At 51.5% G+C, this 57,728-nt stretch overlaps 4 protein-coding genes and 1 long non-coding RNA gene across 5 annotated transcripts; 2 read left to right on the top strand and 3 right to left on the bottom strand.

Moving 5' to 3' along the window:
• Nucleotides 1-15,140: 15,140 nt before the first annotated feature.
• On the top strand, nt 15,141-16,062 carry LOC135311131 (olfactory receptor 14C36-like). Its single transcript, XM_064440271.1, has one exon. The coding sequence runs from the start codon at nt 15,148-15,150 to the stop codon at nt 16,060-16,062; it is 915 nt and encodes a 304-aa protein (XP_064296341.1). The 5' UTR covers nt 15,141-15,147.
• Nucleotides 16,063-25,510: 9,448 nt separating this feature from the next.
• On the bottom strand, nt 25,511-26,440 carry LOC135311139 (olfactory receptor 14C36-like). The gene has a single exon (XM_064440280.1). It carries the CDS (start codon nt 26,438-26,440, stop codon nt 25,511-25,513), a length of 930 nt encoding a protein of 309 aa, XP_064296350.1.
• A 12,902-nt stretch (nt 26,441-39,342) lies between these two features.
• On the top strand, nt 39,343-40,711 carry LOC135311163 (olfactory receptor 14C36-like). Its single transcript, XM_064440303.1, has one exon. It carries the CDS (start codon nt 39,732-39,734, stop codon nt 40,686-40,688), a length of 957 nt encoding a protein of 318 aa, XP_064296373.1. The 5' UTR covers nt 39,343-39,731; the 3' UTR covers nt 40,689-40,711.
• A 5,223-nt stretch (nt 40,712-45,934) lies between these two features.
• Nucleotides 45,935-48,716, bottom strand: LOC135311172 (protein ELYS-like). The gene is made up of 5 exons (XM_064440309.1): nt 48,597-48,716; nt 48,413-48,469; nt 47,173-47,319; nt 46,233-46,420; nt 45,935-46,060 (listed from the first exon to the last, which is right to left on the bottom strand). The coding sequence occupies exons 1-5, from the start codon at nt 48,693-48,695 to the stop codon at nt 45,994-45,996; spliced, it is 558 nt and encodes a 185-aa protein (XP_064296379.1). The 5' UTR covers nt 48,696-48,716; the 3' UTR covers nt 45,935-45,993.
• Nucleotides 48,717-51,293: 2,577 nt separating this feature from the next.
• On the bottom strand, nt 51,294-52,218 carry LOC135311176 (uncharacterized). The gene is made up of 3 exons (XR_010370988.1): nt 52,119-52,218; nt 51,850-52,031; nt 51,294-51,375 (listed from the first exon to the last, which is right to left on the bottom strand). It is a non-coding gene; the product is annotated as an uncharacterized LOC135311176 (long non-coding RNA).
• Between the last annotated feature and the right edge of the window lie 5,510 nt (nt 52,219-57,728).

Below are 57,728 nucleotides of genomic sequence, written 5' to 3'. Positions count from 1 at the left end.
AATGAGCAAATAAGAGCAGGCGTCAGAGAATGAAAGGGCATTTCAAAAAGGAATGTATCCTATATTTGCCCTGCTGACGCTTCCAGGTGCCCAGAGCTCCTCCTTGCCCGGGGGAAGCCTTGCCTGCAGCCAGGCAGGCCGTACTGCAGACAGGCAGCCGGGCACACTACAGTCAGGGCTCTGGCTGACCTACCAGGGTGGCTTTGAACCTGTAGCGACCAAAGCATGGCCACCCCTCCAGGTGCGTCACAACAACCAGCACAGGCCTCTGTGTGGGGTCACCGCAACACCCCGTGTTGCACGGGGGGCTGATCTGGCAGAGATGCGCGTGTGCTGAAAAGTGCACAGTTCAGCCTCTGGGTCTCCATTTCTTTATTTCTGTGAGTCTGTCCACCACCCCTGGGAGACCCAGCACGGAGGGGATACAGGGAGCAGAAATGGGGATAAACCTGATTGCCCAAGTGACCCTGGGTGGCCCAAAGGCAGCCTCCGTGGGCTGAAGGAAAGAGGGGGGAAGGCCGCACCGAAGGCGCAGGCTGCAATAGCTGAAATAAATGAACACCTCTGGGCAGCAAAGACGGGCAGCCCCAAAGACTGAGCATGAAAGCGGAAATCCCTCTTTCTTCACTTTATCTACCAGCTGCGGCAGTTTGTTCCACGAGTGACGACAGGGAACCCTGCCACGGGCTGGAGGATTTTGTTTTCCCATAGGCTAATGATGCAAAGAAAGGTTCAAGCTCACAAGTCTCCCCATGGAGGGACGTGGGGCATGTTGGAAGTGTCGTTCTTGGGCCTGATGGCCTTCAGGCTCACTTTAGTGACATAAACTCACTCCTGACATAGGATGGTTTATTCATCCTTTAGACCCATTTCCTAAAGAAGAATTAGCCCTCGACACCTGCCCTCAGCCCAGCTGGATCAGCAGCCATAAGCCTGCTTATGCCCCTAAGGCAGAACCATCCTCTTGGTTGGTGCAAGATGGATCACGGAGGATCCCATTCCATGACCAAGGTACTTTGATGCCAAGGTTACATAATTAGCAAGCAAAAAGTCATTCAAAGCAGATTGGTCTGACCCTAATCCTATGATCCAAACCTAGGCGGGCTGAGCTCATCCCTGACAGCAATCAGATACGGAAAGGTGATCCTAATTTTTCAGCTTCAACATATTCATAGATTGAAATTTCACTGTGAAACAAACACAGTTACAGCAGCTCTGAATACCTGAGCACGTGGCTTTGGCTTCAAGCTGCTCTTTGGCCATTAAGTAAAACAGTTGGAGAAAGTTAGGACAGAAAAATGTATTGCTTCTGTCTTCTCCTCATGCCAATTTTTATTCTCATGGAAATGTAGAAATCAAAAATAGAAAAATGTTTCAGTCAATAGCCTTGCAGGGTAGCAATAAAGAATTCTGGGGACCTGAAAATGTGGTATTTCATGGGAGGTATCGCCTTGCAGAAGGAGTCACATTTTAACTACTAAGTTTACCAAAGGTTTTACTCAGCTGAATCTCACAGGGCTTTTTTTGCTTTTATTATTGGAGAAACTTCCTGGTCCTTCAAGCCAAGGGGCAGATACTTTTGGGGTAAGCACACCAGGAATACCCCATTCACCACGGGAATAAACGTCCTTCTTCACACATCCAGGGATCTAAATCATACCCACGGCACTTGGCAGCCTGAGCTGTGAGCATGCTGGAAAGGGGCACCTGGACACTCAGCTCGGCTGCAGAGAAAAAGTACTCAGTTTTTTTTTTTTAAACAGGATCACCAGGTAAACAGCCCAAAGAGGGGCAAGCAGTAAACTGATAAGCGCTGTAGGAGGCCAAGGAAAAGAAGTCAGAGCATCACAAGGTATTTTATGGCACTTTTGGCATCGTAGCTGCCTTCACACATGGTTTCAGCCCAGCGTTTGCGTAGCGGGTGCTGTTGGATTTACTCCTCCCAGCAGCCCCCACTCCCTGCTTTCACACACCACGAGTGGCTTTGCTGAACCGCAGTCCCGTTTGCTGCAAAAACGGGAGGGATGGTGAATTTGTACCAAGCCACCGTCCCCTCTGCCATCCAGCCTGGCATGTGGAGAAGAATCCACTTCATTAACTAACCAGGATTAAAGGAGATGAAACGACAAACACTGGAACAGCTCCAGCAAACCACGCTATCGAACGGCTTGGAGGGGGCTGAGCCAGCAGGCAATTTCACGCTGCTCCTTTGGTTCTTTCTCTTTTTTTGTTTGGGTTTTTTTTTTTTTTTGAAGGGTCAGAAAAAAGAAGAAGAAACAGGAATGCAGAGCCAGACAAACACCCAGGGCATCACAAAAGTTACAAACGTGCAGCACACTATGGAGAAAAGTCTATTCAAACAGGGGAACAGAATCAAAATGAAGCGCTTTAATTGAGCACCTGTGTGTCTGGTCCAGGCAGCTGGGAAACAGTTGCCCAGTGGGGAGGAAATTTCACCCCTGTTTTTAGGAGAAATACATGAACTTGAAACATTCCTGCTCGTTCTGTTCCACGTCTACTAAAAATTGCCAGAAGCTAAACTACGAGGAGGGCACAGCCACTTCTCCACCTACTCTGAAGCCTCAGGGCTCACGCCCAGGCTCCTGCACTGGATCCAACACACTCCAGTGACTGGCCAGAAAAACCTGCCAGCAGGCCATGCCCTAACCTCAGCTGAAATTAAGGTTAGGCTAATGCTGTCAGTCACAGCTCTGTGCGCCAGCTGACAGATCCCCGTCAGAAATGGCTTGGGCAAAGGCTTTTCTAAAGTGGAAGTTTTACTCTCTGCTCAGAAGCTGGGCTCATTCCCCGTCTTCCAGGGTCTCTAACTGAAATAGCAGACGTATGCAGAAAGTCATTAGTTAATACTTAATGCAATAGATAATGTGTTTCTGTCAGAACCCCTCCTTACAGGGTCAAAGCCTAATTTTTAGGTCCCAAACCCTCACTTTTAGTGCTTATGGTACGAATTCTATTTTAAAGATTAAATTAAAGCCTCACTTTTTGGTAGCAATGATTCAGGGAATAAACGGTTGGGAGTTACTAATACAATCTAGAGTAGATCAACTAACGCTGGCACCCGGAGCCAAAACTTAGCCAAGATAATGAGGTAGCCGAAACAAGAACAGCCTGCACGGTGACAAAACCTTGTTGCTTTAGGGAGTCAGAGAGGCCTCAAGATGCGAAGGACCTAAACAAAGTCACGATGACATTTGGCCTGAAGAAAAGCAGGCGTACAGAGCCATAAAGATAAGGAACTGCAGAGCAGACACAAAACCAGAACAGAGCAGCCCTCACGGGCAGCACGTGCGTAATCTCAGAACTGAGTTTGCGCAAACACAAGGGTTAACACGCGGACACAGGGAGGAAGAGTATGTCCTTCATCCAGAGACCCCTGACGACCACCCGGAGACACCAACAGGCATGCGCTAATGATAGGCCTGCGCAAATGATGTCTGCATATAATGAATATGTGTATCTTTTATCAGAAAGTGAATGAATATGGATATGAAGCATGTACTTAACTGGCACAATTAAACCTGGCGCCGCAAATAAAGAATGCCTGCCTTTTAACACCACATTGGTGTTAGGAGGCTCATTCCCGATTTCGGTGACAGTACCTCGAGTTCCCATTTATCACAGAGCCTGGCCGCGATGCCTCCACACGGCTCCACCCTCCGGACAACTCCTCTTAGAGTCAGGGCACCAAGGTCTCCTGGCATTGCCGACATCTATGGCTACTGGGGACCTTCCGTGGAATGGGTTCCTCACATAGCAGCTGCACTTCACCCTGACAGCTTCTTCCATGCTGTACCTTTTCTAAAAACATAAGTCTCATTTATAAATCACCTCCAGCGATTACTCCACAGGGACACTTCCCTCAGCGCCACCTCCGCGTACGCCACCTGTTAGGATGCAAACAGCATCCCCAAGCCTTCACGTGCAAAGGTGTCTCAGAGCACGGGAAGGGTTTAGCACCACTCGAACACAGCATCAACCCCAAGCTCTGGGCTGAAGCGGCAGGTGAAACCCAGGGGACTGCCGAGGCAGGCGCCAAGGGTGCTCCCCACCCGCCGGGGGTTCAACTGTGCCCCAAGTGACAGCGTCAGTACGTACTTCAGCCTAAAACGGGGAGAACTGGGGACACTTTGGTTCTGCCGCTTCCCAACCCCGGGGCCAGCACAGGCTGCTCGCTCCCTCCTGCTCACCGACCGCATCTGCTCCGACCAACTTGCTGAGATGGTGACCCAGAAATCAGGGCTTTTGGCTGTGGAAAATGAGCCAAACGAGTTACACTAAGAATGTGGTGTTTTACTGGGACTTCCTGGCAAACAAAAACAACACCCGCTGTGATTCACAGGTTTACCCTAAAGGGCTATGGAAGTAATGCCCTCACCCCCAGCCCCCACCACGACCATTCATTCCCCTGGCACGTTTGTGCAAACAGGCTTCAAACCCTTCCCTGAGCAGTGGGAACTTTCTGCCGGGTACACGCAGTCCCGAAGATGGGGGGGCTGGGAGGGGGCTCCCTGCCACTAAAGAGCTTTGGAAAATAAACAGCGACTCTGGTACCAGCTGAGGCGCATCAGAGAGACACGGCAGTTAAAAAATAAAATAATAATCCCCAAACCAACGCGCTTTTGCCCGACGTTTTGCCGCACGGCAAACGGGATGATTCCTCCGAGCGTGCACACCTGCCATAGTTCCTTTCTGACATTCACACATGGAAGTTAACACACCGCGCCTCTCTAATACATAATCACTGACCTGCCCGGGCACCCCCTTCTTCCATGGGTCTCGATCTCCGCGGCTTAAGTTTAAAGGTACAGTGTGATTTTAATTCACTGCGCGTGCTCAAGAGGAGTGGGGTGGGGGTCAGCCCTTTCATCCCTCAGTTGAGTCGGGGGTCGCAATCTCCCGCTGCCGGAATTACCTCTCCCCCAGTGACTCTGTGTGGGCAAATGTCCAGTTGTTCAGGGCCTTCTGGGGCCAGAAGTTCCCTTTGATCACTGCTGACTGAGTTGGGGCCTTCCCTTCACACCCTTCTTTGTAGCAGGATGTTCCCACTCTCAGTCCTTGAAGTTCTACTGATTTGTGTTCTTTTAGGAGGTTCCTGTCAATGGGGCAGTCACTGCTAATAGCCTCCTCTCTGGCCCAAGCATTGTTTATTATCTTGTTCAGATTCTCAGGTGTTACCTTCTACTCCTGACTATGATTCTTCCTTAACTACAAATAACTCCTGCGCTGTTCTATTTCATCCAAGAATAATATACATATACGGACACGTCTGAGGTGACAATAGCCTCTTCTCTGGCCTAAGCATTAGGTACTACCTTGTTAAAATTCTCAGGTGTTAGTTTCCACTCCTAACTGTGATCCTTTCTTAACTTCTACTCTTATCCCAATGAGCGGGTTCCCTCACCCAGTGTGCAAAATGCCAAACTACACACAGTTCGGAGGTATTTTATTTAATTCATTCTGGCAAAAAGCATGGCAGAAGCAAACAAACAAACCCACTTTTCAGGATAACACTACTAACTCCTGCCTTATTCCATTTCACCCAAGCAGAATATACACCTTTGAGGTAAAATTACAATGGTATATTCAGGCTTTACCTGTTGCTCCTCTGATCTGGAAGACTGACTCAGCAACCAACACAACCATCCAGGACATCAGTATATGCAGCGCCTGGTCCCTCCTGCCTCTCTTTCTGCAAAAAACAGTCACAGGAGAAAGTGCTGGAAAGCAGGCTCACATTCAACCTGTGCAGCAGCAAATCCCCCACGGGCTAGAGGGGAACTTCTTCCTCGACGTACCCGTTTTCTTTTGGCTAAGTCTGAAAAGCAAGTCTCTTGTGACTGGCCAGACTAAGCCTTTCCTGCTGCCTTAGCACGCCCTCATCTCCAAACACAGTAACAACGGATAATAAAAGCTTGCCTTTTCTCCTTACTGCCGGTTGGGAACATCCACTGCCTGCTTGGAAATCAGGGGTGCACGTGTGCTGCTGCTTCCATTATAGGGTAGGAGGATGCTTGTTTGTATTTCAGAGCCTGGCAAGTATTCGTTTAGGGAGTTACCACCATGATCATGGCTAAGCTGGCTGCTTGGCTTACAGCTGTACGGGGCACAGACAAAAACTGCTCTCAGGCTCGTCCTCTTGCTCAGGCATCTAACGAGGCAAAGTCACCGCAGCATGACTGCTTCTAGGGCAGCAGTCTTCTGCCTTGCTTTTGCCTCAGAAACTGGCTGCAGATAGGGGTGGGGTTGTTTTGCCACAGGGTTTGTGAGCCCAGCTTTGCCTCATCCCCCTCCTTCTTCAGCTTGCCTGGCTGTGGCTCCTCCTCCCCCTGCCAGGCTGGAGAGCAAAGAGGGTGGTAACATCTGAAATGCGGGCACTTGTTCTCAATTGTACCTGTCTCCTACGGGAGAGCTGAGAGACCTTGCTCACAGAAGAAGGGCTAGGGAGAACACCAGGCAATCTGAGACCAAAATTTCCACCGCAGACCACCTCCTTCTGGGTGAAATGCTATTGCCAGTGGTGAAAAGCCTCGGGTTTCTTTAGAAGCAAAACCAACAAGCAAACCAGCAAAAACCAGCTGGGTGATTTTTCTTCCCCTCAGCTGGGCTTGTTTTCCCCAGCCCTGGCCCCTCTGCAAGGCGATGCTTGTCACCAATATGAGGGTGCAGGAGAGGGCCCAGGGCAGGGATGTTGCAGGCAGCACATTTCTTGAGCCTCCCAGTAATGCAGTCGCTGGGGACTGATCAAGAAATTGGGCAGTCACCCAGAATTTCTATTTTTGCTCTCTCCCCAATTCCCATGACTCTTTTTTCCCTTTCTCTTTCTTCTCTGTCTGACTCCCCGCCTGTATTTCCTGACTCCTCCCTGTCTGTCCTGCAGCCTGTTGCTATGTTTTCCTTTCCCCACACCTCTCTCCCCCGCTCCCTGGCCTTCTCCTTTCTCTGTCGCCGTGTCCTGGCCGCCTGTTTCCCCTCTGTGCTGCCGCCTGTCCCCTCTCTCCCGCCTGTATCCCCCGCTCAGCCGGCCCTGCTTCCCTCGGGGCCTGCGGGGGGGCGGCTGGCTCGGGCTGGGGGCGCGGTGCCCGCGCAGGGTCAGGGGGCGGGAAGGCGCGCCCCGGGGCATGCTGGGAGCTGGAGCCCTGGGGCAGGGGCTGCCGGGCGGCCATGTTGCCCCGGCCCCAGCCCCTGCCCCGAGGCCTGTCCCGCAGCCCCAGGCCGCCCCCGGGCCTGTCCTGGCAGCAGCCAGCTGGGCCTGGGCCCCGCTCCGGCCTCCCTGGGCTGTGCCTCGGGGCGGCCTCGTGGGGTGCGAGCTGTGAGGCACCCGTGGGTGCCCTGAGGTGGAAGGCAGTCGGGTGAGCGGGGCTGCAGCACAGGGAGGGAGGGAGAGATGGACAGACAGACAGAGAGAGACAGAAGTGCCTGAGCTGTGCCATGTGCGTGGCAGTGCAGAGAGCAGGAACTGCGGTGAGTCCTGGGCCCTGGGGTCATGTCACCCCTCTTCCGCATCCCAGTCCCTCCCTGACACCCCCTTCCATTTCCCTCTGTGGATTCTGTGGTGGGATATGTAGGTACATATGTATTTATGTATGAATATATATGTAATTTATCTTATAGATAGACATCTACATAATACAAATATTTTTATATAAATCTAATACTGAAATAGTATTATTTTATACAAAAAAATTACATTTTTCTGTATATAAGCCACCCCCAGCCCAGCTCAGCCACCCGTGGTGTGGGCAGGGGTCATTAATTCCCCCGCACTGCCTCCCGCTGAGCAAATGCCCGTAGGCAGAGAGAGGTGCTGCAAAGCCAACACCCAACTCCTTTACTGAATTCAGCAAGAAACGTAGATGTGGCAGAGGGCTGGGGTCGGAGCAGCTGGGTGCAGCCTCTGCCTCCGCACCTCCTCTCGGCACAGAATACAAAAGGAAAAGTCTTTTTCTGTTCCCGGCCCTTGCTGGATTACGTGAGGTCTTCTGAGCTTATTCTTGAGGTAGGAGCACTAAGAAACTGAGAAACAAAGGTTTTTGGGAGGAGGAACCAAGCACACTGCTGAGCGTTGCCTTTACCCTTCCCTTTGCTCCTTGAAGCTTTCATTTCCTGCCTTCTTGCATGGACCTGCTCGCCTCCTGTGTCTCCCTGCTGAGTATTTCCTCCCCCGGAGTGCCCCAGGTCCTCTGCACAAGCTTCTAACAGGGTCACTTGGTCCTGCAGTCTGTGTCTTCCCAGTCAGTGTGAAAACTGTCAGCGTGGCACGGAAGGAGAATGGAAAAGGTGCCTGCAGAGGTCTAGGGCGTGAGGTCGCGGGGGCCCTTAGGGAGCACAAGCGGGCGCTGCGAGCCTGCCCTGCTGGAGGGCCCCACGCTGTGTTTGCAAGCTGTCCTGCACTGCCCCTGAGCTGCCTGCACAAGTTGAAGAGTTGGCTGGTGCCAGTGGGAGGAGGTGGGACTGGATGAGGGGGAGCAATGGCTTCCCCTTACAGGAAAGGCTCGTCCAGGTGGTCCCTTAGTTGCCACCTGCTCTGGGAAGGTGCCTTTCAGCCACACCATCCCTTTCTTGTTCTTGACGAGTTGCTCCGCACTGGGAGAGGCCAGAGAGCTTCTACAAGTAGCGCACCCAGGTCCCTGCCATCCAAGTGCTTCTCGCTCAAGGGCGCTTGTGACGCATGAATTCCCATGGCTGCTTCTCTGTTCCGTAATTGCAGGGTCCGACTAAAGGTACTGGCTGCGGTTCAGAGCAGAGCTGGTTGGCCAAATCAGTTCTTAATCCTCTGATGCTGATAGCAGCAATGAGAGCCAGGCCACCCTTCTCCATGTGAATGTAGTTTCTTCTCCTTCCAGCCTGAAAACCATCTGGGAAACTGCTGGCCCTTGCCGGGAAGCCAGGGACAAGTCTTCATCAAGCTGCCTGTGCCAATCCTTCACAGAGCAGTCAGCATGGACCATGTTTCATGGACAGCGTTCCCTGGAGACAGTGTCTCCAGAGCTCCAAAGGACTTTGGTGCCTACGTAAATTGTTTCTCTAGAGTGGGGGGCAGGGCGTTGCACAGCATTTCTAAGCTGGGGCTGAGTATGGGTCAAAGAGTCCGGCAGCCTGTGGCCTCCTCCTGGCTCACAGGATCAGCAAGCTCCTTGGAGTTGTATTCCTCCAATGTACCGTTTGAAAGGAAGTGTATGGGGCAAGATGGAACTCCAGGAGCCACAGGGAAGAGGAGCTGGTGCAGTGCACCCTCCTAGACCTTCTTGGCTTCCAATCGCCGTGGACATTTGTTCCCCTCAGGTTACCCCCCACTCCTGGGAACATCTGCTCCTTTTCCAAGTGGCAGCTTAGACTCATTGAGTAGGCAACTGTGGCATGCCACCAAGGTGCAGCTTCTTGTCTGCTCCTTGTGCTCATCTTCCTTGGACTATGTAGCTGAAATAAACCCGTGCTTCGCCGACTGAAGTTAAGTCTTCCCACGGTGTACGAGGCACTCTTGTTTTCCCCAATCGAGGGCCTGAAGGGAGAACCTGAGGAGCAGGGCAGGCTCCTGGGACAGTTCACTTTCCAGGCGTTGGAAGTGCTATAATCACTGAATTATTCTGAATTGCAGTCAGATCTTCCAGCTGAAGGTCCGGGGACAGAGAGGGAGGAGAACTGTAGGAGAGGAGGAGAAATGCGCTTGGCTGGGGAGAAGCTTCCCTGCCAAAGGGCTATAGGCAGCCCTCTCCTTGAGCGTGTGCCACGCTGGCCTTTCTTCTGCTTTAACTTCCTCATGGCGTGTGTCTGGACAGCTGTTGTTCTTCTCTACTGGAATTACCTTTCACCTGGTTTCCACACTTCGTTGCCTTCTGGGCCAACATGTTCCCTGCTATGACTGCTGACAATTTATGGCCTTCCCTTATCTTCACACCCTTCTTTGTAGCAGGATGTTCCCACTGTCAGTCCTTGAAGTTCTACTGATTTGTATTCTTTTAGGAGGTCCTTGTCAATGGGGCAGTCATTGCTAATAGCCTCCTCTCTGGCCCAAGGATTGTTTATTATCTTCTTCAAATTCTCAGCTGTTAGTCTCTACTCCTATGAGCCTTTCTTAACTACTAATAACTGCTGCGTTATTCTATTTCATCCAAGAATAATATACATATATGTATACCCATGTGAAGTAAAAACATAACAAGCACCGGCACAATCAAGGGCCTTCTTGAGCCCCAGCACCTACTCAGACTCCTGGGACATCACAGAAGGGTGCAGAAGCCAGGGTCCAGCTTCTGCCTTCAAAGCGACTCAGCTACATGTGACATCGACTGGCACAGGAGAGAAGCAAAATATATATTTTATTAATATATTACAATGAGCTAGCAAGATTTGTTGGCAAACGTGACAGTGGTTTGACAAGTTCTGATGGTGTTGTGTTAACGGTAGGAGTCTGAGGAGTGGCTTGGGAGAGATCCTGCCTTTGATTCCCAAGGTTCATTCAGGAAGCCCCCCTTGCTTTCTGAACTCCTTCTCAGAGAGGAGTCTAGGTGCGGCTAAGTCCAGTCTTAGTCTCAGACTTGATCTAAAGCTGTGTAGCAAATCATATTCCCATCAGTTTGGTGGAGTTGGTTGATACAACCTTGTGTATCTGTGACAACTTGGTGTAGTCGGCCGTATCCACAAGCCTGCATTTGCGCCATACGTCCAAAGGTGCTGTGAGAGGCAGCCAGCGTCAAAGCAAGGACTCTCTGTGTGTCATGCTTGAAAGGTGATCTTCCTGGTGCTTGTTACATTATTCCTGGTTTCCTCCAGAGCTCATGGTGAGTTTTCTGGACCATGACAGGGCTTTTATGACCACCTCTTCTGAAATGGTTGTTGTTTTCCGTAGACACAGAAAAGCCCCGTATACATCCAAGCAGATGCTGTGGGGAGAGCCAGCAAGAACCTGATGAGCCACCCCCATGGCTGTTCCTTCCTGGGAAGGAGTCTGTCCTGAGAAGGGCATCCAGCCTCTGCCAGTCCCTGGAGGGGGAAACCAGCAGTGTCTGTGTCACCTGGAGATACAGAAGGTGATGTTTGCAAGAGCACCCTTCATCTGAACTACTTTGGATGGGTACCTGAGGATGAGCTTTCATGTCTTGTATGACAAATACTGATAGAATAGGCATTGCCCCCAGGGGCTACCGCAGAAGCATACTGCCGTTTTTTTTTTTTAATTATTATTTAATAAATGCTGCCACTCTTCGTGAAATGACAGGAACACCTGAAGGATGCCTTCATTGACAGAATTGTTGATGCCTTATTCACAGACGACCCACCAGGTTTGCATCTCAGGGAATGAGATGCCAGAGTCCAAGGGAAGGATGGTTCGGGCACTGCCATGGGATTTGGGAAACAGAAGCGTGTTCTCTTCTCCCTGTCTCCTGGACACCTAAAGACAACTCACCTTCAAGTTTAGGTGTAGCCAGGAATCTCATGAGGCATGGAATACCAGTTCCTGGCTTCAAGGAGCTGGCCACATGCCTTGTCTCTTTTCCTCAACGAGGGCTTCAATGCCTGTCTCACTTGTAGACTCTGTCCATGGGTGTTGACATTACCTGAGCAACCTCCTCTGAAAGGATTAACAGGGTAGGCTGTTATTTTTGGAGGGTACAGGGACAGTAAAAGAGAAGACCTTGGCTTTGGGCAAATAGAAAAGGGAAGCAAAGGACGTGGTCAGGGATTTTGGGGGCACTTGTGAAGCAGCCCTGAACCAGATGGGAGTGAGTTGTGGGGTCAGGGAGACCCTGAGAACTCTCCTTAAGTTGAAAACATGAAGGGGAAGGAAGGCCAGCAACATCCAGGCTGGAAGGGACCTTGGGAGGTGCCTTCATCAACCTCCTGCTCGAAGCAGGGTCAGACATACTACTCAGGGCTTTATTGAAACACGTCTTGTCACATTCTGGGATAGATCCAGTGCGTGCTCCATGGGAAAGCATTCCTTATGCTGGAAAAGCTTCTCCCCACATCTAGCCTGACCCTCTCTTGTTTCAGCCCATTGCCTCTTGTCCTTGTATCATGGACATGAGCCTGACTCCTTCTTCCTGGGAACTGTGCAATGCTGCTACATCTCTGCTCCTGTCTGAACAACCCCAGCTCTCTAAGCCTCTTCTCACAGTACAAGTTCTCCCACCCTACTGATGTTGGTGGCCCTCCACTGAACTGCCTCCAGTTTGACAAGGGCTCTCTGGCACTGTGGGATGTCAACACTGAGGACGATACTCTGGATGCGGTGTACAAAGTGCTCAGCAGAATGGCTGTGCTCTGGATCCTACAGACCAGGACGTTGTTGGCCTTCTTTCTTGATTGCTCATCTTTTGCCCAATGTCACCCAAGGACCACCAAAGCCTTTCCTGCAGAGCTGCTGCCCACCCAGACCCCCTCTGGCCTATGTCGTTGCATGGCTTAGTGCACCTAAGGGCACAATTTACCGACTCTCCTGAGGTTCTACTGGCCCATGACTCCAGCTTGACTTTGTCCTTTGCGATGGCCACCCTGCCCTCCAGTGCAGTCTCTGCGCCTCTCAAGGTGCTGCCGTCTACAAATGTTCCTGAAAAACCACTCTCTCACCTTCTCTTGTCCTTAAAAACACATCATATAATGCAGGTTGCAGTCTAGCCCCCTGCAGGCCCCTACGAGCCAGATGCCTCCAGGCAGAGTACCACTCATTCACCACGTCTCTCTCAGCCCCACCATCTCTGGTTCTTTACCCATCTACTAATCTAATGATATACATGATAATCAGAGAAATTAGATCATTCCTTGTCACCTTCCTCAGTGTCCTGTCCAAAGATGGGACAAAAAAAATGTCATTATTTGTCCAACTATTTTTTTAATAGGAGTAATGACCCAGCAGGAAAGCAGTGACTCCCCCGGCTGAGGGAGGGAACCTCAGGGATTCATTCAGCCCGTTTCACAGCAGGTTCCCCTGGAGCCCCAGGGACACCTGGAGGGAGCCGCGAGGGGCAGAGAAAGGGCTGCCTGGGGCTGGGCCTCTGCTGCTGAGCTGGGCTGGGCTCCTGGGACAAAGGCAGCTGCTGGCAATGAGGCAGCGCTGCCGAGAGACAGCTCTGCCCAGGAGCAGCTCCTCTGCCAAGCGCAGCAGGGCTGAGGGCACTGCCTGCAGGCACCGAGGGCAGAGGAGCCGGGCAGGGAGAGGGGAAAGGCAGCCTGGGCTGGGGGGATGCTGGGAGCTGACTGCAGGGAAGGATCTTCACAGCCCTCTGCATGGTAAGTCTCTGGGTGGAGGACAATGTTGCTGGTGTTCTGGGAGGGATATCCAAAAGCTGCTGCATCCCACAGCACAGGTGACCCTTGAGGAGGACTCTCACAGCTGCCCTTGCACAGGGGAGGAGGACGTGCTGAGGAGCAGCACTTCCCTGCGGCACTGTCAGAAGGACAGGGCACGGCGGCTGCCTTCGCCCGGGGATGCTGCAGGGCTTTGCAGGCACGTGTGCAGGCAGGGGTGCCCAGGGCTGTCCTTGCGAGCAGGGTCCCTGCGCCCCAGGGGTCTGTGTGCTGGGGCAGGGACTCTGCCGCCTGCCAGGCTCAGCACTCAGCCTGCCCGGGGAGCTCCCCACAGCGCTGTGGGGACAAGCTGTGGGTGGAAGGAGTGACCCTGGCAGGGCAGGGTCCTCCTTGTGTTTGGAGGGTGCAGCGTGGGTCAGGGCTGCTCAGGCTTCTCCATCAGCCTGAGGACATTTGCAGAGGGTCATTTGAAAGATGGCAGTCAAGGTCGGGGGTTTCCTGAAAGGGAAGAAGTCTGTGCTTTGTGTCTTCTCTTCCTGGTTGTCTGGGTGGGCAGTGGGAGATGGGAAGTTGTTTCCCTGCTCTGGCGTAGGCACTGAGACCCCTGTTCACGTTAGGACCTGTCTGAGCTGCTCCTTAGCCCCCGCACGCACAGAGCTGTCCCTGGGCAGTGGGTGTCTGCAGGACAATACTGTAGGGGGGGACCCAGGCATCTCCCTGCCATCCCCTGCAGTGCAGATGCTGTCCCTGGAGCAACCCCTTGTCTCCCCCACACCCACAGAGCAGAGCCTGTGGCCTTAATACACTGGGGCCATGACCAGGAGTTGCCCTTCCAGTAGCCTGACCACCAAAGATATTTGTTTTGTGAGGCTGGCAGTGATCTCAGCCTCTCTTCAGGACGTAACAAATGTAGGCGATGGGAGTCTTTCCTTGGGAGGTGCTGCTGGGCTGCAGGCTGCCCCCCAGCAGGGCAAAGCTCTCCATGGCATCTCTGTGCTGTGCAGGAGCCCCATGGAGATGACGCCTCACTGCTGAGGCCATGGAAATGCTGCTGGGTGGCTGTATGTGGGCAGGTGTAATGAGCCCCCTGTGCCCCTGGCTGGGAGGGCAGAGCTGACATCCTCCTCATGTATGATGAGGTTTGGAGGGGTTTGGAGATCTGCACTCCGAAACTGGATTCCTCTGCTCCCAGCAGCATCCTGTTTCTTTTGGAGGGAACACCCGAGTGCAATAGTCCCACAGCTGCAAGAGCTGCCAGCACAGGGCAGCTGAGATCAGGGCCGATGGACAGACCAGTGTCCTCCACTTGGCGCGAAGGGACCGTCCCTTTGCCCCTCAGCACCCACATGATTTCACCTGCAGTGCAGCAGAAATGCCACGGATTTCTGCATTCAAAGCACTCCTCAGCTGTGGTGGGTAACTAGAAGGGAACGCAGAAAACACAACCCCCACAGCTCTGCTCTGCGCTCAGGTGAGTTGGGAGCAACAATGCTGAAAAGCTCTTTGATAACACCAGTGGATGTAGTCTGAGCTCACCCCGTGTTCCTACTTGCCTGTTGCGTTAGGGCAGGACTGACTCCTGCAGGGCCCACAGCAGAGCCACCTTCCCTCCACCAGCACCAACCAGAGCTCAACAAAAGTGTTCCTGGAAAGTGAAAGGCAGTTTCAGGGTTTCTGGAAGAAACAGATTAGTTTCTCTCTAAAGACGTCTGCCCTAACCTCTCACTTCCTTTACCTTCTTCAACAGATCCCCACACCCCAATGCATAAAATGTGAGTGTGTGTAGTATGAGAAATGGCTTGGATTTCACCCAGAGTACTCTCCCCTAACATCTCACTGTCCTTTTCGCCTTGTTCACAGCTCCTCACCCAGAGGCAGCAGATGTCCAACAGCAGCTCCATCACACAGTTCCTCCTCCTGGCGTTCACAGACACGCGGGAGCTGCAGCTCCTGCACTTCTGGCTCTCCCTGGCCATCTACCTGGCTGCCCTCCTGGGCAACGGGCTCATCGTCACCGCCATCGCCTGCGACCACCACCTCCACACCCCCATGTACTTCTTCCTCCTCAACCTCTCCCTCCTCGACCTGGGCTGCATCTCCACCACTCTCCCCAAATCCATGGCCAATTCCCTCTGGGACACCAGGGACATCTCCTACGCAGCATGTGCTGCACAGCTCTTTCTGTTTGTCTTTCTGATATCAGCAGAGTTTTGTCTCCTGACGGTCATGGCCTACGACCGCTACGTGGCCATCTGCAAACCCCTGCACTACGGGACCCTGCTGGGCAGCAGAGCTTGTGCCCACATGGCAGCAGCTGCCTGGGCCGGTGGGTTTCTCAATGCTGGGCTGCACACGGCCAGTACATTTTCACTGCCCCTCTGCCATGGCAATGCCCTGGGGCAGTTCTTCTGTGAAATCCCCCAGATCCTCAAGCTCTCCTGCTCAGACACCTACCTCAGGGAATTTGGGGTACTGGTGGTTAGTGTCTGTTTAGTATTTGGGTGTTTTGTTTTCATTGTGCTGTCCTATGTGCAGATCTTCAGGGCTGTGCTGAGGATCCCCTCTGAGCAGGGACGGCACAAAGCCTTTTCCACGTGCCTCCCGCACCTGGCCGTGGTCTCCCTGTTTATCAGCACTGCCATGTTTTCATACCTAAAGCCTCCCTCCATCTCCTCCCCACCCCTGGACCTGGTGGTGGCAGTGCTGTACTCAGTGGTGCCGCCAGCCGTGAACCCCCTCATCTACAGCCTGAGGAACCAGGAGCTCAAGGATGCAGTGTGCAAACTGATGAGATGATTTTATTTTTAAAAACAAGAAAATGCCTGTTTTCTTCTGTGTAGCATTCATAATGAAAATTGTTACAGCCTTAGCCTGCCTTGTGAGGTTTATGGTGGTGGTGGTGTGGTGTCTTTCTTTTTCTTGTGATAATGTTGTGCACAACCAAATTTTATTATTCATCCCACTTCTAATTCACTGTCTAGCAGCTGAGTTTGTCCAAGAGACTGTGAAATGAGGAATCGTGCTCCGCGTGTTTTTCAACAACATAAAGGACCCTGCAGCAAGTTGCTTGTCCAAGACCCTTCCTCTGAAGCCTTCGGGAACTGCAGGGGCCGTGCCTGCGGACAGAGGTGGGGGGAGAAGCGTCCTGGCACAGCAGCACTGCCAGGGAGCAGCAGCATTTTCAGAGCTGCTCTCTTCCCACTTCCACACTCTCCCGTGTTGGTGCAAGGCCTGAGTGCTCTTGGAGCTGGGTCACACTCCTGCTGTGTTTTAGTCCTGTGGCTGCAGGAAGGGACAGGCAAGGAGCACTTCTCTGATACAGCTGACCTCCACATCACCATGTCTGTCATGGAAGGGCATGTCCTGAGCGCAGTATCTGGAGGCATATGTCTTCCTCCAGAGCTGCTCTCAAGGACATGCCCAAGGAACAGCCTCTAAAGAGGCTCATTGGTTTGCTTGGTCTCCATGGCTCAGTGTATTGAGATCATGGACCCGGTATGGGCTTCAAGGGTCTGAGGGCTGGGTCAGGTGCTGTTTGTTGGTGCCAGCACCCATGCAGGTGGCAAACGGTCTCTGATGGACCTTCCTGGGGCTCTAGGGCATGTGACAGGGCTGATGGCAGGTGAATGTTTTCCTGGAGGGACTCGGGAGCTGCCAGGAGAGCAGAGGGGATGTGCAGGGAGGGACAGCGTGTGCCAGGGAGTTAGCAGTGAATGGACCCCACCAAGCACCAGCCTGTCCAGCACGGTGTCACCCAAGGATAATACTCTAAATCTGGGTGTGAACTGGCAAACCGGAGCTCAGCAACCCCAGGGGACGCAGCAGGCACAGAGAAAGGGGTCTGGTGAATGATTTATTTGTCTTACCTTCAGTGAACTTAGATTCATAGAATGCTTTGGGATGGAAGGGACCTTTAGAGATCATCTAGTGCAACCCCCTCAGTGAGCAGGGACATCTTCAACTAGATCAGGTTGCTCAGAACCCTGTCCAACCTCAACTTGAATGTTTCTAGGGATGGGGCCTCCACAACCTCTCTGGGCAACCTGTTCCAGTGTTTCACCACCATCATTGTAAAAATATTTTTCCTTACATCCAGTCTAAATCTAGCCTCCTTTAGTTTAAAACCATTAACCCTTTGTCCTGTCACAGTGGGCCTTACTAAAGAGGTTGCCCTCATCCTTCCTATCATCCCCCTTTAAGTACTGAAAGGCCACAGTAAGGTCTCCCCAAAGCTGTCTCTTCCCCAGGCTGAACAACCCCAACTCTCTCAGCCTCTCCTCGTAGGAGAGGGGCTCCAGCCCTCGGATCACTTCTGTGGCCCTCCTCTGGACCCTCTCCAACAGCTCCATGTCCTTCCTGTGCTGAGGGCTGCAGAGCTGGATGCAGCACTCCAGGTGGGGTCTGACCAGAGCAGAGCAGAGGGGCAGAATCACCTCCCGCGACCTGCTGGCCGTGCTGCTTTTGATGCAGCCCAGGATACAGTTGGCCTTCTGGGCTGCGAGCGCACATTGTTGGCTCATGTCCAGCTTTTTGTTCACCAGCGCTCCCAAGTCCTTCTCCACAGGGCTGCTCTCAATCCCTTCATCCCCCAGCCTATATTGATACTGGGGGTTGCCCCGACCCAGGTGCAGAACCTTGCACTTGGCCTTCTTGAACCTCACGAGGCTCTCACAGGCCCACCTCTCCAGCTTGTCTAGGCCTCTTTGGATGACATCCTGCCCTTCTGGTGTGTCAGCTGCACCACTCAGCTTGGTGTCACCTGCAAACTTGCTGAGGGTGCACTCAATCCCACTGTCTATGTCATTGATGAAGGTATTAAATAGAAGCAGTCCCAGTATGGACCCCCTGAGGGACCCCACTTGTCCTAGTTCCCCACCTGGATGTTGAGCCATTGATCACTGCCCTCTGGATGTGACCATCTAGCCAGTTCCTTATCCACCGAACTGTCCACCCATCAAATCTGTATCTCTCCATTTTAGAGAGAAGGATGCTGTGGGAGACCATGTCAAAGGCCTTACAGAAGTCCAGATCAATGACATCCATAGCTCTTCCCTTGTCCATTGATGTAGTCACTCCATCATAGAAGGCTGTTAGGTTGGTCAGGCAGGACTTGCCCTTGGTGAAGCCATGCTGGCTGCCTCGGATCACCTCCCTGTCCTTAGCATAGCTTCTAGCAGGGTCTGTTCCACAATCTTCCCTGGCACAGAGGTGAGGCTGACAGGACAGTTGTTCCCCGGCCCCCCTTTCTACCCTTTCTAAAGATGGGCACAATGTTTCCCTTCTTCCAGTCACCAGGGACCTCACTTGGCTGCCAAGACTTTTCAAATATCATGAAGAGTGGCTTGGCAACTACGTCAGCCAGTTCCCTCAGGACTCAGATGCACCTCATCACGTCTGATACACTCGTGTATGTTCAGGCTCCTCAGGTGGTCACGAATCCAATATTCCCTTACAGCGGGAGGGGCTTTACACCCTGGTCTCCATCCTGTGGTCCATCAGCTCACGAGGGTGAGGAGAGAGGTTACCAGTGAAGGCTGCGGCAAAAAAATTGTAGAGCACCTCAGCCTTCCCCTCATCTGTTGTTACTAGGCCATCATTCTTGTTCATCGGAGGGGTATGGTTTCTTTAACCTTCCTTTTCTGGTTGACATGCCTGTAGAAGCCCTTCTTGTTATTCTTTGCATCCCTTGCCAAATTCAGCTCCAGCTGCGCCTTGGCCCTCCTCGCCCCATCCCTACACAACCAGGCAGCGTCCCTATCCTCTTCCCAGGATACCTGTCCCTGCTTCCAGTGCCTGTGCAGTTCCCTCTTGCTCTTTCGTTTAACCAGCATGTCTCGACTCAGCCTTGTCTATAGTGCTGTTAATACAAAAATTATGAAAAAAGTCATGAAAATTCCTAAAAGTCCTAGCAATGCTGGAGAGGAGGACTTTTTCAGCTATTCCATTGAGTTCTTTTCTGCAGAGGTTTCAAGAATTTCCTTCAATCTACATTCGCAGTTGGATTTGCTTCTCCACACAGAGGCTGCAAGTGCCCTGGGGTAGCTGAAGAAGCCGTGTGTGCCAAGGGATATGCTAGTCCTTCTGGAGCACGAGCTGCTCTGCAGGCAGAGTACCTCGGGGTGGTGGGGAGCATCACCTGCCTCCAGCACTGCCGGGGCGGCTGAGCCGGGACCTCTCCAGCACAGCAGCACGTTGTGCATGGCTGCTGGCTGTGAGGCCGTGCCTGCCTGGCCAGCAGTGGGGAGAGAGATACTTGGAGGTCTTCAGAGCCGTTACAATACAGCCCCCAAGAAGATGAAATATTTGGGGAGGTTAGGGGAATCTGGGACCAGGGAGATGGGAGATTTGGTGGAGGGAAGAGGGTCTTGGCCAAACAAGATGCAAGACTTTGAAGAGGAAAGATCTGTTCAGGTAATTTTGATGCCACTGTGACAGTGTCTGTGAAAACATTCCTGTTAAGCCTTTCCCCTGGGCCAGCAGGAGGTGCAAGGCTGTGAGGGTGGCTGTGATTTCACATCTGTCTCTGGAGTTGATAGGCCAGCAGCAGAAATGTGGCTGGGAAAGGGACTGTGAGGTCACCTCTTCCTGAAGTAGCTGGTACGCCAGCCCTGGAATCATGGTTAGGATACATGCTTTTAGGCTCACACCTGCCAGTGTCTCTGATAGGCCAGCAAAGGCACGTGGTTGGCAAGTTGATTGTGGGAGTCCCTTTCCCTGAGTACCTGGTTGGCCCATCCAGGAAGAGGGCTTAGATACGGTTGTCACGTCCTTTGTGCCCGAGTACCTGATGGGACAGCAGCAGGCACGCGGTTTGGTTGGGTTTATCCCAGAAGCTGAAAGGCCAGCAGCAGCCATGTGGCTTTCACCAGGAGAAAAGATCATGATGAGGTTACTTCCCTCTGGACAGCTGGTGCAGCAAGTCTTGGAGATCCCATCTGTAGAAGGGTCATCCCGTTTTGCTCCTGTGAGCACTTTCAGTGTTTTCTTCAAGGGAAAAAACTGTCAAGGCATCATTTCTACTGCCCGCAAAGAGGCTGTTCACATGTGAATCCGTTGTTGCAGTTTTGGATATAGGTAAGGACATGCAGGTGACCTAATGACTGGTACCAGGTGGGAGCTTCCTGCAGGCTTCTCATTACAATCAAATTCATTCTGCAAGCCAGGAGTGTGCCCAGCACAACACAGCCTGAAGGCTGAGCTGTACATGGAGCGCGGCACAGCACAGGCCTGGGCCTGCTCAGGTTTGCTGTTACATGGCTCACTAACTTCTTGATGTACAACGCTCTTCTGGTGGGCATCCCGGAGCTGCCTGAGGAAGGCTGGGAAGGGGACTTCCATTGCGTGTAACCCCTGTAGCAGAGCAACTCGGCGCACACACTAGGTGGGACGATCCCCCGTGTGCCTGGCATAGCAATAACGAAGGCCTGCTTTCTGAAACTACAGATGGAGTTTTAGAGGGTTCCTATAGTTGCTGACTTACGGTATCAACCCGCCAGGGTGGGAATGATCTCCTGGAGATGTGTTTCACACAAAGACAGGGCAGGACTGGTGGAAGAGATGGAGGGCAGCTTCGGCCGCAGCGTGAGTGAGGTGGCAGAGTAGAAAACCCTGTGGGAAGGGAGCAGGACAAACTGTAGCAGGGCTGAGCAGGGAGGAAGGATGGCCTCCCCCACCTGCTGGCAGTGCTCTTCCTAGTGCAGCCCAGGATGTTGTTGTCTGCCTTTGCTGTAAAGCTGCAAAGCCGGGAGAAGGGAGGGCTTTGGCGAGACCTAGTAAGAGCCTTCCCATATCTTCTTGGATATCAGCAAGTAAATGGAGCCAGGTTCCTCACTGTTGTGCAGGAGGGGAGGATGAGGGCCAATAGGCATCGGTGAGACAGGTGAGGAGAAAATTTCTCCCCATCAAGACAGTCAAGCACTGAAGCAGATTTCCCGGAGAGCTTGTGTCATCTCCATCCCTGGAGCTTTTCAAGCCCCAAATGAATACAGCCATGAGTAACCTGGTCTGAGCCCATAGCTGACCCTCCTCTGAGCAGCAGGTGGGCTGAGACAGCTCACGAGATCCCTTCCAGCATAAACAATTCAACGTTTCCTTCCACCACAGATGGTGCCTTCATGATGGGTGGCAAAGCGCTCAGGATCCCAGTGACCACTGAAGTCAGCCAGAAGGAATTTTGGTCAGATGATCTGTGGCCTTCTTGTCTCACTCCAGGCGTTGTTGCTCAGCTGCAGGGCTGCATGGCAGGTACCCCAAAAACAGCCCTGATCACTTCATTTGCTTTTCTTTCTTTTCCCCCTCTTTTCCCACTCACAATTCCTTCCCCTTGACCATCCTTGTACCAGCCCATGCAAAAAGCCCACCTCTGTTTACCCTTTCTTCCCTGCGCCTAGTTTGGCTTCCTTTGCACCCTGAGCTTGTACCTGCCTTTGTTTCTGAGCTTGTCACCACGGCAATTCCTACCTTGCTGAGCAATTCCATTAAACCAGTACCTCCTATTATTATCAGTAGTGTTTTGTAATGCCTGATAATTATTTTGTCAGAGGCACCATGTGTCAGGGTGAACCATCCGTACATGCACATCAAGAGCTGGCCCAACGGAGCTTCACTCTTAGAGGACGTTGAGAAATTATGGGATTTGCTCAGCATAAACCTCCCAGTGTTTTACAAGGAGAAGGAGCAAGTCCTTACTGGGGGCAGGATAACCCCAAACATGGGGGCCGACTGGGACCGAACCTCTAAGCTGTGACCCTGGGGAGGGGGCCTGGGCTTTACGAGCCAGTGGTGCCTGCTCACCATGAATAAGGCCAACCCCATACAAGCCTGCATTAGGGGGACCATGGCTGCCAACACAAGGGAGCCGTTCATACCCCTTGAATCAGCATTGGTGTGGCCACATCCAGACTAGTGTGTCTGCGTGTGAGGCTCCCGGTTCTGGAAGGAAGAGGAGGAACTGGAGAGGCTCCAGAGGCTATCTGCCAGGTGGGGTTTGGGGCCTGCATGGAGAAGCTGAGGGATCTGGCCTTCTGCAAGGGGAAAACGTGCCGGCACGGGATAGTGCACGACAGGCTGCAGCAGAGATGGCCGAGGGCTCTGCCAAGACTGAAAGGCCCAAAGGAACCAAGGTCTTTGTCCCCTTGGCTATGGCCACTGAGGCCTTCCAGGAGAAACTTTATTTTGAGGCTCTGGACTTTGTTTCTTCCTTGTCCCTGCTTGAGGATGCCGGGACACGTTGCACAGGTTTTCCATGCTTGGCATTGCTCAGCCTCGTGTCCCACTGTCCCCAGAAAGAGCCCTGAACCACATGTGAGGGGCAGGATCCACCTTCCCAGGGCTGGGGGTCAGGGCTTGGCCTCTCTGCTTTCTGATAAAATCAGGGTTTTTCTCTGCATTACAGCCACCTGCACAGGGCCCTTCCCTTTCTGCAGCCACAGCCTCCAATTAGCTGCTCTAACGAGGCCCTAGGGAGGCTTTGCCAGTAATGGCCCTCATGGGCCTCATTGATGCTTCAGGTACTTTGGGTTTTGTTCTGACTTTGACTTCTTGAGAAGTTCATTCAATCTTCTCAGCATCTGAGGTTCATGGACTCACTGCAAATGCACCACGGAGCTCATTAAAATACAAAAAGCTCTAACAAGTTCTGTCTCTTCCTGTAATTTCCTTCAAGTCTTTAAGACTTGCACACCTAATTGGAGTTTTTTCATAGTGTGGTTATGGAGGAAATGTTCATACTGTACCTAATAAAAATGTTGGGGTTTTTCTGAGTTTATTTTAAAGGGTATATTCTATTGATTTTCATTTTAAAGAAGAGGGGATAGAAGCATACTCCAACTGAGACTGATCCAGATTGTCTCCTCAGGAGGTCCGGGCAGGTAGGGAAGCAGTCCCCTGAGGTCTGACACTGTAGGGACAGCTTTGCTCCTCACCTCCCCAGCCCTGCCATTTCTGTCCCTGGCCACCTGGGACTTAGATCACTTTTCCTTGCATCATACTTTTTCACTGGTCTCTGCAGCTGGATGTTACAGCTCCATTGCACCAACTCCCCCCACTCTCCTTCGAGAACTGGCTGCACACAGGCACAGAAGGGTTTTTACTATTTGTAAGGAAAGAAAATTAAAGCATGGCCAGTTTTCGTGATCAGGAAAACACACTCTGCAACCATATGCTAAGTACGAGCTGCCTCTGATGAGGCCGCCTCTCTCAAGGGATAACCTTATCAGAAATGTTTTAGCTAGGGAGATACAAAAGGTAGATATGAACGTAATTAAGAGATGGCTAAAGAGCCCATTAGACTACTGAAAACTTCTAACTCCCTGAAGCTCAAAGCTGCTGCACAGGTGAGAGGTATCTGAATGACCAAAGAGTACAGGGAGGAAATAACTGGAGGGTAATGGAAAGGGCCTTTGTGCAGAGAGATGCTGCTGAAAAGATGACTTTAGGAAAGGTCGTTCTATCCTGGACAGGCTAACCCACTACAGCACCACCACATCAGGACTGCTGCGTCGAGCCTGGGGCTTACTGGCACAAGGAAGGTGCTGACAGACTGGAGCAAGTCCTGCCAAGGCCAGGAGGATGGTTGGTGCCTGGAGCACCTTCTGGACAAGGAGAGGCTGAGAGAGCCGGGTTTTTGAGAAATCCCTCAGAGACAAACACCGCAGCAAGGACCCAGGCCAGCTGGTGGGATCTCAGTCAGTGGAGATTTCCAAAATGGGTTGAGACAAGCACCTGACTGAGCTGGAGCTGCCTGAGAACAGGCTTGGCTGAGAGCCCAGCTGTGGCAAGAGCTGTGGGACTTGTCGCATAATGACTGTCAGCAGGAAACTGTTTTCCATTTTATTAATAATGGCGGTTGGAGTTGGGTGTCATGAAGGCCCAGAGGAGGATGGGGGTGACCATGCAGCAAAGGTCCCTCCTCAGAGCTGGGGTGTGCGGCCAGCGATGGAAATGGCCAGTGTGTGGGACTGGTCTGGGACAGCCTCCTGGGGCAGCTTCCCTGGGGTGTCCTGGCAACATGGCCCAGGCGAGGCCCCTTTCTTCTGCACCTCTGATGCATTGCTTTCTTCACCATGACGCCTGGCTCTGCACTGTGAGTGCTGTCTGTCCCGGCCCTGCACGCTCACACACCTTAGCTCTGCACTGAGCTCTTTCCCGGGCCCTTTCCAGCCCAGCCATGCCCCTCCCCAGCTCTCCCCACCTCCCCTGCCCTCTCCCAGCCCAGCACAGCCCAGCCGAGCGGCCCAGGCTGGGCTGGCTCCGCAGCGCTGCCCACCGCAGGGTGCTGCAGAGCTCTGGGCACTCACACCACAGCCCCAGCCCCTCTGCAGGGCACAGCAGCCGCTGGGGCAGAGCGGGGGGTTCAGGCTCCCCGTCAGCCCCAGGGCTGCTGCTGGCCACAAGGCCATGAGGAAACAGAGCCTCGTCACTCTCTGGCTCTCCTGAATTCGTACTGTAGCTGATCCCCAAGTCTGACTCAGTTTGCCCCCTTCTCTGCTCCCACCAGCCCCACTGCCCAGGGAAGCACCACACTCCTGGCCCTGGGGGTGCTCAGGCACCTCCTGCATCTCTCCTGCATCCCTCTCCTGTGCCTGCTGGGTTCCCCCTCACTCCATGGCACTGCAGAGTCCTCCTTTGTGGATACGTTGATTCAGTGCTTTACTTTTGGGGGACTTCCCTTGGAGGCTGTTTCACCTTTTGAGACTCCATTCGTTTGAACCCCAGGACACATGGTGTGTCCCCACCCTCTCCTCACCCCTCCAAATTCATTTCCAGAGAGTCTGGTATCTGCCATCACTCCTGTCATCCATGAAGCAACCTGAGGAAGTAATGGGGCGCTCATGGACCATCTCCACTGCCACTGGACACCAAGAAGAGAGCCTTTAAAACCAGAACCTTTAATCCAGTGGAACCCAACGTTACCAAGACCTTAACTCCAAAACCACTCAGAACAAAAGGAGAGCAGAAACTTTAAAAGACCAATTCCTCGGGCATTTTCTTGGAAGCAGGTTTGGAGGAAGAGGCCAGCCTTCAGGCACTGCAGCCGGGAGATCCCCTTTTATTGAAGAGCTGCAAGCAGAGAGGCCACACCTGACAGGGTGTTGTGCAAGGGTCAGACACAACAGGATCAAACCTCAACAGTAGGAGTATAAACCCAGAAAATTAGAAAGTTGGATTATCACAACAGCAAAAAGCAGACTCGTGCTCTAAGATAAACTCTGAAACTGTGCAGAGGAGGGGAGGCAGGTTATATTCAGTGAAGCAGCATCCATTGGATTACTCTCCATAAAGCATCCTTGATTTCCTTGTTCCTCATGCTGTAGATGAGGGGGTTCACTGCTGGGGGCACCACCGAGTACAGCACTGCCACCACCAGGTCCAGGGGTGGGGAGGAGATGGAAGGAGGCTTTAGGTAGGCAAAAAATGAAGTGCTGATAAACAGGGAGACCACGGCCAGGTGAGGGAGGCACGTGGAAAAGGCTTTGTGCCGTCCCTGCTCAGAGGGGATCCTCAGCACAGCCCTGAAGATCTGCACATAGGACAGCACAATGAAAACAAAACACCCAAATACTGCACAGGCACTGACCAGAGTAACCCTGACCTCCCTGAGGTAGGTGTCTGAGCAGGAGAGCTTGAGGATCTGGGGGATTTCACAGAAGAACTGCTCCAGGGCATTGCCATGGCAGAGGGGCAGTGAAAATGTACTGGCCGTGTGCAGCCCAGCATTGAGAAACCCACCGGCCCAGGCAGCTGCTGCCATGTGGGCACAAGCTCTGCTGCCCAGCAGGGTCCCGTAGTGCAGGGGTTTGCAGATGGCCACGTAGCGGTCGTAGGCCATGACCGTCAGGAGATAAAACTCTGCTGACATCAAAAAGAGAAACAGAAAGGCTTGTGCAGCACATCCTGCGTAGGAGATGTCCCTGGTGTCCCCGAGGGAATTGGCCATGGATTTGGGGAGAGTGGTGGAGATGCAGCCCAGGTCGAGGAGGGAGAGGTTGAGGAGGAAGAAGTACATGGGGGTGTGGAGGCGGTGGTCGCAGGCGATGGCGGTGACGATGAGCCCGTTGCCCAGGAGGGCAGCCAGGTAGATGGCCAGGGAGAGCCAGAAGTGCAGGAGCTGCAGCTCCCGCGTGTCTGTGAACGCCAGGAGGAGGAACTGTGTGATGGAGCTGCTGTTGGACATCTGCTGCCTCTGGGTGAGGAGCTGTGAACAAGGCGAAAAGGACAGTGAGATGTTAGGGGAGAGTACTCTGGGTGAAATCCAAGCCATTTCTCATACTACACACACTCACATTTTATGCATTGGGGTGTGGGGATCTGTTGAAGAAGGTAAAGGAAGTGAGAGGTTAGGGTGCACTTCTGTAGAGAAAAACTAATCTGTTTCTTCCAGAAACCCTGAAACTGCCTTTCACTTTCCAGGAACACTTTTGTTGAGCTCTGGTTGGTGCTGGTGGAGGGAAGGTGGCTCTGCTGTGGGCCCTGCAGGAGTCAGTCCTGCCCTAACGCAACAGGCAAGTAGGAACACGGGGTGAGCTCAGACTACATCCACTGGTGTTATCAAAGAGCTTTTCAGCATTGTTGCTCCCAACTCACCTGAGCGCAGAGCAGAGCTGTGGGGGTTGTGTTTTCTGCGTTCCCTTCTAGTTACCCACCACAGCTGAGGAGTGCTTTGAATGCAGAAATCCGTGGCATTTCTGCTGCACTGCAGGTGAAATCATGTGGGTGCTGAGGGGCAAAGGGACTGTCCCTTCGCGCCAAGTGGAGGACACTGGTCTGTCCATCGGCCCTGATCTCAGCTGCCCTGTTCTGGCAGCTCTTGCAGCTGCGGGACTGTTGCACTCGGGTGTTCCCTCCAAAAGAAACAGGATGCTGCTGGGAGCAGAGGAATCCAGTTTCGGAGTGCAGATCTCCAAACCCCTCCAAACCTCATCATACGAGAGGAGGATCTCAGCTCTGCCCTCCCAGCCAGGGGCACAGGGGGCTCATTACACCTGCCCACATACAGCCACCCAGCAGCATTTCCATGGCCTCAGCAGTGAGGCGTCATCTCCATGGGGCTCCTGCACAGCACAGAGATGCCATGGAGAGCTTTGCCCTGCTGGGGGGCAGCCTGCAGCCCAGCAGCACCTCCCAAGGCAAGACTCCCATCGCCTACATTTGTTACGTCCTGAAGAGAGGCTGAGGTGATTGCCAGCCACACACACTGCAGTACCCAGAGCCCCGAAGGTGAACAGGCTGAGACATGGATGCTTTTTCTCCACGGGCATATGTGCATAACAGTACATCAAGCATTGGTGTCTGAGCTACACGTGAATCCTCACCCTCCACCACCAGTGAGCATAACAGCAATAACAAGGGCAGCCAGGAGCAGAAGAGCACGTGCCAAAGTACCCTGCCAAGGGAGGCAGGAGAGGGAGACCCAGGCAGGCACTGCAGGTTTTCTCCACTTTTGTAATCAGGGTGCTGGAAGGGCAACTCCTGGCCATGGCACCAGGGTATTAAGGGCAGAGGCTCTGCTCTGTGAGTGGGGGAGACAAGGGGTTGCTCCAGGGACAGCATCTGCACTGCAGGGGATGGCAGGGAGATGCCTGAGTCTCTCCTCGCATGGCATTGCTGGGAAATATTCTCTCTTTCATCCTGCCCATGCTTCTGTTGCCTAGAGCTCTCCTTGGCCAGGACCTCTTTCTCTGTCCCCACCTCTCCTCCCTGTCAGTGCTCAGACAGCCCGTCCCACCCGCTGTGTGCTCAGCTCTGCCCTGCAGACACCTCCTGGCAGCAGGGCACTGCCCAGGGACAGCTCTGTGCGTGCGGGGGCTAAGGAGCAGCTCAGACAGGTCCTAACGTGAACAGGGGTCTCAGTGCCTACGCCAGAGCAGGGAAACAACTTCCCATCTCCCACTGCCCACCCAGACAACCAGGAAGAGAAGACACAAAGCACAGACTTCTTCCCTTTCAGGAAACCCCCGACCTTGACTTCCATCTTTCAAATGACCCTCTGCAAATGTCCTCAGGCTGATGGAGAAGCCTGAGCAGCCCTGACCCACGCTGCACCCTCCGGACAGCAGAAGGACCCTGCCCTGCCAGGGTCACTCCTTCCACCCACAGCTTGTCCCCACAGCGCTGTGGGGAGCTCCCCGGGCAGGCTGAGTGCTGAGCCTGGCAGGCGGCAGAGTCCCTGCCCCAGCACACAGACCCCTGGGGCGCAGGGACCCTGCTCGCAAGGACAGCCCTGGGCACCCCTGCCTGCACACGTGCCTGCAAAGCCCTGCAGCATCCCCGGGCGAAGGCAGCCGCCGTGCCCTGTCCTTCTGACAGTGCCGCAGGGAAGTGCTGCTCCTCAGCACGTCCTCCTCCCCTGTGCAAGGGCAGCTGTGAGAGTCCTCCTCAAGGGTCACCTGTGCTGTGGGATGCAGCAGCTTTTGGATATCCCTCCCAGAACACCAGCTACATTCTCCTCCACCCAGAGACTTACCACGCAGAGGGCTGTGACGATCCTTCCCTGCAGTCAGCTCCCAGCATCCCCCCAGCCCAGGCTGCCTTTCCCCTCTCCCTGCCCGGCTCCTCTGCCCTCGGTGCCTGCAGGCAGTGCCCTCAGCCCTGCTGCGCTTGGCAGAGGAGCTGCTCCTGGGCAGAGCTGTCTCTCGGCAGCGCTGCCTCATTGCCAGCAGCTGCCTTTGTCCCAGGAGCCCAGCCCAGCTCAGCAGCAGAGGCCCAGCCCCAGGCAGCCCTTTCTCTGCCCCTCGCGGCTCCCTCCAGGTGTCCCTGGGGCTCCAGGGGAACCTGCTGTGAAACAGGCTGAATGAATCCCTGGTGTTCCCTCCCTCAGCCGGGGGAGTCACTGCTTTCCTGCTGGGTCATTACTCCTATTAAAAATTAGTTGGACATGAGCATCCCTTTTTTTATCCTATCATTAGACAGGACACCAGGAAGGTGACAGGGAAGGATCTAATTTCTTCAAGGTGGCAGCATGTGTTCTCTTGAGTGAATGTAGACATTTCCTTTAGGCCTGGCTCTGGCAGGACATGCAGCTCTCTTGTGTCCATGCCATGTCTGTGCTCCAAAGCAAAGCCTTCACTGACACGCGGTCTTGCACGCTTGGTACCAGGGTTCCTCATGGCAAGTTGGAGTTTGCCTGGTTGCACAGCTGTGTTGCTTCAGCCCAGATGTGCAGCAGTGCCCTCAGCCAGGGGCACAGGCAGGAGGAGCAGGAGCCGTTACTGAGCAGACAGAGCTGTGACATGGTTGCAGAGCTCAGGACGGCTCGTCTTCAAGGACAGCATCCTCCAAGCTCAGCAAGGGTCCGGATCCAAACTCGGTCTGAACTTGAAAGGCAGTTTGAGGGCACTGTAACTAGTCTTTACTACTTCAGGAACAGTTAAAGGAGGAACAAAGATACTGTGTGGCCACTGCTGAATTTAGTAAGAGCAGGGGTGGCAGATGTGAGATTCTCTGTGTCCTCTTTGCCTCAGTCCTCCCCAGCAAGGTCTCCCAGGCTTCCTTGACCCAGGGCAGGACAACCAGTGGTGGACAGGGATCAAGTCAGGGATCCCTTGAGCAAACGCCGTCCTGCCCAGTCCATGGGACAGGAGGGGCAGCCTCGCAGGGAGCTGAGCGAGCAGGCCAGCGTCACAGGGAAGCCACTCTCTATCCTCTTTCAAAGGCCGTGGAGTCTGTGGGAACTTGCTGACCACGGGGAAAATGCAAACATCGCATGCACCTTTCACCAGTGCCCAAAGGATGTGCAGAGGAGCGAAATGCTGTGCAATGGACATGTTCACTCGGACCCCATTGCTGGGAGCCTGAAAGAGAAGGTGACTGGATTTACTCAGGGTAGCTTGTCTCTGACCGTCCTCTCTGCTTTCTCTGGTGAAAGGACAGGATTGCTGGATGCGGGGGAGAAGTGATGGTCTTTTACCTGGACGTCATCAAGGCTTTCAGCATTATCCCTCCAGAAACTTCTTGTGTCCAAGTTAGGATAGTGTGGGCTGCGTGGGTGGATGAGTAGTTGAGTAAAAAACCAGCTGGATGGTTGGGCCTGGAGGAGTGTGGGAGATGTGTGGTACTCTGCCCGGAGGCATCCAGCTGGCAGGGTCCTGCAGGGGTCTATCTTGCAACCTGCTGTGTTTAACATTGTTTTAATGACCTGAAGGATACAAGAGAGAACTTTTTCATAGCGTTTGTAGTAGGCATCACATTGATGAGAGCAGGGCGGTCTAGAATCATAGAATGACAGAATGGTTTAGGTTGGAAGGGACCTTTAGAGGTCATCTAGTCCACCCCTCCTGCAGTGAGCAGGGACATCTTCAACTAGATCAGGTTGCTCAGAACCCTGTCCAACCTCAACTTGAATGTTTCTAGGGATGGGGCCTCCACAACCTCTCTTGGAAATGTGTTCCAGTGTTTCACCACCATCATTGTAAAAATATTTTTCCTTACATCCAGTCTAAATCTAGCCTCCTTTAGTTTAAAACCATTACCCTTTGTCCTGTCACAGTGGGCCTTACTAAAGAAATTGCCCTCATCCTTCCTATCATCCCCCTTTAAGTACTGAAAGGCCACAGTAAGGTCTCCCCAAAGCTGTCTCTTCCCCAGGCTGAACAACCCCAACTCTCTCAGCCTCTCCTCGTAGGAGAGGGGCTCCAGCCCTCGGATCATTTCTGTGGCCCTCCTCTGGACCCTCTCCAACAGCTCCATGTCCTTCCTGTGCTGAGGGCTGCAGAGCTGGATGCAGCACTCCAGGTGGGGTCTGACCAGAGCAGAGCAGAGGGGCAGAATCACCTCCCGCGACCTGCTGGCCGTGCTGCTTTTGATGCAGCCCAGGATACAGTTGGCCTTCTGGGCTGCGAGCGCACATTGTTGGCTCATGTCCAGCTTTTTGATCACCAGCGCTCCCAAGTCCTTCTCCACAGGGCTGCTCTCAATCCCTCCATCCCCCAGCCTATATTGATATTGGGAGTTACCCCAACCCATGTGTAGGACCTTGCACTTGGCCTTCTTGAACCTCACGAGGCTCTCACAGGCCCACCTCTCCAGCTTGTCTAGGCCTCTTTGGATGACATCCTGCCCTTGTGGTGTGTCAGCTGCACCACTCAGCTTGGTGTCACCTGCAAACTTGCTGAGGGTGCGCTCGATCCCATTGTCTATATCATCGATGAAGATATTGAATAGTCCCGGTCCCAGTATGGACCCCCTGAGGGACACCCCTCGTCACCGATCTCATCACTGATCATCGAGCCATTGACCACCACCCTCTGGATGCCACCGACCAACCAATTCCTTATCCACCGAACTGTCCACCCATCAAACCTCTATCTCCACAGTTTAGAGAGAAGGATGCTGTGGGAGACCATGTCAAAAGCCTTACAGAAGTCCAGGTAGATGACATCCATAGCTCTTCCCTTGTCCACTGATGCAGTCACTCCATCACAGAAGGCACTAGGGTGGTCAGGCAGGACTTGCTCTTGGTGAAGCCATGCTGGTAGAGTAGACAGTCTGGATGTAGACAGTCTGGAGTGATGGGCCAATAGGAACCGCATGATGTCCAGTTAAGATTCAACCAAAGTCCTGCTCCTAAAGTGGATGTAGGGTCTGAAACATCATAGGCCAGGCACTGCCTAGGCAGGTAGTAGCTCTGCAGGAAAGGGTCTGCAAGTGTTTGGGTTACATTAGGCAAAAAATGAGCCATCAGCAAAGATGACCAATAACATCCTGGGCTGTAGGAGCAGCAGCAGAGCCAGGGGAAGCGTTTATCTCCTTCTGCTCAGCTCTTGTTACACCACATCCAGAATACCTGCCCAAGTTTGGGTTCCCCACAATGCCAGAGAGACAAGGGCAAGCTGGAGGGCTGCAAAAGGTCAGTGGAGGGCAACAGAGATGGTCAAGGTTGGAGCACTTGTCCTCTTAGGAGAGGCTGAGGGAGCTGGTCTTGTTCACCCTGGAGAAGGGAGGGCTTTGCAGGGAGGATGTAATAGACTTGCATTTTGCATTGCCTGTGGTGAGGCCTCCAAGAAGACACTGTGGTGCAAGGCAGGAGCACAGGAGGCAACGAGCTGAAACACGAGAGGCTCAGGCTCAATATAGGGAGGAACTTTTGCAATGCGAGGACAGTCAGACTTGGGAAGCCATTTCCCAGAGAGCTTGTGCGGCCTCCATCCATAGAAGTTTCAAAGGCCCATCTGGATAAAACCATGAGAAAGCTGGTGTGAACCTACTTCCAGCAGGATGTTTCCTACAGATGTCTAGGAAGGTCCCTTCCAGCCTGAATGAGGCGCTCATTCCTCCCCCCGAGAAATAACCATCTTGTCAAGGAAGAATGAATGGAAGGAATAACATTAAAGAAATAAAGTTTCCTGTCATCAAGAAGAAGAAGAAATTATCTGAGAGCATGTTACTGCTACTGGATTTAGTGGAAGTAGAAATAAAGCAAATTACATGGTAGGTTGCCCCCAGCTGGCAGGTAAGCCCCCACCCAGCTGCTTGCTCGCTCCCCCTGAGCGGGGTGGGGGAGAGCATTGGAAGGGCAAAGTCAGAAGAACTCATGGGTCAGACTAAGGAATTAGTCTCAGTTTGCTTTCCTTCTTCGGCCTTTGCTGAGGGGACTGAATAGCCTCCTCTTTATAGAACCAGAGAGTGGTTTGGGTTGGAAGGGACCTTAGAGATCATCTAGTTCCAACCCCACTGCCTCGGGCAGGGAAAGGGGAACCCATCCCTGGGTGAGCTCAAGCCACCAGCCTTTCGGTTAACAGCCAAACGCGCTGACCAGTTGCCCCACAGAGACTCCCGATGTGAGCTATGTAGTGCTTCCCATGGGCAGGCAGGGGCTCAGCCATTCCCTGCCCCCTGCAGACCAACCACCTGCAATACAGTGCTGGGCACCAGATGAACTCCTCCTGGAGCCTTGCACAAGCACTCTGACCTCAAAGAGCACAGAGGTGCCTCGGGGAGGTCCTCCCCTCACCAAGATGAGCTTCCTCAACTGGTGTTTTTGGGGTTACATGAATGGTGACTGGAGAAACCGGGTCATCCCTTGAGGATGGAAAGCCCTGAGAGCTTCTTAGCTTCTCAGTTAGTTGTTACGATATCGTAAGTCGGCAAATATAAGAACCCTCTAAAACTCCAACTGTAGTTTTAGAAAGCAGGTGTTCTTTATTGCGACGCCAGACACGCAGGGGATCGTTCGACCTAGTGTGCGCGCTGAGTTCCTCTACTACAGGGGTTATATGCAATCAAAACATACATATTCACTGAATTTCTAGGAAATAATTACCATATTCGTACTACTGTTGGAACTGATTAATATACGCAAAATGTCCTTAATGCATGCGCATTCATGTTCACTGGTGGTCTTCCAGGTCCTCTGGTGGTCGTCGAGTCTTCCTCACTGTGTCTGCTGGTTGAACGCAGTCTCTGGGCATGCTCAGTTCGTTTTTGGCTTGGTTACACAACCCTTACTGATAGTAAACAAGCTTATTCTAGTACCTTTCCCTTATTTATTCTACTCAAGGATATAGTGTCTCCAGACTCCCTCCTATCTAATCAGATATAGCAAGTTCTAAGACTATCTTGTTCATAAAATATTCCAAGTATTTCAAAACCTAGCTATGTTGCTCCAGTTAGAGGAGGCCGTATGTCCTTCTGAAGCCAGTATCAGGCATCACACTCCCCACACTTGGATGGGCCTCAGGAAGCCTTTCGCTGCTCTAGAGGCTGGTTCATTTTCCAGTATCTGCAGTTCAGGAACTTGGCACCAGAGGGCTCATTAACATCCAAAATGCCACTACAAGCCAAGCCGCCCTCCATAATTCCCCCTAATTCTTCAAGTCTTGTGCGGCTGATCTGAGAGATTCCGGGAGTGTAGCCAAAATGAGACGATTTCACTCATAAATTACAATAAACCAGGATTTCTTCTTTCCCATTTTTCTTTAGTTTTCAGCTTACACAACAAGTGATATCAGCCACCCCCGATTCCTATTGATCCAGAGCGTCTCCTGACAAACCCCAAACGCCGAGAAAATGTATGATCCTTTCTGTATGACACTGTGTGGGCAAACTCTGCCCCCTCCCCCCCCCGCCCCCATACCCTCTGCCATGTCTGTCATCAGCCACCTGGGACTGGCATCATGCTTTCTCAAATCTAAGCTTTTTCCACTAAAGTCTGCAGCTGAATGATTCAGCTCACCTGCATCGTTCCCACCTGTTCTGGTTGGAAAACCAGCTGTGCACAGTCACAGAAGGATGTTTCTTACCTGCCAAGGAAAAAAAAACAAAAAAAAGGAAGAAAGGAAAAGAAAGGGATAGTTCAATAAAAAATAAAACACATTCCTCAGCTGCATCTGAAGCCCAAGTTGCCTCCACTGAAGTCCGCTTTCCACAATGGGCAACCTTAGTGGAAAACCTTCAGCGAGATACATAGGGAAGGAGAGGCATGAGCATAATTAAGGATTTGGCTAAAGGGACCATCAGGCAGGCTGCAGAAAGCTGAGACGGGGTCAGTTTAAGCAGGACGTGTGGAAAGATGTGAAAGAGTAGCGAGAGTCAGTGCAGAGGAAAGTCAATATTTCTTCTCCTGAGTGCGGTACACAGGGTGGAAATTTCCCTGCTGGCATCGTGGCATCATGTCACCCACATTAACTGTGGTGATTTACATGTATGGGGCTTTATTGATCAAAGACCCCATCCATGGGTGAGTGACTTGAGACACCACAGCTGTGAGCTGCAACTGCTCACACAGAAGTCTTTCCTAAATTGGTGTTTTGCGATCCATGGATGCTGAATGGAGAGACATGGCTATTTCTGGAAGGGGGGATGGAAAACCCTGCTGGGAAACCTGGCTGCTGCCTGGTGCAGGTCCAGGGAATCACCCTTCACGGATGCACATGATGCTCAGGAAGCTGTCCTGAACCCGACACTAACTCCAAGAGCAAGGAGTACTGTGTACCCAGGGACCCAGCCTTTCCTTTATGCTGTCCTCAGGAAGTTCTCAATCCAGAACACTGGCTTTCCTCGTTGGTCTCTAACAGTGCTTATTTTTTGTTATCGATAGTATCACCTGTCCATCTGGAAGTTGCATTTAGGCAGACCTACTCCTCCTGTGGGACTCATCATGTAGATCTAAGACATAATATCATAGGATCATAGAATGGTTTGGGTTGGAAGGGACCTTAAAGATGGGCCATGGCCACGGGTAGGGACACCTTCCACTAGACCAGGTTGCTCAAAGGCCCAGCCAACCTGGCCTAGAACGCTTCCGGGGATGAGGCATCCACAAGTTCTCTGGGCAGCCTGTTCCAGTACCTCACCATACTCATGGTAAAGAATTTCTTCCTTCTAACCTAAATCTACCCTCTTTCAGGTTAAAGCCATCACCCCTTGTCCTATCACTACACGCCCTTGTAAAAATGTCCCTCCAGCTTTCCTATAGTCCCTCTTCAGATACTGGACGGCCGCAATAAGGTCTCCCCACAGCCTTCTCTTCCCCAGGGTGAACAACCCCAACTCTCAGCCTGTCTTCACAGGAAAGGCGCTCCAGCCCTCTGATTATCTTGGTGACCCTCCTCTGGACTTGCTCCAACAGGTCCATGTCCTCCTTTGGTTGGGGGCCCCAGAGCTGGCCACAGGATTCCAGGTGGGGTCTCACAAGAGCGGAGTAGAGGGGGAGAATCCCCTCCCTCAACCTGCTGGTCACGCTTCTTTTGATGCAGCCCAGGATACAGTTGGCTTTCTGGGCTGCAAGCACCCATTGCTGGGTCATGTTGAGCTTCTCATCCACCAACACCCCCAAGTCCTTCTCCTCAGGGCTGCCCTCAATCCATTCTCCACCCAGCCTGTATTCGTGCTTGGGATTGCCCCAACCCATGTGCAGGAGCTTGCACTTGGCCTTGTTGAACTTCATGAGGTTCCCACGGGCCCACCTCTCAAGCCTCTCAAGGTCCCCCTGGATGGCATCCCTTCCCTCCAGCGTGCCGACCTCACCACACAGCTTGGAGTTGCCTGCAGCCTTGCTGAGGGTGCACTCAGTCCCACTCTCCATGGCACTGACAAAGATGTCAAACAGCACTGGTCCCAACACCGACCCCTGGGGAGCGCCACTCGTCACTGGTGCTGTGCTGTCTCTGCAAGCCCTGGCATCTCACGTAGCTCCGTGGGCCTGGATTTAAACATTACATTGAGTAGATACCCTGAATTCTGTAAGGCAATGAGGGGACGAACGTGAGGCAGCTGCCCATAGAGTGAGTGGAGACCTAGTAAATACAGCTGGTGGAGAAAAGAAAGAGAGACTGAGCTCCCCCTGTGGCACACGGCTCCAGCTGCTCACATGAATACCTTTAAAGGCTGCCCTGAACATAGATGAGTATGGGCAGGTTCAGTTGCCCTTATTTTGGGCATCAGCTGTCATTTCAGGTGGCCAATGCAAATTCCCAGCAGCCTCTAAAAGTATTCCCCCAGGTGTCGGCCTGTCTCTATGAACGGCTCCATTAGAGCTTGCAGTTGCCTGAAGATACCTTCGACCACCCCCGACACCTTAAACGCCACCAGATGTTCTGTCTGAACAGCCCAGTCCTGCCCTCCATCTTCATTAATTGTCATGGCAGCTGGGACAAGGAGCTCACACGCAGGTGCCCATGTAGTGCCCACCTGAACGCCTGATTCAAGGGGAATCTCACCTCCTGTTGCTTTGCGTTGTGCATGGGAGGGAGCTGAGCCCACTTCGAGCCCCAGGACTGCCAGCCCACACAGGAGATGTGTCTATTTACTCAGCTGCGTCCGTTCCCTCAGCAGGGGTAAGGGAGAGCCCTCCTTGTAGCTGTCTGCTTGTCCTGTCTAGTGATGGGACAAGGAAAGGTGATCCTCATGCCCAAACCATTTCCTCATAGGAGAAGTAACAGTGCTGGGAAGAAGTGTCTCCCTCCAGCTGAGGGAGGGAACCTCAGGGATTCATTCAGCCCGTTTCACAGCAGGTTCCCCTGGAGCCCCAGGGACACCTGGAGGGAGCCGCGAGGGGCAGAGAAAGGGCTGCCTGGGGCTGGGCCTCTGCTGCTGAGCTGGGCTGGGCTCCTGGGACAAAGGCAGCTGCTGGCAATGAGGCAGCGCTGCCGAGAGACAGCTCTGCCCAGGAGCAGCTCCTCTGCCAAGCGCAGCAGGGCTGAGGGCACTGCCTGCAGGCACCGAGGGCAGAGGAGCCGGGCAGGGAGAGGGGAAAGGCAGCCTGGGCTGGGGGGATGCTGGGAGCTGACTGCAGGGAAGGATCTTCACAGCCCTCTGCATGGTAAGTCTCTGGGTGGAGGAGAATGTAGCTGGTGTTCTGGGAGGGATATCCAAAAGCTGCTGCATCCCACAGCATAGGTGACCCTTGAGGAGGACTCTCACAGCTGCCCTTGCACAGGGGAGGAGGACGTGATGAGGAGCAGCACTTCCCTGCGGCACTGTCAGAAGGACAGGGCACGGCGGCTGCCGTCACCCAGGGGTGGCTGCAGGGTGTGAACCCGGGGGTGCAGCAATGGCTGCCCAGGGCTGTCCTTGCGAGCAGGGTCCCTGCAGCCCAGGGACTGCGTGCCAGGGGTGGCACCGTGTCACCTGCCAGGCTCAGCACTCGGCCTGCCCAGGGAGCTGCCCGCGGCTCTACGAGGGAAGCTGTGGGTGGAAGGAGCAACCCCTGGCCGGGCAGGGCAGGGTCCTCCTTGTGTTTGGAGGGTGCTGCGTGGGGCAGTGTGGCTCACAAATCGAGCTCATGCTGGATCATTTCTGAGGGGACTTTTCATGAGGACATTCAGGGCAGGGGTTTTCTGCTTCAGTCTGTGCTTTTCTGAATTTGTGCTTCCACTTGTCTCTGGCTCTGCTTGGTGGGAATGGGAACACAGTTGTGTGGTTCTGAGAAAGGGCCGAGACCCCTAAAGCCTCACGCTGAGGCTTACTAGGCACTTGAGCAAGTGCCTTCACCCCCACCAGCCTACAGATAACAGCAGCCCCGCCTTTCCAGGTTCATCAGGGATGTGTGAGCAGTTCTTCCACCCCTGCACGCCCAGGGCAGCTGCAGGGCAGAGCTGTGCGCACAGGGGCTGGGCTGGGCCCTGGGAGCACCGGCAGGGAAGAGACGTGGGGCCAGAGAAACAGCTCCCGCCGGGACAGCTCCAGGCAGCAGAGACCTGGGCCGGGAGGGAGGGAAATGCTAAGGGGAACCCTGCTGCAGGGGAGACATGGGCACCCCCCAGCCGCCCCTGCAGCGCAGGCGCCTTCCCTGAGCAGCACCCCCCGGGCCTCCTCTCCCGCCTAGCAAAGCCCTCAGCCAGCCCGTGGGGTCTAGGGTGTCAGGCACCCCCTCGTCCCTCTGCCAGCAGAAGAGATGAAGTGCATCTCTCCTGCCACGTGTCCATTTCCCGCTGACCAAGGCGGAGGGTGACTGCCCTGCACGACCACCGTCTGGGAGGCGGTGTGCCGTGCTGGGGAAGGGAAATCCTTTCCCGGGTGCCCCTCTGCCTCCCTCCTTGCCTCCCTCAGCTGCTCTTGGTGCTGATGTCAGGCTCTCTGGGAACAGTAGTTGCAGCTGCAGAGTCTGGCACTGATCTTGTGGGTCCTCCCACTGAGATGTTTATGGCCATGAGGTGTCCCAGCTTTCCTCAAACCTGTGAAGCCCTGGGCAATGCAGCCTCTGAGGCTGGGAAATGAGCTGACCCTCCCTTAACCAGATGCCATCCCTAGCACAGCTGGCTGTCTCCTTGGGTGTCCTGCCAAACTGCGAGCTGCTTTCCAGGGGGCACAATGAGCCGTGCGTGTGCTTGGCTAGAAGTGGGGTGCTGAGACCCTGAGAAAGGGTGAGACATTGAGTGGTCTGCAGTGGATGTCTCTGCTCTCAGCAGGGTCTGGTGGCTTTTCAGGGTAACATGGGAGTGTGATTGCCTCTGATCTCAGACAGGTGCAAGCACAGAGCAGCTGGGGACAAGGCGGAGGGACAGAACAGCTCCCCTCACTCTGCACTAAACCACGGGCAGTCCTCTTGCCTTGCAGGACTCGCTCTGTTTTCCCCAAGTGCAGCAGAAATGCTGAAGGATTCTGACATCCAAACACACTCGCCAGGGGAGATGGGGGGCAGTTGTAGAAATAACCTCTCAAATCACCTTCTGCCATCCCTTTTCCTTAGCACTGGGAGTTGCAGATGCTGAGAGGCCCTTCTGTGCTGGAAGCAGTTCCATCTGACAAAGGCAAACAGCGGCACTGGCTCCTGCACCCACCGTCCCCATGAACTCTCTGCTGCAGAGCGGGGCTGACTCCTCGGCAGCCGGTGGGAAGAGACCCTGCTCCGCACGGCGCACTCAGCCAGCCCCAGCCTGGGCTCCAGCCACAGAGCTGAAGGAAGGTCTGCTGGAGAAGGAAAAGGGTGGCGGTGTGTAGCAAGGAGAAATAGCTGTGGTTTTGCTCAGAGAAGCCTGCCTTAACTTCCCGCTCCATTTTGGACAGTGCCCCACGCGCAGAGGAGGGAAATGTCCAACAGCAGCTCCGTCACACAGTTCCTCCTCCTGGCGTTCACAGACACGCGGGAGCTGCAGCTCCTGCACTTCTGGCTCTCCCTGGCCATCTACCTGGCTGCCCTCCTGGGCAACGGGCTCATCGTCACCGCCATCGCCTGCGACCACCGCCTCCACACCCCCATGTACTTCTTCCTCCTCAACCTCTCCCTCCTCGACCTGGGCTCCATCTACACCACTGTCCCAAAATCCATGGCCAATTCCCTCGGGGACACCAGGGACATCTCCTACACAGCATGTGCTGCACAAGCCTTTCTGTTTCTCTTTTTGATATCAGCAGAGTTTTATCTCCTGACGGTCATGGCCTACGACCGCTACGTGGCCATCTGCACACCCCTGCACTACGGGACCCTGCTGGGCAGCAGAGCTTGTGCCCACATGGCAGCAGCTGCCTGGGCCGGTGGGTTTCTCAATGCTGGGCTGCACACGGCCAGTACATTTTCACTGCCCCTCTGCCATGGCAATGCCCTGGAGCAGTTCTTCTGTGAAATCCCCCAGATCCTCAAGCTCTCCTGCTCAGACACCTACCTCAGGGAGGTCGGGGTTACTCTGGTTAGTGCCTGTGCAGTATTTGGGTGTTTTGTTTTCATTGTGCTGTCCTATGTGCAGATCTTCAGGGCTGTGCTGAGGATCCCCTCTGAGCAGGGACGGCACAAAGCCTTTTCCACGTGCCTCCCGCACCTGGCCGTGGTCTCCCTGTTTATCAGCACTTCATTTTTTGCCTACCTAAAGCCTCCTTCCATCTCCTCCCCACCCCTGGACCTGGTGGTGGCGGTGCTGTACTCGGTGGTGACTCCAGCCGTGAACCCCCTCATCTACAGCATGAGGAACCAGGAGCTCAAGGATGCAGTGTGGAAACTGATGACTGGAAGTTTTTCTGAAGCAATTAGCTGTCCATGTCCTTATGCATAGCACTTATAATGTATGTCATTACAGTCTCAGCCCATCTTATGGAGGATTGGTGGTTGTGGTGGGTGGTTTTTTTTCTTGCTTTTACTTGTGATAATATTGTGTGCAAAGAAATGTTATTATTCGTATCATTTCTAATTGGGAAACTAATTTTCTAGCGTTACTCAGAGTCTTGAAATGAGAGACATATTCTCTGTGCATTTAAAAAAATAAAGGACCCTGCAGTGACTTTTTTGTTTGGAAGACATGTTATAACATCTTGAAGAGAGGGAGGTGATTAGAGAAAGCCAACCTGGCTTCACAAAGGTCAAATTGTGCCTGGTGAATCTAGTGGCCCTCTGCCATGGAGTAACTGCATCAGTGGACAAGGGAAGAGCTACACATGCCATCGATCTAGACTTCTGTAAGTCCTCTGATATGGTCCCCCACAACATTCTTGCTCCTAAATTGGAGAGAGATCAATTTGACAAATGAACGTACAGGGACCGGGACTATTTAAGGTCTTCATCAATGACATAGTCAGGGGGATTGAGTGCACCCTCAGCAAGTTGGCAGATGACACCAAGCTGAGTGGGACAGTTGGTCCACTTGAGGGGAGGGATGCCATCCAGAGGGACCTTGGCAGGCTTGAGAGGTGGGCCTGTGGGAACCTCATGAAGGTCAACAAGGCCAAGTGCAAGGTCCTGCACCTGGGTCAGGGAAATGCCCACTGTCAGGAAAGGCTAGGAGATGAACGGATTGAAAGCAGCCCTGTAGAGAAACACTTGGGAATATTGGTGGGCGAATCTTGAACATGGGCTGGCAATGTGTGCTTGCAGCCCAGAAAGCCACGCATAACCTGGGCTGCCTAAAAAAACCATATCCAGCAGGTCGAGGAGGTAACTCTCCCCTCTGCTCTGCTCTCCTGAGACCCCACCTGCAGTACTGCGTCCAGCTCTGGGGCCCCCAGTACAAGAAAGACATGGACCTGTAAAAGCGGGTCAAAGGAGGGCCACAAAAATGGTGTGAGGGATGGAACACCTCTCCTCTGAGGAAAAGCTGAGGGAGTTGGGGTTGTTCAGCCTGGAGAAGAGAAGGGTCGAGGGAGACTGTATTGCCACCTTTCAGTACTTAAAGGGGGGCTATAGGAAAGAGAGGGAGAGGCTATTTAACAAAGCCTGTAGTGAAAGGACGCGGGGTACTGGGCTGTGTGCCACCAGCTTCTCTGCAAGACTCATGGACTGGAAGGTCTGTTGTTCCAGTCTCTTGGAACAGGCACTGAGGTGCTGGCTGGTTTCACGGCGAGGCCTCTCTCAAACACCTTGTAAAAGCCAGGGCTTTCAGGAAGATTGCGTACGTGAACTTTAGAAGGGCCTTAACATGGCCTCCGTGATACCCAGACTGGTGATAACCTGGACTAAAGAAGTAGCCGCTGAGGTGGGCGGGAGGTTGGCTGGATGATCAGGCTCAGATGCCATGGGTGGCACAGAGTCCTCCTTGCAGCCAGTCACTATCGGCATCTCTCCGTGACCAGCACTAAGTTCACCCTGCCTTGAGCAGGAGCGTTGGACAAAACAACATTCAGGTCTCTTCTAACCTGAGCTATTCTACGATTCAATGAAGCCTCTCCTTGGAGAGCTCTTGACGACAGCATAGGCCGAGGAAGGAGAAAAGACAGAGAAGCAGAAGTAGGGAGATAAAATATGCCACTATGCATTGAGTAGTTCTTCTGAGCAATGTTTCTCCGTTTGAACTCTTGGTAAGAAACGTACTGTGATAAGCGGGTGCATAAAACCGTTCATGTACTGAGAGACAGCGCAATCAGCTTGCTAGTGTATAGCCTTGGTGCTGTTAAGAAAACAAGTATCAAAAAAGTCATGAAAATTCCTAAAAGTCCTAGCAATGCTGGAGAGGAGGACTTTTTCAGCTATTCCATTGAGTTCTTTTCTGCAGAGGTTTCAAGAATTTCCTTCAATCTACATTCGCAGTTGGATTTGCTTCTCCACACAGAGGCTGCAAGTGCCCTGGGGTAGCTGAAGAAGCCGTGTGTGCCAAGGGATATGCTAGTCCTTCTGGAGCACGAGCTGCTCTGCAGGCAGAGTACCTCGGGGTGGTGGGGAGCATCACCTGCCTCCAGCACTGCCGGGGCGGCTGAGCCGGGACCTCTCCAGCACAGCAGCACGTTGTGCATGGCTGCTGGCTGTGAGGCCGTGTCTGCCTGGCCAGCAGTGGGGAGAGAGATACTTGGAGGTCTTCAGAGCCGTTACAATACAGCCCCAACAAGATGTTAGTGTTAGGGATAGGGTTAGGATTTGGGGTTAGGGTTAGGGTTAGTATGAGTGTTAGTATTAGTTTTAAGTTTAGTTTTAGCGTTAGGGTTTAGGGTCAGGGTTAATTTTAGGGGTTAGGGTTAGTTAATATTAGGTTAGTTTAAGGGTTAGGGTGAGGCTTAGGGTTAGGGTTAGGGTTAGGGTTAGGGCTATGGTTAGGGTTTAGGGTCATTGTTAGTTTTAGGATTGGTGTTAGGGATAGGGTTTGTTTCGGGGTTAGCATTAGGTTTAGGGTTAGTATTTGAGTTTGTGTTCGGGATTACCAATCAGGGTTACTGTTAGGGATAACATTAGTTGTTAGGGTTAGGCTTAGGGATAACGTTAGCTTTTACTCTTAGGGTTAGTTCTAGGTTTAGGGTTAGTGTTAGGTGTACGTGTTAGGGTTTGTGTTACAGTTAGCGTTACTGTTAGGGATCAGTTAGTGTTAGGTTTAGAGATAGGATTACCCTTTATGGTTAGCATGGGACTAGGTTGAGGTTTAGGTTTAGTGGTTAGCGTTAGGGTTATGTTTAGGGTTAGTTTTAGTGTTAGGTTATAGTTAGGTAAGTTAGGTTACAGGCAGTGCCCAACAACTCACAAGAAACTATGGATTGGCTCCTGCCTGGGGCTTGTTTCTTCCCCACCAGAAGCTATTTATGGTTGTCGACATGGGAAGGGATGAAATTGCAGCAAATAAACTGATTGCGCTGACAACCCTGAGAGTCATCTTCCATGAGAAGAAGTTCTGATGGGGGATTAAACTGCTTAGTTATCTGTGGCCTGATTTGCACGCTGGGCATGTCCTTGTAGTACGACCTGTCCAAGGTCTTGGTCTTTTCTCGTGACAAAAGGAGAGCAGAGAAGGGCAGTAACTGACCTTCATTGCCCTCACGGCCAAATATACCAGAACTGGGGTTGATTTGGCCACACCACCTGTAGGAAAATCATCTGACAGCTACTGGCCTCTTTTCTGCTCTTTATCATTCTGCCTGTTTTTAATTAAAAAAGGCAGAAACAAAGCAGAAACATGTTCAGCAAGTGGGAAAAGGTTACTATTTGATCACACAATCAAGTCTATCCAGATCCATACACCAATAGCTTGATGGTAATCCTTGTTTTAGTTTCAGCTCTCTTAAATTCTCTAAACACATTTACCATAATATAAACATATGTATTTTGCATAACAAACACCACATAACAGAAAATCTCTCTCTCAGGTGGGTTTCTGCTCGTTTCCTACCCATAACTCTCTAACTTTGGCCAGTACACGACTGCTGAAAGGTGCTCTGGGAGGCACATCTCCTGCATTAGCTTGTCCTGTTACTGTTGAGAATGGCTTTGGTCTTGCGGCTGTCAAGCAAGAGGGAAAAACGATCAGCCTTGTGTAATCAAAGTGATGGGGAGTTGTGCGTTATATTCCCCCCTGAAAATTTACCTCCTCTTGGTCCGGATAAAGGCAGATGGTAAGGCTTGGCTCTCTCTACAGCCAGCTGCCTCTGACCTCGAGGAAGGATCTTGCCATGTTTTGCTGACAGAGAATTTCTGGCAGCTGCCCCCTGTCCCCAGCGAGGATCACAATCGGTCTGATGAACGAGACGCGTAAAGCAAGAAGGTAAATAATTACAAGCAGTTCATTGCACGGAACTGTCGGTGCTGTTTCCAATTAGTGAATACGTTTCCTCTACAGGTGCAGTAAAATACACCCACGGCACAGAGCGGCAGCCAGTTCTGCCCATCCGCGCACACCAGCTCCACCCGGTATTTTGAGCCAAGTGGAAGGAAGACTAGAATAATAACAGAAGCTACAACTTTAAGTTAAAACCATGCCGGCACTCTGCAGAACCTGATCCTGACCCACCTGTCAGCACCCACAAGTTTCACGTGGCTGACAAAACAGCAGCCTTTCCCTTGTTTTTCCCAAAACGCCACTGCCCCAGGTGACTGAATCTCCAGGGCAGCGGCGGGTTACGTTGGACAAAAGGAAGTGAGGATTAAAATGAGGAAGAGAAAGCTACCTACACACCCCTTCCCCCTGGATGAAAGCTTTCAAATGCAGGCCCTAAACCTTCCAAAACCACCCCATAACTTTGCTTCCCTGGAAAACTCTGGTTCCGAAAAACCACCCAATGGATCACAGAACCACAACAGAAGTTCCCATAAATCAAAATTTGACCTGCCTATTTTGAGATACAGAAGTTAGGTAAGATTTTTGGTCCTAAAAGTGGTAAAATGAAAGTTGTGGAATTGCAGAGCTCATGCTATAACTTGAGCAAATAATATAAAGAACAACCCATAGTGTACATTTTGCCTGTGGATTGGCACCCAGAGTTGCGTGCAAGGTACAAGAGATGACATACAACACACTCTTCATTCCACAGTGACCCAAACAACTTCCAATAATCCGAACCCTACACAATGTATGTCGCTGAATAACTGAATGCTAAGCGTGGCTGACAGGAAAGGTACTTATTTCATCCTCAGACACAAACAAACTCTTTGAAGTGGAGTCAACAACAGCCTGTAACATTGAATTTCCAACTGCACGGGGAAGCTTTGGAGTAGTGACACATTTTGTTCAACTTTTAGGTTCAGCTGTAACGTAAGGTGCAGAGGCTTATTCCAAGTAGTTCAAAGAAGGGTGTGATAAAGAAAGCAGGATTCTTATTGAGTGCTGTTAAACCAGTTAGTAACCCCTGAGAGAAGCTGGCACACTTGGCAGGACTTTTACGCTTACCATGAGATGAACGTTCCTCGCCTGGCTCAGCTGTAGTGCTGCCATACAGTTGGCACGCTGCAGATGCCGGACTAGAAAAACTTCATGATTCTGTAAAAATTTCTCCAAACCCTTCTATGAGAAATAACACATTTTAAAACATACATGATGATCCTGCCTCATCTCTTGGCAAAGAGGGGATTCAGGTTTCTTTCTTGCCCACGCTTCCTTGTTCAGAGCCTGTGAAAGGCAGCTTCAGGAAGTCTCCCACTAGTCCCATCTCCCGACAGATGTCATACATGTCTCTTCATAGCTCTTCCACGTTTATCTTAGTGGTGTGTTGCTGCAGCAGACGCCAAGCCTCCGCCATGCACCTAGAATTAATTTTTTCACATGTAAAGGAATATTAGTGGTATCCCCAAAACTATGCCCCACAATTATTGATATTCCAAGTTTAAAGGAAATTTAGGGGATCTGAATTTCTAGTATTTGTTCTCCACCTTTCACAGTATTTGAATGCCAAAACGGTGGCATATATTTCTTTACCTATTGGACAACAGCACAGTGAGGAAAAGCCGCGCTTCACGACTGCTTGCGAATGGTGGCTTCATCATCTGCAGGTAGGTGAGGGCTCGCCCATGCTCTCCTTGGCACATGAGGGACTGAAGAATTCTCACGTCTTGCCACGACACAGGTTTGATTGCAGCTGGTTCAAAGAGCAGGGCCAGGGAATTCTGCAGACGTTAGAGATCAGGTTGATTAAGATATATAGACACACACGCACACAACAAATCTATTCAAAAGTTTCTTCCGTAAGGGTGAATCTCTGTGGAATAAACTCAGAGGATGACTAATGAAGGACTTGATACGGGACAGGGAAATAGAAATCCTGAAGTATCTGCAGGAAAAACAATGCAGTGAGCCGTCCAGAACAAAGGGAGTCTTTTGAAAGGAGCGATTCTCACTTTTCTAGGATCACCAAATCTCCGTATGCAAACATCACCTTTCATAAAGACAAGTTATTCTCCCAGGCAAACAGGTCATACAAACATCGTGACAGGCAAAGAACAGCCTCCAGCATCAGAAGGAACAGGAAGTAGCTTGAAAAGTCACTTTTGCAGCCTTCCACCTCAAATCATGCTGCCAGGATGGCAGTTTGAATAGTTCAAGTACCTAAACCCCTGCTTTTGAGAAAGTGCTCGACTGCTCTGCTGAAAACAACCCAAACAGACGGATTTGGCAATTCACATGGCAAGCGCTATTAACCTTGACTTCTTCATTGTCTTAATCCATTTCCTGTCAACGCAATTAAAACCAAATTGCAAATCATCACGTATTGCTGAAGGTGCTGCTGAAGCATATTTATCACCTGTTATTCCGATGCTTTATCACCTGTTATTAGCTAAGCACTAGTGTTTTTTGCAGCATTTGATAGATCATAGCTCTGAATTCCAATTTGTGCCCAACTCAACTGTCACATACTTACATCATAGTCCTTGTGGTCTAGAAACCAAAAATCTTGAATAAGCTTAACAAGGCCCGAAGGGATGGCAAAGGCAGCTGCGAAGGAGTCGACTGAAGTTTCTGTTTTATTTGGAGAGGAATGCGTGATGTCTAGCAGCAAGTAAATTGTCTGATATCAGGTATCTAGTTAAGGCTAATAAATTTGCAAGACCAACAATTTATCATATCACAATCACATGACATAATAGTATTAATAATCTTGATATAATATTAATAAATAATAAAATGAAATAAGGATATAATCGTGGAAGGACTCAGAAAATACTCATGTCTTAGTCTTGCCATTTTATGCTGTTGTAACCTGAAGATAGTCACGTCCTGACAACAAAATTGCAGTCTGAATAAATACCCAGAAAGACAGACTCTCTGATTTCTCTAAGGCATTCAGAAAGGTTGCCTTTCCCTATTTAAACAGTTCCATTTGAAACTCAGGCTCCCTCTTTAGTCACTGGAGCCACCAGCTGGACATTCAAAACATGCGAACAGCCAATGCTTGATTATTAAAGCAAACAAATTCTACAGTTGGCTTTTTCCCTCCTTTCCAGGGAATATAAAACAGTTGAAATTACGGTGTCCTTACAGCACAGCTTAGCCCTGAATGATTAAAGCTGGGTTTAAACCAGCACGTGGGTCACTCATCGGCAGTGTCACTTTCTCTTTCTGACAGCTGTTTTTAGGGATGTATTCTCATCAGAGAGCTGCGGGGTGCAAGAGTTTTTAAAGCCCTTGCTCTCTAGGCTCCCCTCTCGGGTCAGGCAACAAACAACAGAAGCAACACAGTGTATTTTGGCAGCTTAAAAATTCAGTTTCTGCCCAATGACTTTTCTCTTCTCTCTCTTTTAGTGCATCGCTCGAGGAAGCAGCCGTTTGCTACAGGTGTGGGTGCTGCAAAAATGAAAAACTGGGTCTAAATTTTGAGAAGATCTCAGGGAGCTTTTTACCTTTAACACTGCTTAGTAAACGTGTTTCTCATATCAGAAAAGGCTTTGCAACAAAATGTTTTATAAATTCCTAAAAAAAATCCACAGTACAAAGAAATAAAACAATGCTTCCTTCTATGACGTCATTCTAAAGGAGGTGTTTTCACTTGCATTGTGGTTGAAGCATAAATTAGAAAATGCATCGAACACGTAGGTGACAGACATTTCAGAACACCGATGCGCGTATACTGAAGGTGTCATAGAAATACCTCCAAGGGGTACGATTGCATGTTTGTGGCTTTCTTCAACGCCTTCTAGCAAATAGAGCTCCAGCAGTGCCTGGAATGAAAAGGGAAAAGGCTTTTACAAACTCCTCTCTCTGAGCAATGATTGGCTTTGGGGGAGGGCTGGGCTGGGGCTGGGGTTTGTGGTGGTGGTGGCTGTTTTCAGGGAACACAACACTCACCTGTAAACTAGGAGGTGGGTATTTCCCAGTTCCGCCTTCATCCCCCCGCCACAGCTCCTCAACTTGCTCTCCGAACTGGGAAACCATCCCATCGACCATCAGGCAGTCAGAGTCCCATTTGCCTCTGGAACAAAACGTAGCGAGGATTTGCACAGAGGAAATCACTAATTCCAGCCTCTCAGTGTCACGGATTTCCTCCAGCCAAAACAAAACCAGCTAAAGCTCCCACGAGTCCAAGAAAGGAACAAACACACACAGGCATGATCGTGACTTGAAATCGACTGGAAAGACATTTCTGAGTCCGATAAAGGGTGTTCATTAGATCATAGTGAATTGTTAAAGGAGTCCCAAATAGACATCCTAAAAGCTCCCTTATTAAGGGAAAAGTTGCAATGACCTTTTAGATTTTGGGTTTTCTGTTTTGTTGCATTACTTGTAATACAAAGGAAGTGTAAACAAAGCTTTTTAAGTGCCAAAACCAGCCACTCTCCTCCTGACTAACAGAGGAAACGTGACAGTACCAGAATGGCAGGACTATTCTCTAACCCAAATCTAACGCCCCCAATGGCAGGGTGCCAACACACAGCGGTGAGACCACGGCACGGAAATGTCAGGCTTTGTTCTCAGCACCTCGCTTTTGTTACTGAAAAAAAGTCGTGTTCAGAAAGGTGAGCACGCTGGTAAATTCATTATCCTCTTACGCAGCACGTTTGCGCCTCTGCACGTGCCATCACAGTGACGGAGGGCTGGCCTGTGAAACACTGCATTCCTCAGAAGCCCATCGCAGGCTCCTGCGGGCTGCGACGCCAGCCTTTCATTTCCCGAGGAGGACGAGCAGAAGCAGCACGCTGGAGGTGGTGCTTCTAAGGAGCCCGTGAGCCTGTACGAGAGTTACCTGAGAAGGACGCGCAGGAAGAGGAACTGGAAAGCCAGCGCCTGACATAGAGCAGCTTCCACCTGGACTCCTCCTGCTGCACCTTGTTCACGGTGCCACAGCCTGAGCTTCTTTAGGACTTGCTTTAGTTTACAGTGCAGGTGCCAAAGGAAAATCTATTCTCATCCAATGCAAGGCACATCACCTATACGCCAGGGAGCCAGTCCAGGAAAGGGAGTTCCCATGAGGAAGGGACTTTTATCCAGTAGCCAGGAGAGCGCTGGCTGTGCCAGCGTCATGGACCTCTGCCCATCTCCTTCAATGACAGCGAGCCGCTTGTGAGCAGGAGATTTGGGACAATACCCTTATCGCCATCTACTACTCGTCAAGGAGAGAGATTAGTTTTGTTTTTTAAAACATGCTTTCGTCTGTGCCCAAACCAATTGCTCTGCAAATGCCGTGCTTTGCTGACCTGGCCGTGACTGATCCTGTCCTCATCACATGCCCTTTTCCAGTAGAAACAAATCACACAGACCGGCCAATGATTTACGTGCACTTCAAAGAACTGATGATACCGACAAAGGGCACTAAGCAGAGGGATATATCAATGTTTTAACACAGGAAAGTAACCTCTGTGTTCAGCAGGACACGCGCATCACTGAAGTCAAGAGTGCTGCCGGCAAATGCATGAAGCGTAGCAAATGCAGCTGTTGATGGAAAAGCCACTCGCTGCCACTTCTGAATCTGCAGCGGAACTGTTCCAGAGCTTTCCTCTAATTCTTACCTTGATAAACGCTGTGCACAAGTGCTCTTTGCCCCAACGCACCCCCACCAGTCTGGTGGAGAATCCAGTAGACAGGACGATGAGGGCAGGGAAAGACCGCTCTCCCCTTCCTACTAAGTGCTCCACTGCCTGATGACTCGCTCGCTGAGCATTTCGCTTAGAGCCTGCCTGGGTGGAGATGGGTTCTTCATCACAAAGGCTCCATCTCTCATGAAAGTCCTTCAGAGGAGAGAGAAAGGTTGGTGCCCTGCAAATGGGAAACCTCTGAAGGAGGGGGGTGAAGTCACTGCGGTGGGATAAAGCAGAGAGAAGGTGGTGGGTGTCAGGAACTAAAGGTGACTGAGGTGTTGCAGCAACAAGAGGGCAGTCCCAGAGGAGTAACTAGGGCGACTGTAGCACAAGGCAAAGGCTACAGAGGTGAAGATCTGCTTTGGGAGGCTGCAGAAAAGCTGACCGATGAAGGGAAGATGAAGGGAAGTCATCAGGTAGAGCTGCCAACAGAAAGTGCTTGCCGCAGCTCACTGCCTTGGAAGCAAACGATCGTGTACAGCGCCGCAAGCGGATGTTTGCAGCCACTCGCACCCGAGTGAGACACCCCATTGTCAGCTCCTGCACTGAACCTAATGCTCTGAGAAACTGACGGGGGGAAGGTTGTTCTGAGGGAACGATGCTTCCTTTTCTCCAGTCTGCCCTCCTTTGCCAAGTCAATCAGGGATCAGAACCCGAACTCAGGACCACGCAGGCAGTTGCACTCATCGATGAGAGAGAAGGAACAGCTTTCCCCGACTTCCTCTTCCTGCTCCTAGAGCAGCGCTGAGCTCCTTTCTAGACATTCAGGCCCTGATCGTGCTGCAACAGGAGACAACGGTGGGTTTACACTCCCAAGAGGGGACCGCAAACATCACCATTTGCCTACAGCTGGCAGGGTACAATTGCAGTTACGCGTGTGGATGGGCAGGAGGAGCATGAAATGGTCTCTGACACTGAAAGCAGCGCCAGAGAAAGCTTAGGAAAGGTCCATCTCTTGACATTCTCAATAAAGAGAGAGTAAAAGCTCACCTCCTTCCGGAACCCGCTGCAAGTCATATGAACAACTCCAGAGCTCAGCAAGCACGTGCCATCTGCAGAGACAACGACCGTTGGACAACATTCCACACTCTCACAGTGATGGTAGCACCAGTTTACAGCTTTGTCACAGCAACATCTGGAAAGGTACAACTGAGTACCCGTTCTCCTCATCACATCACTTACAGCCTTTTTCAGAAAAATAATGGCTGAGTGTAGAAATTGTATCTCGGGGGCTACCGAGGTGCTGTGCTTTGAGCTTCAGCCCAGAGTCGTTTCATCTGATAGCCAGCACCGCTTCACGGGCTGCGTTACAGAAGCACCCAACCCCCAGGCTCAGCCGACTGTCAGACAGGTGTCACAACAGCACACGCTTTGTCACCACAATGTCATCAGAGTTGGGTTGGTGGGGGGTTGGGGGTTTTTGGTTTCCCTGGGTTTTTGCGTGACAACCAATGAACAAGAGAAACAATAAATGGCATTTGAGCTCGGTTTAAGCTTATCGCTATTCAAAGCAGTGAAATACCTACCAAATTTATAGGTGCTTGGATGAAAACACTGCTCAGGTAGTGGATAAGAAGGAGGAACTGTCCAATTTAGGCTGCGCTCCTGCACCACAATATCCAAAATGTGGTTGGGAGAAGTCATGCTTGTGACGGTGTCCAGTGACCACAGTGCAAAATAGGGGCAGTCCTGAAGGGATTCTTCTGGCCTGAAAGAAAACAAGTGCAGAAGCTAAACACCGACTTTCCAATGAATTATGGGTAGGGATATTGAAAACAACTTTGTCAAAATCTACCTTAGTGAGCCTGGCATTTGAGCATGATACCAGCAGTCAAAGTCAAATACACCCACATAAGTAGATGGCTTTCCCTGACCGCGTGTATTCACTTGCCAGCTGAAGACTGATACACTGGTGTCAGGAGATATGACTGTGAAAGACAAGACATTGTTTCTTATTGGGAGAAAATACAATATCTCTGATATTTTCAAAACATCACTTTCTATTTTGGCTTCATTCTGTTACATCACTCGTGAAACGCAACACTTGACTAAGAATAATATAGAAAATTTACACCTCTGTGAGAGGTTTCAGTCATACTGGCCCCCTTTTCAAGTTCAAATTGCATCCGTCCTAAGCCAAACAAAATACACAATTATCAGCTAATCAAGTTTTCCATACAGGAAGAGTGGATCAAGACGTTTAGCAAAAAAACCCGCAAGAAACACAAAACAAAAAAAAAACAAACTAGGAAAACATACATTGCTTCTTTTAGAAAGTATACAAATAATTGTCGTATACACTCGATCACGCAGCTGGCATTATTGATTTCCAGATTTGACTCAATTACAAGTTTTTCAAATAGCTCCTTTCCGGCATAGTCAGAATGAAAGAACACAATTATCAGACAAAACAAACACCAAAGCCCAAACCCAACAAACAGGAGGTTGGAACAAAGAGTTGAACATCAAACATTGACCATGTTACACTCGAGTTCTCTCAAGAAGTGGGCTGGTCTGTCCCCTCTGGGGAAGGCATGCTCTAGATGTGAGCAAAGCAGGTGGTGCATCCTTTACCCTGACAGAGCAGGGAACCAGGAGACAGGTCATTTGGCAAAATGGGTCTCTGTTCTCGGTTGAATTCATCAGTGCTGCTTAGGGAGCCTCCCACGCTTTACTGGGTTTCATCATGAACTCCTGGGCCCTTTCACTTGTGTGAGCTGCTGAAACTGCCCTTGAAGGTATCAAGTAGTTTCATAAATCAGAAGCCAGCTTCATTTCTAACCTCAGTCCACATCCAACAGAAGCTCCTGTGTGCCTACAACTTGAATAGTTTCTGGATAAAAGCTCATTAGGAGCCACCAGAAAAATGACAAGTATTTCTCCCTGCCTCACACGTCATAAAAAGGAGGCTGAAAGGGGCTTTTTTGGTGGTTTTGGGTGTTTTGTGTTTTCTGTTTTGGGTGTGTGTGCGTGTGTTGTTTGTTTTTGACAAGGTTTAGAAGGCCCTCTCCTCAGAATCATGACACAAGTGGAGAAAATCCAAAGGGGTTTTAATGAGATTTAAACACGCTGTTGTTAGAGGATGGCACCACAAAAGAGGTGGAAGGTGCTTGTTCCAATGCTTCATAACCCTTTCTGTGAAGAAATTTTTCCTAAGATCCCTACTAAACCTTGTGCTCTAGACCCTTCACCAGCTTCGCTGCCCTTCTTTGGACACACTCAGCGCCTCAGTGTCTTTCTCATACTGAGGGGCCCAAAACTGAACACAGGATTCGAGGTGCAGCCTCACCACCGCCGAGTAGGGGGGGACGATCACTGCCCTACTCCTGCTGGCCACACTCCTTCTCATACAAGCCAGGATGCTGGTGGCCTTCCTGGCCACGCAGGCACACTGCTGGCTCATCCAGGTGCTTGGGGAAGGTATCAAACAGATCTGGCCCCAATATCGAGCCCTGGGGAACAGCACTCGTGACTGGCCGCCAGCTGGATGCAGGTGCAGGCATAGGTTGGAAGAGGGGAAAAAAGAAAGTTCAGGGAACATTTGTAAGCAATGGAGGGGATAGTCTTACTGTTCAAAGACGAGAGCTGGAGGAATAAAATGACTGACAAGCATTATAGAGGTGACCCCACCATACATCGCTACAGCATGTCAGCAAGCACTGAAGGAAAAAAGAGGGTTTATTTTAACAAGTCCCACAGAACCTAAGCATCCAGTTTTTCCTTTGAAATAAGCCCAACAAGTTAGTCTACACAGATATTGAAGACTTTCAGACTGTGGGTATAGAACAGCATTCATTGCTTAGATTCCAAAACCATTTCATTTAGAATCACCAAACACGGACATCAGGAACAAACCTTCATCAACATTATCTTCTCTGCCAACGCGGTTGGGAAAGATTTCTACAGCCTGGCAGCTGAGTAGTTTGGTCTTGCTGCTCTGCCCTCTCAAGGGAAAGGCTCTGCCCGTGAGGTCTAAACTGTACTTTTCAACACAGGATGCCAAAAGTTGCAGAAAAAATAACAGGAGAGAGAAAGGTAATTTTGAGATAGAAGCAGACATTATACCTAACGATGAAAGAAGTATATGTCTACTAGAACATGCATATTGTACTCTATCGCTCCCAGGCGCTTAGTCTGATGGCAAAGAGAACTAAGTGTCAAACTGTAACGGGTAAGTTTGGCCTTAAAAGCTTTGCACATTCTCAGAATTGAGCATTTCCCTCACATTATTGGTTCTAAATGTGTTTTGCAGAATTCCGTGCAACATCAAGGTTTCTTCACAAACCTACACAGTTGTCTACAAAGAGAGATCTGAAATAATGCAATACATAGGCAGGCAAAGCTCTGTGCTCCATGGCTTGATTACAGAACCAATGAAGTTAGAGAAGTCATGGAGTTGCAGCAGCTAAAGCTCTCTTGAGAGGTGTTATCTATAGGCACACACCACTAGAGTGAAAGCACATCCCTCGGGAGTAGCCATGAGAACTTCTTACTGAGTCACAATCTTCTCTCAAACCACGTCAGCTCCTGCCAGCTCCTCCTCTCGCCTCGTCAGAGTCTAATGGGTGAAACATCCCTCCATTCCTTCACCAAGTGCAGCCAACAGCAAAACCACACGGCGGACATGGCATGCACGTGGGCAAGGCGTTTAGCATCACAGATTCCTGCAGAGTCAGCAAACTACTTTGAGATTGTCATGGCTTCAGCTGCGATAGAGTTAATTTTCTTCATTCTAGCTGGTATAGTGCTGTGCTTTGAAATTAGCATGGAAAAAAACCTGTTGAGATAACACACAGATGTTTAGGCTGTTGCTGGGCAGCGCTGATACTAGTCAAGGACATGTCTAGCCTCCCATGCTCTGCTGGGTGCACAAGAAGCCGGGAGGGGAGGGGGCACAGCTAAGAGAGTGGATTCAAACTGACCAAAGGGATATTCCATATCATGTAACGTCATGCCCAGTATGCTACCTGGGAGGGGCTGGCCGGGGGAGGGAGGGAGCAATCGCGGCTCGGGGACGGGCAGCGTCGGTCGGCGGGTGGTGAGCGGTTGTATCGTTCGTGTTTCTGCGTTTTGTTCCCTGTTTTCCCTTTCCTCCCTTTTCCCTTTTATTATATTAACATTACTGTCATTATTATCATAATCATTTATCATCATCATTCTATTGTAGTTATTAAACTGTGCTTATCTCAACCCACAAGTTCTTTTGCTCGTCCGATTCTCTTCCCCATCCCACAGGGGTGGGGGGGGGGTGAGCGAGCGGCTGCGTGGTGTTCAGTTGCCAGCTGAGGCTGAACCACGACAGTCTATTTTTGGCGCCCAACGTGGGGCGAGAAGGGTTTGAGATAATAACAGTTGCTGGTCACAGCATTGATTAATCTGCTCGCAGTATTAGCTTGTCCAGTCTTTACCATGCTGATTGTAAAGTACATGTTAAAACTTGCTGTTGGTTCTGTCAGTTGGCTGTGCTCTGCAGTGATTAGAGATATTCTGCCTAGGAGACTTGTTATTAAAACACTGGCCTTGACTGTTATCAGTTATTTAGGTTTTGCATGGAAGCCGTTACTGTACTACAGCTACCACCTCATGGAGGCAATTAGCAATTATACCTCCTCCTCTGAGGAGTTTTTTATGGAGGAAATACAGAATGGCACCGTAGCTAATATCTTATGTAATGTCTCCTCCCTCCTTACAACAACTTTTCAGTATCTTGAACATCCTTGTGTAGTTAAGATACATCTGTTGATATTGCTTTGGCAAGTGGTATCAGATCTGTCTAAGGTTAGTAAGCAAGTTAAGAATATAATCCAGAGATCTGTCCCAAGGCTCGATAGCTATGCGTGGCAGGGTATGTGGGAAAGTATGGGCAAATGCCTAAGACGGTGGGCACCCCCCATGGTGTGGGACTTCACCCCTGAACAAGTGCAGAATCCTGAAAAATTAGTAGAACATTTGGAGGAAATATGTTGTCACCCTGGCAATTCCAGAGAGATACAGATCACTGCCATGTGCTGGGGTCTGGCTCATGCCTATCGAGCCCTATTTAACACTATTCAGTACCCCCAAGGGAAAGAGAAAGGAACTACTCCGACCCCCGTGACAAGTACTGCGGCCACCCAAACCCTCACGACAGATACTGCAGCTGCTCCAACCCCGGTGATGAGCACGGCGGCCACCCAACCCATTGCGACAGATACTGCAGCTGCTCCAACCCCGGTGATGAGCACGGCGGCCACCCAACCCGCCACGACAGAGACTGCAGCTACTCCAACCCCGGTGATGAGCACGGCGGCCACTCAAACCCCCACGACAGGCACTGCAGCTACTCAAACCCCAGTGCCAAGCGTTGCAGCTGAACCAGAGGACCAACCTGTGCCAGTATCAGTCGCCCCTATACGCAAGAAGAAATCATGGAAGAGAAAGTCAACTCGTTTAGAAAGAGATTATGATGAACCAGGGCCATCACGAGAAGAGGAGGAGGAGGAGGAACCATGTGTACAAGAAACGGAAACTACCCGATCTCTATCCTTGAGTGAGTTGCGGGATATACGGAAAGATTTCAGGCGTCATTCAGGTGAGCACGTTATCACCTGGCTGCTCCGATGCTGGGATAATGGGGCCAGTAGTTTGGAATTAGAGGGGAAGGAAGCCAAACAACTGGGATCCCTCTCTAGGGAAGGGGGCATTGATAAAGCAATTGGAAAAGGAACACAAGCCCTCAGCCTCTGGAGGCGGCTCCTGGCCGCGGTGAGAGAGAGGTATCCCTTCAAAGAAGATATTGTATTTCGCCTAGGAAAATGGACGACCATGGAGAAAGGCGTTCAGCATCTAAGGGAATTAGCCGTGCTTGAGGTGGTTTATGGTGACCTGGACGATCAACGGTCCTCCAAAGATCCAGATGAAGCCGAGTGCACACGACCCATGTGGCGGAAGTTTGTACGGAGCGCACCATCCTCGTATGCAAACTCATTGGCAGTGATGTCCTGGAAAGATGACGAGACACCAACGGTGGCTGAGTTGATTGATAGACTCCGGGAATATGAAGCGAATCTCTCTTCCTCGCTCGTCTCTGCTGTTGAGAAACTGTCCCGAGAGTTCCAGCAACTCAAAGAAGATATGTCCTACTCCCCACCAGTACGGACCAGTATCTCAGCCATTAGGAGTAATCGTCCCTTGGCTCAAGAGAAGGGATACACACGACGGGGCACCCTATGGTTTTACCTGCGTGATCACGGAGAGGACATGAAGAAGTGGGATGGAAAACCTACCTCAGCCTTAGAGGCGCGGGTACGTGAGCTGCAAGGGAGAACAATTACTCAGGGAAGTTTCTCCAGGAGAGCTGCTGCCCCAGTTTCCCGTAAGCAATTCTCCAGACAGAGGAGCAGAAGTGCTGATGGCCTGACTGATC

The sequence above is a fragment of the Phalacrocorax carbo genome, unplaced genomic scaffold (genome assembly GCF_963921805.1).
Source record: "Phalacrocorax carbo unplaced genomic scaffold, bPhaCar2.1 SCAFFOLD_54, whole genome shotgun sequence".
Classification (NCBI taxonomy): Eukaryota; Metazoa; Chordata; class Aves; order Suliformes; family Phalacrocoracidae; genus Phalacrocorax; species Phalacrocorax carbo.
The sequence above is the reverse complement of the archived record's forward strand: the minus strand, read 5'-3'. Positions and strand labels throughout refer to the sequence as shown.

Excerpts from the sequence above, each read along its gene's own strand:
- LOC135311131 (XM_064440271.1), top strand. The coding sequence starts at position 15,148 with ATGTCCAACAGCAGCTCCATCACACAGTTCCTCCTCCTGGCGTTCACA.
- LOC135311139 (XM_064440280.1), bottom strand. The coding sequence starts at position 26,440 with ATGTCCAACAGCAGCTCCATCACACAGTTCCTCCTCCTGGCGTTCACA.
- LOC135311163 (XM_064440303.1), top strand. The coding sequence starts at position 39,732 with ATGTCCAACAGCAGCTCCGTCACACAGTTCCTCCTCCTGGCGTTCACA.
- LOC135311172 (XM_064440309.1), bottom strand. The coding sequence starts at position 48,695 with ATGGTCGATGGGATGGTTTCCCAGTTCGGAGAGCAAGTTGAGGAGCTG. Across the intron at positions 47,320-48,412 it reads AAAGCCACAAACATGCAATC|ACAATTTACTTGCTGCTAGA; the intron begins GTACCCCTTGGA and ends ACCTGATATCAG. Across the intron at positions 46,421-47,172 it reads TAGACCACAAGGACTATGAT|AATTCCCTGGCCCTGCTCTT; the intron begins GTAAGTATGTGA and ends TAACGTCTGCAG.